The 72,089-nt window shown below is 40.8% G+C and overlaps 1 protein-coding gene across 4 annotated transcripts; it reads left to right on the top strand.

Moving 5' to 3' along the window:
• Window positions 1-40,486: 40,486 nt before the first annotated feature.
• On the top strand, window positions 40,487-71,739 carry ZNF346 (zinc finger protein 346). Of its 4 annotated transcripts, XR_006299380.1 has the most exons (8): window positions 40,493-40,713; window positions 53,966-54,069; window positions 54,647-54,739; window positions 56,495-56,639; window positions 60,465-60,698; window positions 66,648-66,738; window positions 67,744-67,837; window positions 70,305-70,380. XR_006299380.1 is itself a non-coding variant. In XM_043594136.1 (7 exons), exons 1-7 carry the CDS (start codon window positions 40,539-40,541, stop codon window positions 70,390-70,392), a joined length of 933 nt encoding a protein of 310 aa, XP_043450071.1. In that variant the 5' UTR covers window positions 40,487-40,538; the 3' UTR covers window positions 70,393-71,739. The 4 variants fall into 4 exon arrangements, 3 of the variants coding, with proteins under 3 accessions (XP_043450071.1, XP_043450242.1, XP_043450155.1); XM_043594136.1 differs by lacking the exon at window positions 66,648-66,738 and having other exon boundaries at window positions 40,487-40,713; window positions 70,305-71,739; XM_043594307.1 differs by lacking the exon at window positions 66,648-66,738 and having other exon boundaries at window positions 60,513-60,698; window positions 70,305-71,739.
• The last annotated feature ends 350 nt before the right edge of the window (window positions 71,740-72,089 follow it).

Below are 72,089 nucleotides of genomic sequence, written 5' to 3'. Positions count from 1 at the left end.
AGAGCTTACAATATATTATTAATTTAGGTCAAGTACATAAAACAATCACAGACTTTGCAAACAAAATACTGCCAGCCCCCACCAAGAATGAGGCAGAGAGGGCAACCCCTCTACAAGTTAACCCACGAGATCAGGTCCTTCTTAGAACTTGGAAAGGAAACTGCCCAGAGAACCAACTTTGCCTAAATGGAAGGGTCCCTACAGAGCAATCCTGGCCACTCTAACTGCAGTCAACTTACAAGAAGTCCCTAATTGGGTACATCTTTCCAGATTGAAATTCCTTTCTCCTGAATATCCACAGGCCTATCCAGAAGACCTAGAATCATGCTACTCCTTTGAGCCTTTAGAAGACTTTAAATATCTATTCAAGAAAATGAATTTATAGCATATAAATAATGTGGTGGCATGGATTCCTATTTACAATCTTTGTGGCCATAATTCTGCTTGCCCTCTATAGCTTTGCTCAACCCGACTCCCACCCCACCAGAGAAGCACCTTCTCTGTCCCTTTGAGTCTAAAAGGAGAGCCTCCATTACCAAAATGTTCCTCCTGAAAGAGAAGGAAAAACAAGATAAAAACAGAGAGGGAGGCAAACCATAAGAGACTCTTAAATACAGAGAACAAACTGAGGGTTGCTGAGGGGTGTTGGGTTGGGGGGATGGGCTAAATAGGTGATGGGCATTTTAAGAAAGCACTTGTTGGGATGACAACTGGGTGTTACGTATAATTGATGAATCACTAAATTCTACCCCTGAAATCATTATTACACTATATGTTAACTAACTTGGATTTCAATACAATTTCAATTTTTTTCAAAAATGTTCCTCCTGTTGACTCTAGTCATCTTCCCAGCTAATCTGATCAAGGGTCAACGGCAAGGAAATTCCCTTGTTAATACCTCTAGACTCATAGCTTCAGGAAATAATCTTTATAACTGCTTGATCCGGTATAGGCACCCACAGACCAGTCCACAGTTCACACTCATTTTTCCTGATGGGCAATCTTTCAACTTCTCCTTCTTCTTTCACCAGGGTAAGCTATTCAACCCTCAAAGTTTGCATAATAGAAAATGGAACTTACGCATGTATCTATATAACTCCTATGGTAAACTTAACTTGTCGAGTTCCAGTCCAGTCTACATCGTGCATGGCCCAGGGATGCCAAACTATCGTCTATAATGTCACTATACCAAACAACCAGTGATCTCTGACCTTTCAATAAAGTAAAATTAAAAGATAATACCCTTCCAAGAGGTAAACTCTTATCCCCCAACTGTAATAATTCAAATAAACTCCCCCAAAATTAACTCTAGAAGCAATTTAATTCAAGCATTCCCAACAAAGCATGTATACTACCAGGTTCCCATTTTTTTAAATGTGGAATTTAGCCACCCCCAACTTCAAAAACTCCCTCAGATGGTACATATAAGCTGCAACTGGTGGTAGCCTACCCATGTGTTTCTAACATATACCACCAGGGAGAATGTGCCATAGCATAACTCCAGGTGGAATAACTATATACCTGCTACAACATAAATGCCAAGGTATGCTATTGATCTAATCCTCGTGGGAACTGGAGCCAATATAGAGCTGGTATACCCTTGGGGAGGCTTCACTTACCATGAAGTGACTTGAAGAAATCTCACTTTGACCTTGGAAGGGTTGTCTACAAATAGAGGAGAAAAATCGTAGGACTTTCAAGAATCCTTGGTTTCTCTAGCAAATGCTTTTCTGAATAACAGTTTAGCCTTAGATCATCTCCTGGCCAAACAAGAAGGGGTCTGCCATTATTAACATAACCTATGTAAATAACTATGTGAATATTGAAGCAAATATAAGAAACATCTATAAGCAGGCATCCTGGCTACATCAGTACATCCAAGGGACAGACCCTAACTATACATGGTCAACAATCAAAATTGCCTTCTTCGGTCTCTCTTGGTTCTTACCTTTTCTAGGACCATTAATGGCCATCTTGCTGCTACTTATTTTTGGCACCTGTTTAACCTGTTAGTAAAGTTTGTATCTTCTAGACTCCAGCAGTTTCAGGTCAAGTTGATGGTGGCCCAGGGAATCCAGCCCATCCCAATGGTAGAAGACCATAGAAAACATGAGTCCCTATAAATAGTCAGAATAGGGAGAGGTTTTTTACACGTCCAGATTAAGGACAACAGCCCCCACTCGGCAGGAAGAAGTTTCAGAAGATGAGATCTTCAGCCCCTCCTCCTTAGGAATAAGGAGAGTAAAATCTCTGGAGAAATGAGACAGCAAGAACTAAACTCAGCTCCCTTCAATCCTAAATGCAAAATCCAGCATTCCTTAGCTGTCTACATAAAAAGAAAAGCTGAAACTCCATGTATCCTGAGTAGTATATCTTGCAGAAATGTGGAAACAAGATGGTTATGGAAAGGAAGAACTCAACTATGAACACTGGTGAAGACTGGATAAAACCAGTCTGTGCCAGGATGGCCACCAACACTGACCTTTCACCGACTTTTCCCCTCATTATAATACTAAAAATCCCACCCTAGGGTAGAGATTTTACATGCTAATTAGGCATGCAAGGCATGAAGAAGCATGACCTTTAAGTGCACAGGTATCAGAAATCCCCACCTCTACATACTTAAACATCACCCTTTTCCCAGCTAAGCCTCCTTAGAGGTTGGTATCATACTTTTTTGGCAACTCCACCAGGACCCCAGGAGGTCTTCTGTCCCCTGTAGGAGAGCGTCTGGGACCCACGGGGAGGGTGGCTGGAGGAAACCCCTTCATAGCTGACTAGAAGCTGCCTGAACCTTTGCTTCACTGTCACAGTGCTAGGTAAGTCAGCCTCCAGCATCCCAGGGTTCCCACTACTTCATTCAGGCAATGCTTTACCCTTTGCCCTTCCTTTCCAATTTCCTTCCCTCCTCCTTTAATCTCCCTCTCCTTTTCCACACTCTTCCCCTTCCTTATACTCAACTAATGGGCATGGCCACAAGACAGCTACAGCTTAACTTTTCTCAGCCTACAGGCTGAGAACATGCTCTGTTTGGTTGTTACCTAACCAGCAGAGGTGGGAGAGGCTCACTTTATACCAAGTAGACCTTGGTCAAACAGTCTGTCCCTGAGCAGGGACAAGTGAGAGTGGTGGAGGAATTAGCCTCACACCATATAATAGCTGGAAGTCTGATAGCCACAGGAAACTTTCTCTTTTTTTCTCTCTCCTTTCTCCTTTTATTCCCTGGTTCCAAGTTGTCTGAATAGACACCCATAAGGGATGCAGTGAAACAGCTGATTCCCCTGGTCTGATCACCCCAATGGGCAATGGACAGAGTGCCTCCCTCCACTGGCCCTTGCTTGGCTTCTTTCTTTTCTTCTTGCTTTCTCCTTTTGCTTCTTCCAGCTCCCTCTACTCTGCCCACTGCCCATTTTCAACCTGGAGACTCCTTGTTTTTTACCCTCTTTAAAATTTCTTGATAGTTCTCAGGTGTAGCCTGGTGGCTCAATTGGTTAAGCCCCTTAACCAAAAAAAAAAAAAAAAAAAGAGCAGTAGGAGAGGCAAAAATCCCATGTGCCCACCCTGGCAGGCAATAGGTATGCAGTAGAGGGGTTTCTTTCTTCTTTCTTCTGTCTGATATTAAATCCAGAGATTGCAAACTGGTAACCACACAGGCCTAATGTGGCCTACGTTTGTGTTTAAATCAAAGTGTTTTTTGGGGTGCTGCGTGGCTCAATCAGTTAAGCGTCTGACTTCAGCTCAGGTCATGATCTCGCAGTTCGTGGGTTCGAGCCCCACATCGGGCTCTGTGCTGACAGCTCGGAGCCTGGAGCCTGCTTCGGATTCTGTGTCTCCCTCTCTCTCTGACCCTCCCCTGCTCATGCTTTGTCTCTCTCTGTCTCAAAAATAAATAAAACATTAAATCAAATTGTTTTAAAAAAAATTTTTTTTAATTTTGTTTATTTTTGAGAGAGAGATAGAGAGAGAGCGAGTGAGCAAGCATGAGAGGCAGAGAGACAGAAAGAGGGAGACACAGAATCTGAAGCAGGCTCCAGGCTCTGAGCTGTCAGTGCAGAGCCCCACACAGGGCTCGAACTCACAAACTGTGAGATCATGACCTGAGCCAAAGTTGGACGCTTAACCGAATGAGCCACCCAGATGCCCCATAAATCAAATTGTGTTATGACTCTTGGTTTCTGCTCAGGTCATGATCTCACAGTTCATGGGTCAAGCCCTGCATCAGGCTCTGTGCTGATGATAAAGAGCCTGCTAGGAATTCTCTGTCTCCCTCTCTTTCTCTGCCCCACACTACCTCTCTCTCTCTCTACATGAATAAATAAACTTAAAAAAAGAAAAAAACACTTCTTGGTACTTCTACCCTCTCTGTCCTGTCTGTGGGGAGAAGAGGTGTATGGGCTTCTCTGTCACTGAGCCAGTCAAATTTGTCACCCAATTAGATCTCATTGTCTTCTGTGAAGACTGTACACTATACTAACACAGACCTGCAGAGGGAAGGGCATTGCTCTCCATGCATTTTATTACCCAATCTACTCTAGACATTAGGAGAAAAATTACAAAAGTAAGAGGCCATCCCTCAGACTCCACTGTCAACCTTGGTGGAAGAGGCCTTCAAGATCTATAATAACAGGGACAAGGCAGAAGGAGTTAATAGATATAGAAGATTGGCCAAAAAGACACAACTTTTGGCTGCCCTAATTCATCCACCACTTCCAGATGACCTTAGGAGACCCAGAAGACCAGACAACTGACAGGGAATTGCCAACCTGGGATGGAACCAAGGTAGTTACTGCCAGAAGCAGGGACACCCAAGGAAAAAGGAATGCCCTGAGCACCCTGCTATGGGATGCCCAAGGGCAGCCCTGGCCAATCCCTGCTTCTTGCTAATATCTTGAATGAGAGTGCACACACCAGTTAAGGAGACCTGAGACCAGTCCCAGTATAGTTCCCCTGCTTGCTTCCTCAGCTGCTGGGACATTTAATCACCCATGGTATGCTGGAGTTATCTGCTGAACGTATTTATCTCTTTTATGAGACTTGTGAGCTTTCTGAAGACATGATCTGTATAACCCCAGCAAGTAGCAAAGAGCCTGGCCAAAAGCAAACACTCAATACATGTTGATTGAATGGAACTGGGAAGGGGGAGATCAGAAAAGATTTCAGTGCAGGGCCAGAAAGTTCCGTTTGGAGCATCTTACTTCAGACCAGCCATTGATAGGCAGCCTCCAAAATGGCCCTCAATCATCCTGCTTTCTGGCATTCACTCTCTTAAGGGTGGGCTATACTTACTAACTCACTTTTAAAAAATATGTAATAAGGCAGAAGTAATGGGATGTCATTTCCAAGACTAGGTTATAAAAAGACTAGGTTTCCTTCCTGGGCATGCTCACCCTTTGCATTTGCTCACTTTGGGGGACTCCAAATGCCATGTCATGAGACAGTCATGTGGAGAGACCCATGTGTGGAAGAGAATTCCACTACTACCAATACCCCAGCCCCACAAGGTGACAGCTTAACTACAACCTCATAAGAGACCTTAAGTCAAAGGCACCACCTGGCTAAGCTATACTCAAATTCCTGACCCACAAAAATTATATTAATTATTTGAGCCACCAAGTTTTGGGGTAATTTGTTATATAACAACAGATAACTAATACACAGCTTAAAAGAGGAAAAATTAGAAAATAACAGGGTGAGAGCTCTGATCATATATACCTGGAAAGCATTCAACTTCTGGACTTTCTGTAATGTGAAATACTAAGCGTCCTTAATTTTATATCAGTATGTTTTGTTACTTGCAGTAAAAACATCCTAATTGATATAGTTCTGAATGTCCAGCAGTAAAGGAATGATATGTCACATAGTATAGTATATTCATATAATATAATAACATAAAACAATTAAAAGAAGTGAACCAAATCTGCATGTGTCATTATGGATACATCTCAAAACATGATATTAACTTTAAAGAGCAAATCGCAGGATGATGCAAGCTCTGGGAGAATAGGGACTTTATTCTGTGCATTGCTGCATCCCCAGGACTTAGAAGAATACCCAGTACCCAGCACAGATGGGAGGAGAATGAATGACATTCTCAGCATGATTCCACTTATGTGAATACAAACTCTTATACAAATATCACATTTTTTTTTTAAGTAACAGAACATGTAGAAGTATTTTCATAGGCCTGGGAGGATACTTGGATACATAATGAGCATAAAGTATAGGATACTTCTGAAAAGGGAGCTAAACATCTAAAATTGGGATCAAAGAGAATTTTACCATAGCCTTTATGTCCTGATTTTATTTTTATAACTATTGTGTGATTAAAAATGAATGAACTGTAGGGGTCCCTGGGTAGCTCAGTTGGTTGACTTCGGCTCAGGTCATGATCTCACAGTCCAAGAGGTTCAAGCCCAGTCTCAGGCTCTGTGCCTACGGCTCAGAGCCTGGAGCCTGCTTCGGATTCTGTGTCTCCCAGTCTCTCTGCCCCTCCCCTGCTCACACTCTGTCTCTCTCTCTCAAAAATAAAATAAAAACATTAAAAAAAAATTTTAATGAATAAACTGTATATTTTTTTAATTTTATTTTTTATTTTTTAAAATTTGCATCCAAATTAGTTAGCATATAGTGCAACAATGATTTCAGGAGTAGATTCCTTAGTGCCCCTTACCCATTTAGCCCATCCCCACCCCCACAACCCTTCCAGTAACCCTCAGTTTGTTCTCCATATTTATGAGTCTCTTCTGTTTGTCCCCCTCCCTGTTTTTATATTATTTTTGTTTCTCTTCCCTTATGTTCATCTGTTTTGTCTCTTAAAGTCCTCATATGAGTGAAGTCATATGATTTTTGTCTTTCTCTGACTAATTTCACTTAGCATAATACCCTCCAGTCCATCCACATTATTGCAAATTGGCAAGATTTCATTCTTTTGACTGTCGAGTAATACTCCATTGTATATATATATATATACCACATTTTCTTTATCCATTCATCCATCAAGAGACATTTGGGCTCTTTCCATACTTTGGCTATTGTTGATAGTGCTGCTATAAACATGGGGGTGCATGTGTCCCTTCAAAACAGCACACCTGTATCCCGTGGATAAATGCCTAGAAGTGCAATTGCTGGGTCATAAGGTAGTTCTATTTTTAGTTTTTTGAGGAACCTCCATACTGTTTTCCAGAGTGGTTGCACCAGCTTGCATTCCCACCAACAATGCAAAAGAGATCCTCTCTCTCCACATCCTTGCCAACATCTGTTGTTGCCTGAGTTGTTAATGTTAGGCATTCTGATAGGTGTGAGGTGGTATCTCATTGTGGTTTTGATTTGTATTTCCCTGATGATGAGTAATATTGAGCATCATTTCATGTGTTGGTTGGCCATCTGGATGTCTTCCTTGGAGAAGTATCTATTCATGTCTTTTGCCCATTTCTTCACTGGATTATTTGTTTTTTGAGTGTTGAGTTTGATAAGTTCTTAATAGGTTTTGGACACTAACCCTTTATCTGATATGTCACTTGCAAATGTCTTCTCCCATTCTGTCCGTTGCCTTTTAGTTTTGCTGATTGATTCCTTTGCCGTGAATAAACTGTATATTTTAAAACAAAGTAATCACCAGAGACCTTTTAGTGATTGCTGCATCCAAGTTACCTAACGTTTCTGTGCTAACCTCTCCTTCTAAAGCTTCTCTTGCCATTTCTGCGTAGAATTTCTTGTCAGGTGGCTCAGTCAGTTAAGTGTCCAACTTCAGCTCAGGTCATGATCTCACAGTTTGTGAGTTTGAGCCCCATGTCAGGCTCTGTGCTGATAGCTTAGAGCCAGGAGCCTGCTTTGGATTCTGTGTGTCCCTCTCTCTCTGTGCCCCTCCCATACTCATGCTCAGTCTCTCCCTCTCTCAAAAATAAATTTAAGGGGCGCCTGGGTGGCGCAGTTGGTTAAGCGTCCAACTTCAGCCAGGTCACGATCTCGCGGTCCGGGAGTTCGAGCCCCGCGTCGGGCTCTGGCCTGATGGCTCAGAGCCTGGAGCCTGTTTCCGATTCTGTGTCTCCCTCTCTCTCTGCCCCTCCCCTGTTCATGCTCTGTCTCTCTCTGTCCCAAAAATAAATAAACGTTGAGAAAAAAAAAATTTTTTTTTAAATAAATTTAAAAATTAAAAACAAAATAAAAAATAAATTTTTAAACCATTCTCTACTATACAGAACTAGGACTCAGAGAAGTGGCTGACTCCACGGAAAGTATAAGATGAGCCCAGATCATCCGTTTGTGCAAGAAAGTAAAGAAGTGCTTAAAGAAAGATGAGAACATGTCAAACATACAGGAGTCAACCTGAAGGGGTTCCTAGGGTCAAATACAGGACAATATAAAAATAAAAATAAATAATGATAGTCATAGACTGTAACTCATTGAATAAAATAATAATTTGAGTCTATACTGATATAAATACATAAATAAATAAGGGAGAAGGGACAGTTCTTCCATTAGGTAGAAGGTCAATTAATAAATGTAGAATGGGGCGCCTGGGTGGCTCAGTCGGTTAAGCGGCCGACTTCAGCTCAGGTCATGATCTCACGGTCCGTGAGTTCGAGCCCCGCGTCGGGCTCTGTGCTGACAGCTCAGAGCCTGGAGCCTGTTTCAGATTCTGTGTCTCCCTCTCTCTCTGCCCCTCCCCCGTTCATGCTCTGTCTCTCTCTGTCTCAAAAATAAATAAACGTTAAAAAAACAAAAATTAAAAATAAAAATAAAAAAAAATAAATGTAGAATGAATGATGAAATTATAAAACCACCATTTGGCAACCAACAGAGTAAAATTAAGGCAGTGTCATCAATGAATATTAAAACTAGTGGATGCAAGGTTGATAACTAACAAGATATTTATATAATCTTGAAAAATTTCTTCACAAAATAAGTATTAATTACAAAGGGGAAAACAGTAACTTTACAATAGAGAAAACTGGCGGGCACCACCTTAATCAAATGATCAGAGTTATCATCACTAGTGATGAGGCACATCAATGTCATGTACAAGCTGATATGATGCCTGTGGTATTGCTGCCAAAATGCATACACTTTAACCATAGAGAAACAGAAACAAACCCAAACTGAGGGACATTCTATAAAATACGTATTTTTCACTCTTTAAATATATCAGTGGCATGAAAGACAAAAAAGCCAGGAATTCATCTAGATTAAAGAAACTAGAGAGACATGACAACTGAATGGAATATATGATCTAGAATTCTCTTTGGCTTTTATAAAGGAAAGGATTGATTGGGACATTTGAATAAAGTCTATAGATTAAATAACACTATTGTGTCAATGTGATTTTTTTTACTTTGATAACTATACAGTGATTATATATGAAAAGGTCCTTGCTTTTGAGAAATTTACACTGAAGTATTTAGAGTTAAGTGGCAAAGTGGCATCATGTCTACAACTTGATCTCAAGTGGTTCAAAAACATCATCTATAAAGCAAAAGTAGAAACAATGATAGAACTAAAGTAGTAAATTTTAACATTTGGGAAATCCAGATGAAGGTTATATGGGAATTCTTTGTACTAGTCTGTCAACTTTTCTGTAAGTCTAAAATTATGCCAAAATAAAAAGTTTAAAAGAACACAGTAAGTTACACGATGACTCTGATACAAAGACTCCAATTGCCACCTATAATACCCAACTGCAAAATTTTGTCTTTACATAGACTGCCTCATTTTTCAAATTAATTGATTTTATAAATAACTTATAATCTTTAACTTTTAAAATAGCTGTATATCAATAAATTACCACTTGTAATCTCTCTCAAACATTAGGAACCTACATAGAATCATGTTTGGAAAAAAGAATTCTTCTATTAAGCAAAGTAAACACTGATTTAGCTCAATTTCCACTTCACAGTTTGAGAAATTGAATCACAGTGAGAAAAGGTGGCTACTGATTTGCCCTAAGTCCCATACAAAGTTGGGACTGTCAAACACATAGAGTTAACCCACAAGAAAATGTTAACAATAAATAAGCACTAAAACAAATGTAGAGCATCACTAACAATTAAATATAAAATAAAAGTCCCACAGCACATTTGTTAAATTAGCAAGAACAAATAAAACAGACAAAACTCAATGGTAACAGGACTGTGAGAAAATAAGTATATTTCTTCATTGTGAATGCGCTATAAACAATTGTAATCTTTCCAGAGAGAAATTTGGCAATAGCTGTCAAGAATCATAAAAATGATCATACTCTCAACCCAAGTAATACCACATTGGGGAATACATCTCAAGAAGATGATTCAAAAGAGAGAAGAACAGACTTGAACAAAGATGATTATAGCCAAATTGTATATTATATTTGCTAAAAACTAGAAACAATCCAAATGCTCACCCATGGGAGAGAGGCTAACTTAAAATAGGCCATGGTAGAGCAATACAATAACAGTTATTACATTACCACACAACAACAAGAGGACCTTGTAGGAAGTGTGGCAAAAACCCTATCAAGTAAGGATACGTTAAAGATGGTGGAATCCCAAGAGACCCATACACAGTGCTGACAGCTAACAGACAATGTGTACATAGGTATGAAAGAAACAAAGAATTTGTAATTAGTAGATAATCTAGAGTCAGAATCTTTTTAAAAAAATACATGATTTTTATTATTTAATGAAATCCGTGTACAGGAGAAATGGGAGGGGTGACCATGGCCAGAAGTCAGTGACTGCCCCTCAATCCTGACACACAATGTGACAGGTTCTCTCTCTTTTTTAAAAATAACTTCATTGAGGGGTTCCTGGGTGGCTCAGTCAGTAGAGCACTGGGCCTTCTCAAGGTGGTAAGTTTAATTAAGCCCCACATTGGGTGTGAAGCCTACTTAAGGGGTGCCTGGGTGGCTCAGTTGGTTAAGCCACCTACTCTTGATTTCAGCTCATGTCATGAGCTCATGGTTCATGAGTTTGAGCCCTGCATTGGGCTCTGAGCTGGCAGCATGGAGTCTGCTTGGGATTCTCTCTCTCCCTCTCTCTCTCTCTTCTCTCTCTCTCTCTCTCTCTCTCTCTGCTCCTCCCCTATTCATGTTCTCTCTCTCTCTCTCAAAATAAATAAACTATAAAAAAATGTTTTTCAAGCCTCTGACAATAGTCTTAAGGACAAAGAGTAAATGAAGAAATCAAACAATCTATTAAAAATTCAGTGAGAAAAGTGAGACTGCAATATCTGAACCAAGAATGCTCTGCTCCCTCCCCTCCACCTCCCAGCTCAGTAAGGTAGAGTTTGCTCTACAGACTGCTACAGCCAAGAACACAGGGCACCCTTCCCTCAGTTCATGGTCAAAGGCTTCCTTCCAAGGAGGAGCAGGACATCAGTTTCTCATTCTGTCTCCAGCAACCTGTTGCTGAGGCTAAGTCCCTGGAAAACACAGTTGGGAAGCTGAGAATCCCCTCACCTAGCCCCTGGTCATGCTGAGAATACTAGAGCCCTGATCACCTTGCCTGAGCTCATGAAACACAGTAGTTCTAAAGCCATGACCTCAGCCCCTCTGGCCAATTTAGTAGTCTTTAAAGTTTTAGCAACCACCTTTAGCCCATGTGATTAAGTAATTAACCTTTCTTTGTATATCTGTAGATCATGCATTGTTCCCAAGAAAGACTCTGAACCAAATCTGCTTGCACAACTTCTGAGCACCTTGATAATTTCTGTAGCTGGCACAATTGAGTCTGCATGCAATCAAGAAGTGTTACAGACCTGTGTGCTCCTCCCCTTTACTGATTAACTTCCCTAAAGTTCCTTTGAAAGTCTTTGGGCCAACCAGAAACCTTGGAGTTGCTTTTGGGACAAGACTCTGCCTTCTCCCAGGGGGCCAGCTACCTGAATAAAGCTCATATTCCTTTCAAGTCAAAAACTCATCTCTTGAATATTGGCTTTTTGAACTACAGGCAGCTGAACTTGGGTTTTTTGATAACAGTTCCACATCAGGATAGCAAGCCAAGAGGTCCTAGACCCTAGAGTAGGAGCATTACTCAGAGAGAAGCTTGTCATTGGTCCTATTTTCTACAGCTCCAGAGCCCCGGTTTAGAGATTTTGCTTCCAGGGAAAAGCAGGCAGGGTGGAGGGAGGGAGGAGAAAAGAACAGGTAGCTCCTAATCTCTTCCTAAAGTAAGCGACTTCATTTACAACAAAGTTTGGAGAAGTTCAAGGCTAAGGGTGCTCACAAGAAAAGCAGTGGTTGTGGTAAAAGTTAACTGGAAAGAAAACTGAGATGCAGGATAAATTACAGGCCAGTCAGTCTATAGGAAAAACCCAGGGAATAACACAGCTGGAAGGAGTCAAAATAGATATCAAACACTGACCTCAGGAACTATTATTTCAAAGGAGCCAGAATTTGATTGGATAAATCTACAGAGCAATTTATACCCCAGGGGATTGTTTAAAACAATACAGCAATCAGCTGGCAATTAGAACAATTCAACAACTGGGTAGGATCAGGAAAAGAGAGGAATAGAGTCCTATCAAAATCACTATCCTAGGGTTACTGTGGACATATCAAAAGCTATGTCTCCCTGAGGAACATCAGAGGCTTTACACTGATGTGGGGGCCTGGAAAGTAGACTTCATTAAAATAATCCAACCAATCACCAAAAAACAAGCAAATAACAGTAAATCCCGGAGGGTTGAAGGGACCAGTACTCAGAGTTGCTATATTAGTCAGGGTTCTCCAGAGAAATAAAACCAGTAAGAGATGAGAGAGAGAAAGATTTTAAGAAATTAATCCACAAAATTAAGAAAGACAAGTCCCAAGATCCTAAGGATAACTCAGCAAACTAGAGACCTAGGAAAGCTGATGGCTTTAGTTCCATTTAAAGCTCAAAGGCCTGAGAATCAGGAGAGCCAATGGTGTAGTTCTCATCCAAAGGACAGCAGAAATTCCTAGAGAGAAAGCAGGCAACAACCTCTTTGACCTCGGCTGCAGCAGCTTCTTACTCAACACGTCTCCAGAGACAAGGGAAACAAAAGCAAAAGTGAACTATTGGGACCTCATCAAAATAAAAAGCTTCTGCACAGTGAAGGAAACAATCAGCAAAACTAAAAGGCACTGACGTAATGGGAGAAGATATTTGCAAACGACATATCAAAAAAAGGTTTAGTATCCAAAATCTATAAAGAATTTATCAAACGCAACACCCAAAAAACAAATAATTCAGTGAAGAAATGGGCAAAAGACCTGAGTAGACACTTTTCCAAAGAAGACATCCAGATGGCCAACCAACACATGAAATGATGCTCAACATCACTCATCATCAGGGAAATACAAATCAAAACCACAATGAGATACCACCTCACACCTGTCAGAATGCCTAACATTAACAACTCAGGCAACAACAGATGTTGGCAAGGATGTGGAGAGAGAGGATCTCTCTGGCACTGCTGGTGGGAATGCAAACTGGTGCAGCCACTCTGGAAAACAGTATGGAGGTTCCTCAAAAAATTAAAAATAGAACTACCCTACGACCCAGCAATTGCACTTCTAGGCATTTATCCACGGGATACAGGTGTGCTGTTTTGAAGGGACACATGCACCCCCATGTTTATAGCAGCACTATCAACAATAGCCAAAGTATGGAAAGAGCCCAAATGTCCATTGGTGGATGAATGGATAAAGAAAATGTGGTGTATACACACACACACACACACACACACACACACACACACAAACACACACACACAGTGGAGTATTACTCGGCAATCAAAAAGAATGAAATCTTGCCATCTGGAGCTACATGGATGGAACTGGAGGGGATTACGCTAAGCAAAATTAGTCACAGAAAGGTAAATAACATATGACTTCACTTATATGTGGAATTTAAGATACAAAACAGATGAACATAAGGGAAGGGAAGCAAAAATAATATAAAAACAGGGAGGGGGACAAAACAAAATAGACTCTTCAATATAGAGAACAGAGGGTTGCTGGAGGGATTGTGGGAGGGGGTATGGGATAAATGGGTAAGGGGCATTAAAAAATCTACTCCTGAAATTGTTGCACTATATGCTAACTAACTTGGATGTAAATTAAAAAAAAAAAAAAATTAATGGAGCGCCTGGGTGGCTCAGTCGGTTGAGCATCCAACTTCAGCTCAGGTCATGATCATGGTTAGTGAGTTCCAGCCCCACATCAGGCTCTGTGCTGACAGCTTGGAGCCTGGAGCCTGCTTCAGATTCTGTGTCTCCCTCTCTTGCTGTCCCTCCCCTGCTCACATTCTGTCTGTCTCTGTCTCTGTCTCTGTCTCTCTCAAAAATAAATATTAATAAAATTATAGTAAATTAAAAAATTAATTATTAAAAAAAAAAAAGGACAGCAGAATTGAGATCCAGGAAAAGACAATGTTTTGGTTCAAGTCTGAAGGGAAGAAAAAAAGCTAATGTCCCAGTTTGAAGGCAGTTGAGTAGCAAGAATTCTCTCTTACACAAGGAGCGTCAGCCTTTTTGTTCTACTCAGAACTTCAACTGATAGGATGAAGTTAAACCACATTAGGGAGAGCAATCTGCTTTTTCAGTCTATTGCTATAAATGTTAATCTCAAATTAAAAATTTAAGGGGCGCCTGGGTGGCGCAGTCGGTTAAGCGTCCGACTTCAGCCAGGTCACGATCTCGCGCTCCGTGAAGCTCCGTGAGTTCGAGCCCCGCGTCAGGCTCTGGGCTGATGGCTCAGAGCCTGGAGCCTGTTTCCGATTCTGTGTCTCCCTCTCTCTCTGCCCCTCCCCCGTTCATGCTCTGTCTCTCTCTGTCCCAAAAATAAATAAACATTGAAAAAAAAAATTTTTTTTTAATTTAAAAACGTCCTCACAGAAACACCCAAAATAATGTTTCACCAACTTTCTGGATACCCTATGGCCCAGTCAAGTTGACATATAAAATTGACTATAACAGTTGCTATAATAAATTATTTAAAAAAAAAAAACAGTTTCCAACAAAAAATTTACAAGACATGCAAAGAAATAGGAAAGTATTACACTGGTAAAAGTGGACAACAGAAACTGAGAGCAACCAGAGTTCAGATACATCAAAAAAAAAAAAAAAACTTTAAAGTAGCCTTCCATCCGTATTCACAGAACCAAAGAAAATAATAAAGAATAAAGGAAACTATGATGACAGTGTCTTATCAAATGAAGAATATCCATAAAGAGATAGAAATCATTAAAAAAAAAAAAAAAAAGGAACCAACTGGGGGCGCCAGGGTGGCTCAGTTGTTTAAGTTTCCAACTTTGGCTCAGTTCATGATCTCATGGTTCCTGAGTTAGAGCCCTGCTTTGGGCTATGTGCTAACAGCTCAGAGCCTGGAGACTGCTTCAGATTCTGTGTCTCCCTCTCAGTCTGCCCCTCCCCCACTTGTGCTCTGTCCTGTCTCTGTCTCTCAAAAATAAATAAAAACATTAAAAACAAACCCCAGAAATTATGAAGTTGAAAAACAATAACTGAAATTTAAAAATCACTAAGGGGACATAACTGTGCAAAAAAAAAGAATAAGCACGGGTGGCTCAGTCAGTCAGTTAAGCTTCTGACTCTTGAATACGCCTCAGGTTATGATCTCACAGTTCATGAGATGAAGGGTATGATCTCACAGCTCATGAGCTAACACACGAAGCCTACTTGGGATTCCCTCTCTCTCCCTCTCTCTCTGCTCCTTCCCTCCTTTCACTCTGTCTCTCAAAATAAATAAATAAACTTAAAAAAAAAAAAAGAATAAGGGGTACTGGGTGGCTCAGATGGTTAAGCACCCAACTCTTGATTTTGACTCAGCTCATGATCTCATGGTTCGTGAGTTCCCCATGTTGGGCTCTGCACTGACAGTACAGAGCCTGCCTGGGATCCTCTCTCTCCCTCTCTCTCTGCCCCTCCCCCTGTTCTCTCTCTCTCTCTCAAAAATAAATAAATAAATAAATAAATAAATAAATAAATAAATAAATAAAATAGGATAAGCAAACTTGAAGATAGATTAATAAAAGTTATGCAAACTGAAAAACAGAGAAAAAGAATAAAGAAAAATAAACAAGAACCTCAGAGAAATGTAGGGCAACACAAAGCATACTGACAAACATTTGATTAAAGTAGCAGAAGGGGAAAAGAGAAAAGGGAGAGCAACAAGTATTTGAAGAAATTAATGGCTGAAAACTCACCAAATTTATAGAAAAATAATAACTTACATATCCAGGAAGCACAACAAATTTTAGGGAGGATAAATGTAAAGGGGTCCATGGATACTTCATAGTAAAAATGTAAAAAATCAAAACCAAGGAGAAAATTATAAAAGCACCAAGAGAAAAGACAGTTCACATACAAGGGAACCCTGATAACAGATGACCTCTCAGCAGAAACAATGGAGGCCAGAGGCACTGGCATAATATATTCAAACTGCACAAAAAAAAAAAACCTGTCAACCAAAGTCCTGTATGAAGCAAAGCTACCTTTCAAAAAAGAAGTGCAACTAAAAGTTTTCCCAGACAAAAAAAAAAAAAAAAAAAAAAAAATCTGACAGAACTGTTACTAGCAGACCCACCTCACAGGAAATATTAAAGAAAGTTGTTAAGGGTAAAAGCAAATAACTACAGATGATAACGTGAAACTACATGAAAAAAGAATTGGTAGGGGTGCCTCAGTGGCTCATTTGGTTAAGCGTCCAACTCTTTATATAAGCTCAAATCGTGATCTCGAGGTCATGAGATCAAGCCCCACGTCAATCTCAGCATAGAGCCTGCTTGGGATTCTCTCTCCCCTCTCTCTGCCCTGCCCCCCACTCAGATGCGTTCCCTCTCATTCTCTCTCTCTCTCTCAAAATAAATAAACTCCAAAAAAAAGGAAATGACAAGTGTAAATCTAGATGCATCAATAATATTATATGAGAATGGGCTAAATACTCTAATCAAAAGTCAGAGATTGTCAGACTGGATAAAAAACATCCAATGATATGCTGACTCTACACACTATTTCAAATATAAAATTAAACTGAAACTAAAGGATGTAAAACGATATCATGCAGCATAAGAAAACTGAAAAGATATCATGAAGCATAAGAAAACTGTAAAAAGATATCAGCAGCCATAAGAAAACTGAAATGGCTCGAATGATATCATACAAAATAGACTAAAACAAAAAGGCTACTAGAGACAAAGAAGGATATTTTATAATGGTAAAAAAAGATCAATACATCAGAAGATATAACAGTTACAAACATCATGCATCTAAATAACAGACATAAAATATATGTGGCAAAAGCTGACAGAAATGAAAGGAAAAATAGACATCTCAACAATAAAATTTGGAGAATCTAATACCCTTCTTTCAATAATGGATAAAACAACTAAACAGATGATCAGTGAGGAAAAGAAAACTTGAAAAACACTATAAGGCAACTAGGTCTAACAGACGACTATAAAACACTCCACCCAACAACAGAATATACATTCTTCTCAAGACAACATGGGACATTCTCTAGGAGAAATCTTATGATAGACCATAAAACAAATCTCAAAAAATTTAAAAAGATAAAAATAATTCAAGGTATATTTTCTACCATAATGGAAAAAATTAGAAATCAACAGCAGAAAAATATTGGGGAGACATACAAATACATAGAATTTAAACAATGTATTTCCAAACAATCAAAAAGTCAAAGAAGAAATTAAAAGGGAAATCAAAAAAGGGCCCTAGTTGGGATGAGCACTGGGTGTTGTAAGCCAATTTGACAATAAATTATATTCATTTAAAAAAAGGGGGGGGGGGCTTTGGGTAGCTCAGTTGGTTAAACATCTGACTCTTGCTTTCAGCTCGGGTCACGGTCTTGAGGCTTGTGGGATCAGGCCCCAGATCAGGCTCAATGCTGCCAGCACAGATTCTCTCTCTCCCTCTCTCTTTGCCCCTCCCCTGCTCACACTCTCTTTCTCCCTCAAAATAAATAAATAAACTTAAAAATAAAGGGAAATCATAAAATACTTTGAGATGACTCAAAATCAAGGCACAACGTATCCAAATTTATAAAATACAGCTAACACAGTAGTTAGAAAGGTATTTATAGCTATAATGCTATTACTAAGAAAGGAAAGAGGGCACATGGCTGGCTCAGTTGGAAGGGAATGCAACCCTTGATCTCGGGGTTGTGAGTTCAAGCCCTAGGTTAGGTGTAGAGATTACATACATACCTATATGCATACATACATACATGCACACATATATACATAAAGGAGAGAGATCACAAACCAATAACCTAACGTTCCACCTTAACACACTGGCAAGGGAAGAGCACACTAAACAACCTAATGCAAGCAGAAGGAAGGAATAATAATGAATAAAGCAGAAAATAATAAATAGAGAATATAAAAACAGCAGAGAAAATCAATGATATTAACTGCTGGTTCTTTGAAAAGATCTACACAATTGACAAATATTTAATAAGACTGATCAAGATAAAAACAGAGGTAAATTACTAGAATCAGAAATGAAAGATGGAACAATACTATTGACCTTGCAGAAATGAAAAGGATTACAAAAGAAAACTATGAACAATTGTAGGCCAAAATTTTGATAAATTATTTGGCATGGACAAATTCCTAGAGAGACACAAACTACCAAAACTGGCTCAGAAAGAAATAAGACAATTTGAGTAAGACAACCCAAAGAACGGGAGAAAATTCTTGCAAACCATATATCTAATAACAGATTAAGGTCCAGAAAATATATTTTTAAAAACTTTATATCTCGGGGCGCCTGGGTGGCACAGTCGGTTAAGCATCCGACTTCAGCCAGGTCACGATCTCGCGGTCCGTGAGTGCGAGCCCCGTGTCGGGCTCTGGGCTGATGGCTCAGAGCCTGGAGCCTGTTTCCGATTCTGTGTCTCCCTCTCTCTCTGCCCCTCCCCCGTTCATGCTCTGTCTCTCTCTGTCCCAAAAATAAATAAACGTTGAAAAAAAATAAATAAATAAATAAATAAATAAATAAATAAATAAATAAATAAAAAACTTTATATCTCAACAACAAAAAAACACAAACAACCCAATTCAAACAAAAGGTCTTAAATAGGCATTTCTCCAAAGATGATATGCAAATGTCTAATATGCATATAAGGGGTGCCCTGAGTGTCTCAATTGAACATCTGACTCTTGATTTTGGCTCAGGTCATGACCTCATGGTTCATGGGATCAAGCCATGTGCTAGGCCCTGTGCTGGCAGCACGGAGCCTGGTTGGGATTCTCTCTCTCCCAATCTCTCTGCTCCTCCCCCACACTTTCTCCCTCCCAAAATAAACATTTAATATGTGCATAAAAAGATGCTCAACAATATTAGTCAAACCAAAACCACAATGAAATACCACTTCACATACATTAGGATGATTGTTATTAAAAAAGTGGAGGGGCACCTGGGTGGCTTAGTCAGTTAAACATCTGACTCCTGATTTCACTCCTCATGATCTCACAATTCATGAGTTCAAGCCCCCCATTGGACTTTACACTGACAGTGCAGAGCGTGCTTGGGGTTCTCTCTCTCTCCCTCTCTCTCTGCCCTTCCCTGCTCACGCTCTCTCTCAATAAATAAATAAATAAATAAATAAATAAATAAATAAATAAATAACTTTTTAAAAAATGGAAAATAAAAAGTGTTCAGGATGTAGAGAAATCAGAACTGTATTACATTGCTAGTGGGAATGTAAAATGGTGTAGCCACTGTGGAAAACAGCTTGGTAGTCCCTCAGAGAGAAACACAAAATTACCAGATAATCCAGCAGTTCTGCTCCTTGGTATACACCCAAAAGAATTAAAAGCAGGGACTCATTGGGGTGCCTGGGTGGCTCAGTCAGTTAAGTGTCTGACTTTGGTTCAGATCATGATCTCACAGTTTGTGAGTTTGAGCCCTGGGTTGGGCTCTGTGCTGACAGCTCAGAGCCTGGAGCCTGCTTTGAATTTTGTGTCTCCCTCTCTCTCTGCCCCTCCCCTGCTTGTGCTCTCTCTTTCTCTCTCTCTCTCTGTCTCAAAAATAAAATAAAAACATTTTTAAAAAAATTTTTAAAAAGCAGGGACTCATAATATCCAACATATATAAAGAACTCATATAATTCAGTAGAAAAGAAGCAAATAATCTTATTTTAAAATGAGCGGAATATCTGAATAGACATTTTTCCAAAAAAGACATACAAATAGTTGACACACTCATGAAGAGGTGCTCAATATCACTAATCATCAGGGAAATACAAATCAAAACCACACTGAGAAATCACCTCATATCTGTTAGAATGGCTATTATCAAAAAGACAAGAAATAACAAGTGTTGTCAAGGATGTGGAGAAAATGGAACACTTGTGCATTGTTGGTAGGAATGTAAAATGGTGTAGCCACTGTGGAAAACATTTTGGAGGTTCCTCAAAGAGTTAAAAATAGAATTACCACATGATCCAGTAATTCCACCTCTGGTTATATACTCATAAGCAATGAAAGCAGAAACTCAAAAAATATTTGTAAATCCATGTTCATAGCAGCATTATTCACAACAGCTAAAACAAGGAAGCAACCCATGTGTCCACTGATAGATGAATAGATAAGCATAATGTGGTATAAACATACAATGAAATATCACTCAGCCTTGAAAAAGAAGGAAATTCTCCAATATGCTACAAGATGGATGATCCTTGAGGACATTATGCTAAATGGAATAAGCCAGTCACAAAAATACAATCACTATATGATTCCTTTTATAAAAGGTACTCCAAGTTATCAAAATCATACAGACAGAAAGTATAATGGTGGTTGCCAGGGGCTGGAAGAAGGGAGGAATGGGGAGTTATTGTTTAATGGGTAGAGGGTTTCAATTTGACAAGACGAAGAAAGCTCTGGAGATGATGATTGCACAGCAATATGAATGTATTTAATACCACTGGACACTTAAAATGGTTAAGATATGGGGTACCTGGGTGGCTCAGTTGGTTAAGCATCTGACTTCAGCTCAGGTAATGATCTCCCAGTTTGTGCCCTGCATTGGGCTCTGTGCTGACAGCTCAGAGCCTGGAGTCTGATTCAGATTCTGTGTCTGCATCTCTCTCTCTGCCCCTCCCCACTCATGCTCTGTCTTTCTTTGTCTCTCAAAAATAAATAAACATTAAAAATATTTATTGTGTTTTAATAGTCAAGATAATGGGGTACCTGGGTGGCTCAGTCTGTTGAGCATCCAACTCTTGGTCTCAGCTCAGGTCATAATCTTGAGGATCATGAGATCAAGCCCCACATTGTTATCAGTGCAGAGCCTGCTTGGGATTCTCTCTCTCCCTCTCTCTCTGTCCCTCCACCACTCACACACACTCTCTCCTTCTCTCAAAATAAATAAACTTATAAAAAGTGGTTAAGATAGTAAATTTTATGTTATGTGTATTTCACCACAATTAAAAAATGGAAAAACTCCCACAAATTCATCATCTTCTCCTCAAAACCTATATACCTGATATATTTCTTAACTCTGTTTTTGGTTTTTTAATTGTCAATTTAGCTAATATACAGTGTAGTCTTAGCTTCAGGACATTCCTGTGATTCACCACTTACATACAAAACCCAGTGCTCATTCCAATAAGTGCCCTCCTCAAAGCCCATCACCCATTTTCCCTACCCCCCCCCCCAAGCTCCCCACCCACATCAACCCTCAGTTTGGTCTCTGTATTCAAGAGTCTCTTCTCCTTTGTCTTCTGTTAATGCTATTAATACCCAACCATTAAGAGTCAAAATTCCCTTACCTTCCTAGTGCTTATATTTCAATGATTACATTCTAGTTCCTTCATTTACTCAACAAATATTTACTGAGGTTACTCTGCCACTGTGCCAAATGGTAAATATATATATATTATATATATATATATATGCATATATACACACATATATATACACATATATATACATGTTTATGTGTATATATATATACATCTATGTATATGTGTGTATATATATATATATATATGTCTATATATAATAACAAGTCCTTGCCTAAGGTTATTGTCAAGCTGATTCCAAATTTATATGGTATATTATTGCCAAGGCAATCTTGAATAACAAGAAAAATAAAGTTTTAGGAAATATGCTACCAGACCTCAAGATGTATTATAAAGCTATAGTATAGCTTTATATGGGCAAATAAACCCATGGAAGACAGCATGGTTCTGGTACAAATGTAGGCAAGCAGAATATTTTTTTTAATGTTTATTTATTATTTTGAGAGAGAGAGCATGAGTGGGAGAGGGGCAAAGAGAGAGGGAGACACAGAATCCAAAGCAAGCTCCAGGCTCAGAGCTGTCAGCACAGAGCCTGATGTGGGGCTTGAACTCACAAACCATGAGACCAAGACCTGAGCCAAAGTCAGCCACTTAACCAACTCAGCCACCCAGGTGCCCCGGCAAGCAGAATATTGATACAGAATAGAGAATCCAGAAACAAACCCACACATACACGGACACCTGATATGTGACAAAGTTGGTACCTTAGTGCAGTGGGGAAAGGCTGATCTTTTTTCAATAAATGATGCAGGATCAAATTAATGTCCACATGGGGAAAAAAGTGGATCTTCATCCGTACCTGACACCATACCCAAAAATCATTTCTAAGTTGTTACTAATCTGTGAAAGTTTGTTAAACAGGAAGTTTTAGAAAATAACATAAGAGAATCTCTCCAAAACATTAGAGTATGCAAATATTCCTTAAACAGGACCCAAAGCACTAGTCATTAAAAAAAAAAAAGAAAAATGGACTATGTTAAAATTAAGAATTTCTGTTCATCGAAATATATGATAGAAGAGTGAAAAGTCAAGCAGAGACTGGGAAAGGATATTTTAGTGTATTCATATGAATACATATATCAACAAAGGATTTGTATCCAGTGTCCTTTTCTTGGGAGGAATAAGGAGGCAGATAATCCAATAGACAAATGGACAAAAGGGGGAGCCTGGGTGGCTCAGTCTGTTGGTCATCCAACTTCGGCTTAGGTCGTGATCTCACAGTTGGTGGTTCAAGCCCCACATTGGGCTCTGTGCTGGCAGCTCAGAGCCTGGAACCTGCTTTGGATTCTGTGTCTTCTCTCTCTCTCTGCCCCTCATGTTCTGTTTCTCTGTCTCTCGATCTCTCAAGAATGAATAAACATTAAAATAAATAAACATTAAAAAAAATTTTAATGAAAAATGGACAAAAGAATTAAACACGCACTGCACAAAACAGGAAACCAAATGGCAAACCCATGAAAGGGTAGCCAGCTGCATTAGTTATTATGTATGTAATACACAACCACAGATAATTTTATTACATACCCACCATCAACGCTAAAATGAAAAACACAGACAACATCAACTGTTGGTTAGGATACAGAACAACTGCTGATAAAAGTATAAGTTGGTAGAACTACTTTGGGAAATTGTTAGTTTCTACTGAAGCTGAACATATGCTTGCCATACAAACCAGTGATTCCACTCCTAGGTGAATATACATCTGAAATGAGTACAAAAGTACATCAAAAGACACATACAACAATATTGATAGCAGCAGTTTACATAATAGCCAAAAGCTAGAAATAAATCAAATACCCATCTGTGGTACAATGGGTAAATTATTTGTGGAATATTTACTATAGAATACTATGTAGTAATAAGAATGGACAAACTACAACTACATGCAATACTATTGATTAGTCTCACAACTATTAGGAAAGAAAAAGCAGACACACACCCACACATAAACACATACAAATATACTGTATGGTTCCATTTACATAAAGTTCAAAAACAGGTAAAATTAATCTATGATGTTAGAAATCAGGAGAGTCACTATCCTAGGGTAGGTGGTGGTGGTAGTCACAGAAGGGTGGCACAAGAAGGACTATTTTGCTGCTGGTAACAAACATTACATTTTTTTTTCTTTTTGATATATTTTTTTTACTTTTTATTTTTTATTTTTTTTAATTTACATCCAAATTAGTTAGCATATAGTGCAACAATGATTTCAGGAGTAGATTCCTTAGTGCCCCTTACCCATTTAGCCCGTCACTCCCCCCACAACCCCTCCAGCAACCCTCAGTTTGTTCTCCATATTTATGAGCCTCTTCTGTTTTGTCCCCCTCCCTGTTTTTATATTATTTTTGTTTCCCTTCCCTTATGTGCATCTGTTTTATCTCTTAAAGTCCTCATATGAATGAAGTCATGTGATTTTTGTCTTTCTCTGACTAATTTCACTTAGCATAATACCCTCCAGTTCCATCCACATTGTAGCAAATGGCAAGATTTCATTCTTTTTGATTGCTGAGTAATACTCCATTGTATATACATATACCACATCTTCTTTATCCATTCATCCATCAAGGGACATTTGGGCTCTTTCCATACGTTGGTTATTGTTGATAGTGCTGCTATAAACATGGGGGTGCATGTGTCCCTTCAAAACAGCACACCTGTATTCCGTAGATAAATGCCTAGTAGTGCAACGGCTGGGTCGTAGGGTAGTTCTATTTTTAATTTTTTGAGGAACCTCCATACTGTTTTCCAGAGTGGCTGCACCAGCTTGCATTCCCAGAATGTTACATTTCTTGGTCTTGGTTCTGAATGCTCCCCCAGAGCATTCTCTCTATGAAAATTAACCAAATTATCATTTGTGTACTTTTCTATATGTATATCATACTTCAATAAAAATGAACTTTAAAAAGGGGCACCTGGGTGGTTCAGTGTGTTGAGCATTTGACTCTTGACTTTGGCTCAGGTCATGATCTCATGGATCAGGCTACCTGCAGCTATAGACCCCTTCCTCTGCTGCCTTATTGCCAAGTTACATTAAATACAGTATATGACAAGAGTTTATTAATACCATAGTCAACACCCATGTGAGCATATACAATGGCTCCATGCAGAAAAGGATTCCATTGAGCCAACAGATAGCAGTGATTCCATTAGTGACAGTGGAAGTTGTCCTACACAATAACCCCTCTCTCTTGTCTCCGTCATATCAGCCACGAAGGTTTTCAAAGGTCAGTGTAGGCTAATTTATTTTCCTTTACATTTTGTATTTTCTTCATTATTTTGTATTACATTGCAGTATTGTAATCATTTTTATGTGAATATTTTTTGGTTGTGGAATGAATCATCTGAGTTTGCATTATTTCTTATGGGAAAATTTGCTTTGATATACAAGTGCTTTGGATTATAAGCATGTTTCTGAAATGGATTATGCTCACAAAGCAAGGTTTTACTGTAAATAAAAAAAATTTTTTTTTAATGTACTTAAATGAGTAAAACAAGTTTACATTGTTTTTAAAACTGAGGAAGATCTCTATAGATATGCATAGGGGTCTCCCAGTATATACTTAAATATATAAGAAAAAAAGACCAAATACAAATCAAAAGAGACACAAAACACATTAATGGTTACCTAGAGATAGGAATGGGAATGATGCAAAAGTGCATAAAGTTTCTTTCTGGTGTGATGGCAATGTTCTAAAATTACATTGTGGGTAGGGTCACACAACCCTATAAATAGACTAACAATCACTGAAGCATACCCTTTAAATACAAAAATTTTATGGTATGTAAATTATGCCTTAATAAAGTTTTTTTAAAAGATCAAATGTATATATTATATACATAAGAGAATGTAGGAGGGAGTTAGAATATGTATTTGCTTGGATTTGCAAAAGGAAATGATAAAAGGATAAATGAATAAAAATGATTACTTTTACAGAATAAAGGAAAAAGAGGTAGCAAGGAGGCAGGAATGGGCAAAAGGCAGTTTTGAACTTTGGTTTATGTTTATGCTTCTCCTAGCCAAAAAGAAAAACAAAAAAACAAAAAACAAAAACTAATTTTTAAAAATTCCTTAAATTGAGGGTGCTTGGGTGGCTCAGTCAGTTGAGCATCCAACTTTGGCTTGGGTCATGATCTCACAGTTCACTCTAGATCCTCTGTCTCTTTCTCTGCCCCTGCCCCACTTGCTCTTTTTCTCTCAAAACTAAACATTTTTTTTAAATTCCTTAAATTGAGGGGCACCTCGGTGGCTCAGTCAGTTAGGCATCCGACTTCACAGAGCCTCGCATCTGGCTCTGTGTTGATAGCTGAGTGGGGAGCCTGCTTTGGATTCTGTCTCCCTCTCTCTCTGCCCCTCTCATGCTTGTGCTCTGTCTCTCTCTCTCTCAAAAATAAACATTAAAAAAAATTTTTTTAATTTAAAAATTCCTTAAATTGAAAATAAAATAGGAATAAGTTAACCAGGGGGTGGCTGACTGGCTCAGTCAGTTAAGTGTCTGACTCTTGATTATGGCTCACGTCATGATCTCACAGTTCATGGGTTCAAGCCCCGCATCAGGCTCTGCACTGACAGTGAGAAGCCTGCTTGGGATTCTCTGTCTCCCTCTCTCTGTGCCCTTCTCTCTCTCAAAAATAAATGCATAAACATTTTTTTAAAAATAGAAATAAGTTAATCAAACTGAGTATCAAATTGGTAACCACCTAAAGAAAAGGACTTTAGAAAAAGTCCTTTTGACTACAGTATTTGACTACACATCCTAAGTGGGACACAATCCAAGAACAAAAAGATCTCTAAAGAAATTTCAAACTTTTATCAGCACTTTTATTATCTGTAGTAATTTCAGATTTAATATTTTAGACTTTGTTTTATAGTATACATTAAAGCAAAGAAATAATTATGTTAATGATATCAGGAATCAAGATTTTCAATAAAAGACACTTATATATATAATTTGAAACTAAGGGAATGAGGGGCACCTGGGTGGCTCAGTTGGTTAAGCATGTGTCTCTGTCTCTCAAAAATACATAAATATTAAAAAAAAATTTTTTGAAAACACCCTGATGTTAAACTTGAATGGAAAACACCAATATGAACTAATTATTTTAATGTGTTTTTTTGTTTGTTTATTTGTTTTTGAGACAGAGAGAGACAAAGCATGAATGGGGGAGGGTCAGAGAGAGGGAGACACAGAATCTGAAACAGGCTCCAGGCTCTGAGCTGTCAGCACAGAGCCCGATGCGGGGCTCGAACTCATGGACTGCGAGATCATGACCTGGGCCAAAGTCAGCTGCTTAACCGACTGAGCCACCCAGGCGCCCCTAATGTTTGTTTTTAAATTCCATCCACCAAAATGGACTAGCAGCAATGTCTCCCCATTAACAAAGAGTTTTCTATTATCCAGATTGTAATGTCTAACATCATTCCCCACTAAAAATGAACAAACAAAGAACACAGGGCTTCTTAGAGGAATGGCTGAATCAAGTTCTGGTATGTAAAAAGTATAAGATGAGCCTAGACTATCTTATTTGTGCCAGAAAACAAATAAGCTTCCAAAGATTTGTAGGGTGATATCAAAAGGATCAAAATTAAAAATATATATATTGGAATGAAAGATCAATTAATGGGCAGAGTAATAAAAATCTGAGGTTCAGGGGCACATGGGTGGCTCAGTTGGTTAAACATTTGACTTTTGCTTTCCGCTCAGGTCAAGATCTCATGGTTTGTGGGACTGAGCTCTGCATTAGGCTCTGTGATGACCGTGCAGAGCCTGCTTGCGATTCTCTTCCTTCACTCCTCCCCCACTTGCGCTCTCTCTCTCTCTCTCTCTCTCTCTCTCTCAATATAAATAAATATTAAAAAAAAAAAATAATGGAGTCCAAATGGGTAAGGAGAACATCCATGTAGGAGAGTTGCCAAGAGTGGAGAGTAGTATACATGTAGGATAAAAAGAACATCCTGCAGACCAGCAGCCTGGCACAGAATATCAAAGCCTGTGCATGAAAAGGAGGTTATCTGCATAGGAAGCCAGCCCAGTTTGAGAAGTCAGAGCCTGAATGGAGTAAGAAAGATTTCTCCATGGAGGGGTAGCCTATCTGGGGATGTCAGGGTCTGAATAGGGCAAGAAAAGTCGATCCAGAATGGGTGCCGTAGCTGTGTCTACTGAGAGGTCCCGAGAGCAGCAACTCCCCAATGGCAATGAGCATACCTAGTGCCTAGCCTATGGTTTCTAAGTATCATTCTCCACTAAAATGATCCAGGATTCTTTGGAGAAACGACTGATTCCATTTCATTACATGGATGGGGCAGATTAAGTATGAGATGAGCCTGAAGCATCTTGTTATGCCAGAAAGCAAAGAAGTATGTAAATAAAGGTAATGAACCTATCAAAAGGAATTGGAGGGGCACCTAGGTGGCTCAGTTGGTTAAGTCTCTGACTTTGGCTCAGGTCATGATCTCACGGTTTGTGGGTTTGAGCCCTGCATTGGGCTCTGTGCTGATAGCTCAGAGCCTGCAGCCTGCTTTGGATTCTGTGTCTCCCTCTCTCTCTGCTCCTCCCCCATTCATGCTCTGTCTCTCTCTGTCTCAAAAATAAATAAACATTTTTAAAAACAGGAAATGGAAAATAACAAGTTTGGCAATGATATAGAAAAACTGGAACCCTCATGTGTTGCTGGTAGGAATGTAAATTGGTATAGCTGCTGTAAAACATTAAAAAGTATGACATTTCCTCAAAAAGTTAAACATAGAATATACATATGATTCAGCAATTCCATTTCTAGGTATATAACCAAAGGAGTGAAAGCAGGGATTCGAACAGATATTTGAACACCAATGTTCATAGCAGCATTATTCACAATAGCCAAAAGGTGGAAGCAATCCAGTATCCATTGAGTGATGAATGAATGGGTAAACAAAATGTGGTATGTATACATATACGTTTGTATGCATATATATACACACAATGGAATTTCATTCAGCATTATGAAAGAAGTAAATTCTGATACATAATACACTTTGGATGAATGTTAAAAACATTATGCTAAGTGCAATAAGCCTAACACAGAAGGACAAATATTCTGATTCCACTTAATAAGAAGTACCTAGAATAATTAAATTCATAAAGACAGAAAGTAGAATAGTAGTTATCAAGGGCTAAGGGGAGTGGAGAATGGAGAGTTACCATTAAATGGGTACAGAATTTCAGTTCAGGAAGATGAAAACTTTCTGGAGACAGACCCTGGTGATGGTTGCACAATAATGCAAATTACCGAATGCCACTGAACCATACGCTTAAAAATGGTTACGTTGTTAAATTTTATTATTTATATTTCACCAGCATTTTATTTTTTTAATTATTTTTAATTATTTTTTATTTTGGAGAGAGAGAAAAAGAAAGAGAAGTGGGGAGAGGGGCAGAGGGAGAGGAGACAATCCTAAGCATGCTCTATGTTCAGCTGGGAGCCCGATGTGGGGCTTGATCCCTTGGTCCTGAGATCATGACCTGAGCAGAAATCAAGAATCAGATGATCAACCAACTGAATCACACAGGCACTTCTATTTTACCAGAATTAAAAAAAAAAAAATCCATGAAGGCAAAACAGGACATTTTCTGACAATCAATAACTGAGAGGGTGCCTGGGTGGCTCAGTTAAGCATTTGACTTTATGTCAGGTCATGATCTCAAGGCTGAGCCCCGCATATGGCTATGTGCTAACAGCTCAGAGCCTGGAGCCTGCTTCAGATTCTGTATCTCCCTCTTTCTCTGTCCCTCTTCTGCTCATGCTCTGTCTCTCAAAAACAAATAAACATTAAAATAAAATTAAAAAAAAAAAAGCTGAGAGAATTCATCATGAGCAGACCAGCACTATAAGAAATACTAAATGGATATTTTTAGTCTGAAGGTAAAATGAGCCAGATGGAAACATGAAACTGCAAAACAGAATGAAGGACACCTCAAAGGGTGGCTAAGTTGGTAAATATAAATAAAAACTGACAATTTAAAACAACAACAAAAATAACATCTTGTGGGTTTAAAACAATGCAATGAAATAAATTGACAACAATAACAAGAAAGCAGTAAGTGTTAAATGACTTTTTTTTTTAATGTTTATTTTTGAGACAGAGAGACACAGCATGAGCAGGGGAGGGGCAGAGAGAGAAAAAGAGACATAGAATCCGAAGCAGGCTCCAGGCTCTGAGCTGTCAGGATAGAGTCCAACACGGGGCTTGAGCTCAGGAACCATGAGATCACAACCTGAGCCGAAGTCGGATGCTTAACTGAATGAGCGACCCAGGTGCGCCTAGAGTGACACAATTTTAAAGTTCTAGCATTTTCAGGAAGTGTGGAAAATGCTAATTTAGTATTGTAACTGCGAGGAGTTAAGGATGCATATTATAATCTCTAGAGCAACTACTAAAAGAATAGTCATATCATGATCAAATATCTAAATAGTTAAATAACAATAAAAAACAAAGGATAAAAATGATAGTAAATATTGTTGAATAGGGCACCTGGGTGTTTCAGTCAGTTAAGCGGCCAACTCTTGATTTCAGCTCAGATCATGATTCCATGGTTTGTGGGATTGAGCCCCGAGTGGGCCTCTGTGCTGACAGCACAGAGCCTGGTTGGGATTTTCTCTCTCTCCCTCTTTCTCTGTCCCTCCCCAGCTTGTGCTCTCTCTCTCTCTCTCAAAATAAACAATTAAACTTGAAAAAAAATTTAAATATATATTGTTCAATCCAACAAAAGGCAAAACAAAAAAAACAACAAAAAAAAAAAAAACCGAGAGAATAAAGGAACCAAGAACAGATGGAGTGAATAGAAAACAAATAGTAAAATGGTAAAAATAACCTCACTATATCAGTAACTAAATTAAATGAAAATGGACTAAACACTCTAAAAGAAAAAGATAGACTAGATTTAAAAAATTTTTTTTAACTTTTATTTATTTTGGGGGGGGGGGCACGTGGGGAAGGGGCAGAAAGAGATGGAGAAAGAGAACTCCAATCAGGCTCTGCACAATCAGCACAGAACCCGATGACCATCTCCAACCCACGAACTGCGAGATCACAACCTGAGCCACAGTCAGACACTTAACTAACTGAGCCACTCGGGCACCCCTAGATTTTTTTTTAATGCTTATTTTATTTTTGAGAGAAAGAGTGCAAGCAGGGGAAGGTCAGAGACAGAGGGAGACACAGGATCCGAAGCGGGCTCTGCACTGACAGCAGAGAGTCCAATGCAGGGTTCAGATTCATGAACCATGAAATCATGACCTGAGTTGATGTTGAATGCCTAACGGACTAAGCCACCCGGGGGACCCCAACAGACTGGATTTTTAAAATTCAACTATATGCTATACAGAGATACACTTTAAATATAACATCATCAAGTTCAAAAGAACATAAAACAACAGGATGGAAAAATAAATATTTTTCCACAGAAAAGATGTGGCTCAGCTAAATGAATATCAGATAAAGTAGACTTTCAATAATAACTATTACTAGAGATAAGGATAAGACACTGATAAAAGTGTCTAACTGAAAATAAGGTTTTCCTATTATATATTCAGAAATCAAACACGTGAAGCAAAAAATAACAGAACCAAAAAGAGAAGTAGACAAATCCACAGTCACAGCTAAAGATTTGAACACACACACACACACACACACACACACACACACACACCTCAGTAATCGATAGAACTAAATAAAAATCAGTAAGGATACAGAAGATCTGATCACATTATCAACCACATTGACACAATTAAATATTTATATGACAGTATGCCCAACAACTGCAAAACATGCATTCTTTTCAAATACAAATGTAATGTTCACCACATAGACCATATGCTGGACATAAAGCAAATCCCAAGAGATTTCAAAAGACTGAAGTCTTACAGAGTATGTGCTCTGATCACAATGGATTGAATTAGAAATTAATAACAATGAGAAATCTAGAAATGCCCCAAATATTTGGAAATTAGCAACTCATTTATACAAATTTCAAGAGTGGGCAAAACTAATCTGTAACGACAGTATTCAGGATAATGATTTCTTTTTTTTTTTTTTTTTAATTTTTTTTTTCAACGTTTATTTATTCTTGAGACAGAGAGAGACAGAGCATGAACAGGGGAGGGGCAGAGAGAGAGGGAGACACAGAATCGGAAACAGGCTCCAGGCTCTGAGCCATCAGCCCAGAGCCTGACGCGGGGCTCAAACTCACAGACCGCGAGATCGTGACCTGGCTGAAGTCGGACGCTTAACCGACTGCACCACCCAGGCGCCCCTGGGATAATGATTTCTTTTGGCTGAGAAGAACAGTCAGCATTCAAGGACTTGAAATGTCCTATATTTTAATATAGGTAGTGATTATACAGCTCTATTTATATATAAAAATTTATTCAAGATTTGTACTTATATACATTATTCCATATAAGCTATACCTCAATAAAAAAGTAATCAGAAAAATTGAGAGACATTAAATTCCCTAGGACCTAACAAAATATCTAGTTCATGCAGGATGCTTAATAAATGTTTGATGAATTAAAAAAGGAAAGAGAGATAAATAGAATGAAAAGACCTACCATACATTTAATACCATTTATACCCACTAGATTGGCAAAAGATAAAGAAGTGTGACAGTACCAAATGCTGGAGAGAATGAAAATCAGTAGGAACTCTTATCCTTTGCTGATGAGAATATAAATTGATACAATCACTTTAGAAAACAATCTGGCAATAGCTCATAAAGTATAGCATTCACATACCCTACCAACTGGCAATTCAATTCCTAGGTGTATACCCTGAGAAACTCCTGTCCAAGTGTACCAGGAGTTAAGCATAAGAGTGTTGGGGGTGGGGGTGGGGGTGGGGGCACCTGGGTGGTTCAATCAGTTGAGCATCCAACTTGTCTCAGGTCATGATCTCACAGTTCATGGATTTGAGCCCTGCACCAGAATCTGTGCTGTCAGCACAGAGCTCACTTTGATCCTCTGTCTTCCTCTCTCTCTCTCTCTCTCTCTCTACCCCTCCTCCACCTTCTCTCTCTCTCTCTCAAAAATAAATTAACATTAAAACAAATTTTTTACTTAAGGGCATCTGGGTGGCTCAATTGGTTGGGTGTCCTACTTTAGCTCAGGTCATGATCTCACCGTTACGGAGTTAAGCCCCCACGTCAGGCTCTGTGAGGACAGCTCAGAGCCTGGAGTCTGCTTAAGATTCTGTATCTCCTGGGGTGCCTGGGTGGCACAGTTGGATAAGTGGCTGACTTCAGCTCAGGTTGGGCTCTGTGCTGACAGCTCAGAGCCTAGAGCCTGCTTTGGATTCTGTGTGTGTGTGTGTGTCTCTCTGTTCCTCCCCTGCTTGTGCTCTCTCTGTTTCTCAAAAATAAATAAATGTTAAAAATTTTTGTTAAAGTATAAGAGACTCTTAAAAACTGAGAACAAACTGAGGGCTGATGGGGGGTGGGAGGGAGGGGAGGGTGAGTGATGGGTATTGAGGAGGGCACCTGTTGGGATGAGCACTGGGTGTTGTATGGAAACCAATTTGACAATAAATTTCATACATTTAAAAAAATTTTTCTTTTGTTAATAAAAAATAGGTGGGTTGATAATTTCTAGCTCAGATTAGATGATGAATTCATGGGTGTTCGTTATATTATTACTCTTTATAAGTTACATATAATATTTTTATATGTATTAAATAATGATAATTTAAAAATTTTTAATAAGGAAAAGACAGTAGAAAGTGTTATAGAAGTATGGAGAAATGAGTTATTTACTTCTTCCTAGAGGAAGAGAAGAAGTCAAGGAGAATTTCATTTAGCAGGTGTGTTAGGGATCCACATGATCACCCAGGTTTGATGATCGACTCAAGGACTCATAGAATTCAGTATACAGTTGCACTCACAGCTATGATGTATTATAGTCAAAGAATACAAAGCAACATCAACAAAGTATGTCAAATGGACATGACAATATGGTGGAAGGGCATTAAAGGCAGTGGGAACAGTACACACAAAGGAAAAGAGCTGTAAAAGGATGCCCCAGCCAGAGAACAAACCACAAGGCTGAAAAGTCCTTTCAGTGTGGCTGGAGCACAGGTGCTTTGGAGAGTATTAGAAAAAGAGAGTGGAGAGGGAAGGAGTTAGACTATAGAGTCAGACTCTTATACCAGGTAGGACATTTTAACCTTGTCCTATAAGCAACAGGAAGCCATTAAGTATTGTCTGTAGGGGAGTATAGTACAGTGCCTGTCTGTAGTAAACTGCTTAAGTCCTCCGAAAATTAAAATGCTGAACTCCTAACCCTCAATGTGATGCTATTAAGAATTGGGGCCTTTAGGAACTAATTAGGTGATGAGTGTGGAGCCCTCATGAATGAGATGAGTGACCTCATGAAAGAGACCATAGAGAGCTCTCTCACCCCTTCATCCATGTGAGGACAGAGGGACAAGATGGCAGTCCATAAACTAGGAAGACAGTTCCCACCACACACCAGATCTACTGGTACTTTGATCTTGGACCTTTCAGCCTTCAGAACTATGAGAAATAAATTGTTCTTTAAGCCCTACTATCTACTTTATGGGAGCCCGTATGGACAAACATACTGACATATAATAGAGTAGGCCCAAAATAAAGCCTGTTGATGTGATGTGACTCAAATTACTATGACAGTTCAAGATCTTTACTGATTTCTTGACAGTTCTTCAGCAGAGATGACAGAGCTTCACTGGATCATTTTAAACCATTCTAGGGGCACCCAGGTGGTTCAGTCAGTTAAGTATCTGACTCTTGATTTCAGCTCAGGTCATTAACTCACAGTTCTTGAGTTCAAGCCCCAAGTCAGGCAGTGCGCTGCTGGCACCTGTTTGGGTTTTCTCTCTTTTTCTCTGCCCCTCCACCAACATGCACACTCTCTCTCAAAATAAATACATACACATTTTTTAAACAAATAAATAAACCACTCTAGATTTCCTTGGATACACTAAACTAAACTAGATCCATAATCAAATGCACAATTAATTGAAACTGGTTCTAGAAACTGGGGGATCTAAAACTCATTCTAGAAAACCGGGGTTTAGCTTTACCAAAATGGAGCCTAATATCAGTTTGTGAAATTATCAGAAAAATACAGCATTCAGAATAAACCAGTAACAGCTACTATTTACTTTGGGCCAGGCAATGTGCTAAGTAGTTTATGGAGATTATTTTGGTTAATCTTCACAATCACCATTTAAAATAGGTATCATTTCCAAATTTTATAGTTAAAGAAGCAGACTTACAAATGTTAAATAATTTACCTAAGGTCACATAGGTCATGACTGCAGAGTGGAGCAGTTGATGTCAGGCTGAGTACTTCATGGCTTTAATTGATGTCCTGTTTATTTCTCAGAGATTATAGGGGCTAATCCCAATACTGCTTACCTCAGACACTGTCAGGGTGTAAAACATCATGGCCATCCATTGCACCTCACATGGCTCTGAACATCCATCCCTCCTGCCCCAAGGGTGGCTCAGCAGGGTTGGAATGGTTGGAGTTGCTGGACCACCACTGGGGTGAGAAGAAGCTGCCATATCTGTTTACTTTAACTTGACATATACATATGCTCATTTTCTAAATGGGCTGTGACAAGAAAAAGTTGGAAAGCTCTACTTGAATCTAATCCTCCACCTTCCCCTTTCTCAAAACCCTCTGGAAATCCTAATCCATGATCAGCAAACTCCCCTATATGTAGGCCACTTTCAGGCAAACAGGCTTGAGCAATGGAACGTGGAAAGGGCCCACAACTGCCACCTGACTGAGTACAGACAGGAGGAGACTCACCTCAAAATATCCAGAGGTCCTGGGGCGCCTGGGTGGCTCAGTCAGTTAAGCAGCCGACTTCGGCTCAGGTCATGATCTCGCGGTCCGTGAGTTCGAGCCCCGCGTCGGGCTCTGTGCTGACAGCTCAGAGCCTGGAGCCTGTTTCAGATTCTGTGTCTCCCTCTCTCTGCCCCTCCCCTGTTCATGCTCTGTCTCTCTCTGTCTCAAAAATAAATAAAATGTTAAAAAAAAATTAAAAAAAAATATATCCAGAGGTCCTAACTAACCAATGGGCTACTTACAACTAGGCACAGTTACCAAAAAACGTAAAATTCCGTAAATTGCCATACTTCCTCACCTTCCCTCCTTAAAAGCAGCCCCCTCCCACTGCCTTGTTGCAGACAGCCTCTCTGCTGTCGTGCTCACCCACTACCTTGCTACCTTGTGGTGTATTCAATAAACTTCTATCTCCTTTGTTCTGCCTCAGTGAATTCTTTCACCTCCTATGCAACCTGCTTGCTTCCACCCAATCATTGCCCCACATTTGGAGACCCTCATCTAATTGAGAGACACACCATTTAGACACCACATCCTAGACCTTCAATCTGTCTTTGGAAAGTCACAGATGTAAAACCTGACATCTCCTAAAGACAAGGCTTCTCTGTAACCTTGAAGTCACTATAAAACGACCCACCCTGGGGTGCCTGGGTGGCTCAGTCAATTAGGCATCCGACTTCAGTTCAGATCATGAGCTCACAGTTTGTGAATTCAAGCCCCGTGTTGGGCTCTGCGCTTACAGCTCAAAGCATAGAGCCTGCTTCAGGTTCTGTGTGTCCCTCTCTCTCTGCCCCACCTCTGCTTCTGCTCTTCTCTCAAAAATGAATAAACATTAAAAAAAATTTTTAATATAATAAAAAATAAAATAAATAAAAATAAATAAAATAAAATAACCCATCCTGAGAAGTAGACTAGGATTGCAGCAAAGATGTGCCCTCCTTCTCTCCCCTGCCCCCAGCATAGCTTTTCCAGTTTTCCTCAAGAGCAAACCCTGCTGTTTTGGACCAATCTCAGATTCTGACTCAAACCATGCTTGTTAACATCCTGTTAGTAAAACCTAAATTATGGTCACTTCTAACAACTAGAAATGTGTTCACAGAGCTGAGAAGTTGAAAGCCTCATATGAGGTAAGTCAGAAACCATCAAGACAGGGGCGCCTGGGTGGCTCAGTCGGTTAAGTGTCCGACTTCAGCTCAGGTCATGATCTCGCACTCCGTGAGTTCAAGCCCTGCATCGGGCTCTGTGCTGACAGCTCAGAGCCTGGAGCCTGTTTCAGATTCTTTGTCTCCCTCTCTCTCTGACCCTCCCCTGTTCATGCTCTGACTCTCTCTGTCTCAAAAATAAATAAATGTTAAAAAAAATTAAAAAAAAAAAAAAAAAAAGAAACCATCAAGACCCCCACAGCTGTGGCTTCATCATCCCACTCCATTCACACTGGCCTTGGTTGTTTTACTAATGTTGTTGTTGTTGTTGTTGTTTTCTGTATTTTATTAAGCTTTGACATCTTTGAAGACTAGGGTGGAATGGCCCCTCTCAGGATTAGGCAAATGACTAAACACACATTTCATATGCAAATCAGCCAATCCAAAGTCAGCATCTCCAGCCATCTCTTTAACTCACACACCAAGCCAATATTCCCCCTTTCCTAAATCAGCCCAAAGCTAGGTACCAGACTACTAGGGTCCACTCCCATAGCCTGGAGCCCTGCTATAATTATTCAAACTAGTCAATCCTCAACTTCTTACCTAGCCCCACCCATTCCTTCCAGTGTTGACTACAATAAAGGCTCTGGGCCATGCTCTTGGCTGTTCTTTCTGCCTCCTGACCAACCCTGGTACTTTCCCTGTGTACTGTGGTTCTGCATGGCATGGCATAACCCTTCCTCTTGGGAAGTGTGCATAATAAAACTATCAATGGCTCTGAACTCTTATCAGCATTCAGTCACCTCTATAAATCCCAGGTACAATCAAAACAGTTGTCACTTCTTACTATAGCAGTTAACACATACTGTATGATATTATGCATATGATAGATAATTTCACCTTTAGAGTTTAATCTCCCTGAGAACAAGAGCCATAGTTTACTAAGCTCTGTACTATGGGTTTGCATGCCTGAGAACATACACAATCAGTGTTTACTCAAATGAAGAATCTGCCGAACAGTGGCCAATTTGTCCCTTGGCAAAGCCATTTCCCTGGGATTGTTCTTCTCTCATAGCAACAATACACAGAACATGTTGGGAAGTGGGTCTCATTTTCCACAGGGAAGAAATAAACGCCAGCCCAAAATACAAGGCATCACATGCACTGTCAAGTTCCAACAAGGAGTCCAGGCCTGGGCCATTACTGAAAGCACTTACACAAGGACAAAGCAGAAAAAGGGCTATTCAGACACTCAGCGCCATAGCTCAGGACTCTGCCTCAGTGGCACAGAAAACAAATCATGGTAGCATTCACTGGAGAATAAATCTAAATTGTTTTCAGGGGCGCCTGGGTGACTCAGTCAGTTAAGCATCCAACTCCTGGCTTCAGCTCAGGTCATGATCTCACAGTTTCATGAGTTCAAGCCCCGTGCAGAGCCTGGTTGGGACTCTCTCTCCCCCTCTCTCTGCCCCTCCCCCACTCATTCTGTCTCTGTCTGTCTCAAAATAAATAAATAAATATAAATAAATAAATAGTTTTGAGCATCTAATTAGATGGGAGCAAGGGGAGGGGGACTGTATTTTGTTAATTATGTTGTGTTAAATATATATGCTCCATTGTGTTAAATATATATGCTTGAATTCTGGGATTTTGACTAAACTGTCCTCTATACCTTGGGATTTCTAGTGAATAACTCGGGCTATGGAAATTTGGATAAGTAGAAACTTTCTTTAAGATTAATAAGTAATGTACAGTCATTGGTTTTTAGGCTGGTCATCTGGTACTGACAAAAGGACATGGATGTGCAGTCTGAGGACTGGTGTTCAAGTATGGACTTTGTCATTAACTAGCTGTGTGACCCTGATAAAACTTTCACTTCTCCCAGTCTGTTTCTTTACTGTCCAATAAGAAAGAATCCTTCATAGGAAAACCACTCTGAGGATTTAATGTTATAATGTATGTTAAAGGTGCTTCATAAACTATAAAACACTGCATAAACATCAATCATCTATTACACTATAGAGGAGTCAGGCATGAAGGCTGCAACTAGCTAATGCTCAATATTTACAGTATAAATAAGTATCTCTTGCTGGTCAGCTGTGTGATCTCAGGCAAGAAACCTGTCTCTTTTTTTTTTTTCTTTTTGCCTCCTCTGATATTACTTCTCCCTTGTTCACTGGGCTCCAGCCACAGTGTCCTTGTTCCTATTCCTCCCAACAGAGCAAGTTCACTCCTGCCATAGGGGCTTTGTACCTCCTGTTCCCTCTCCCTGGAACATTCTTCACCAGTTCTTTACATGGCCTCCCACTTCTCATCAATCAGGCTTAGGTAAAATGTCATTTCTTTAGAGGCTTTCTCTGACCACCCTGACTAATGTTCCTTGCACATCATTCACCCAATATATATTCGTTTTATGTTCTTAGTACTTATTACAATCTGTTGACTTACTACACTCTCCTCCAGTAGAATAAAAAACACAGTACCAGAGATTCCCTTTCTGTCTTGTTCACCACTGTATTCCAATGCCTAAAACAACATCTAACTCATAATTAAACTCTCAATAAGCATTTGAATAAATGAAGTTGAAATAAGGTAATTATATCAAAAATTTCATTGACAGATATTTTATATGTACCTATGAGAACCCAGGCTCTATTTCAAGGTGCTGGAGTTCCATCTGAGAACAAAATAGACAAAAATCTCTACTTTCTAGGGGTGTGCCTACTAGTGTGGAAACAAACAAAAAAGATAAAAAGTAAAATCATACTATGTCTGATAATGTTAAGTGTTAAGAAGGAAAAAATAATAAAGCAAGAAAGAAGAACATGACATGTGTGTTTTAGATAGGGTAGCCAGAGAAAGAAATGAAAGACTGAGCCGTGAGAATATATGGGGAAAATGCAATCCAGGTGGTCAGGGTAACTGGGACAGTAATGAAGGTGTTGGAGGCTAACACAGTAGGAGATAAAATCAGGGAGGTTAAAGGAAGTCAGACTGTATAGGGTCTTTTGGCTAAACTAAGGACTTTCTTTGGCTTTTATCAAGAGTAGGATAGGAAAGTGTTGGAAAATATGAGCATCAGGGTATCATGACATGGTTTGCTATGAGGACTGCTAGGGCTGTTGTGCTGAGAATATCTGAAGGGCAAGGGAAAGGACTAGTGAAGATGCCACAATAACCTTGACAAGAGATGGTGGCTCCTGAAAGACTAGGGGAGGATCTGTGGGGATGGAAGATAAAATTTCGGGTTTGACAGTTGCATTGAGAGTTTAAGGGGTGGGGGGGTGGGGTCTGGGCTAGGAGTTAGAAGTTGAAACTCAACTGGTATTTATTACGGAGATGGAGTCCTAGCTCTACTACATTCTGGTGGCAAACTTGAGTAAACTTTTTTAGGTTCTAGGCCTCAGTTTCCCTAACAGTAAAACGGAGAAAATATTCCCACGTAACAGGGCCTTCAAGAGAACTATTTCGAAGTGTCAAAGGTTGATGGTGAGCAAGGTGAGAACCTGCACGAACCTGTATCAGAGTAAGGGGGCTACTGTGAAACCAGCGACTAACTTTCAGTTCCACGGAACACGCTCCAAGGCTCACCAGCGATCAAAGGGAAGCACGAAGGCCCGCATTGCAACGCGGGCTGCAGCTCCCAAACCTCGCGAGACTTGTTGGCCCGGCAAAGTCACCCTCCTACCCACATCTCGCGAGACCAAGGTTTATGAGCGGCTATCTGCCGGTTACGGCTTGCAGGAAAGATGGAGTATACTGCGTTGGGCACCGTGGAGGCCGCGGACAGCGGAGGGGCCCTGCCATACAACAGCTCGGAGGAGCGAGAAGGCCGGGAACCGGACGGACTGCGCTTCGACCGCGAGAGGGCGCGCCGCCTGTGGGAAGCAGTGTCCGGGGCCCAACCAGTGGGGAGGGAGGAAGGTGAGTCCGAGGACCTCAGAGGCAGTAAGTCCTTCGCCCACCCGCTCGTTTCGCTGGGAGCGGAGGAAGCGCGGGTTGGGAACGCGGACCAGCCCTCGGGTCTCCGGTCACACCCCCTGGCGCCCGGCCCGCCCCCTTGCGTGACGCGCCCGGGACTCCTTGACTCGTGCAGCCCAGCAGGGCCTGGGTACCGTGGGCCAGCTCCACGGAAAATTGAGGCCGCCGCACCCAGCGAATCAGGTCTCCGCTCTCCAGTAGTCAAGGGCCTTCTCATGCTCACACCGTTGGGGGTGGGGGTTCCCCCGCCTTTCTCATCCACCAGAGCGCAGCTCTTCCCTAAACTCGAGGACTGTAATTCCTATCCGTGCCTTCCCGGAGACCCACAGAACCTTCTCCGCCAGACTGCTATCCCCCCACCATTTTCCCCTGACTCTCCATTGTCCCAGTCTCCAAGTTCCCCCACCCCTAGTGTATCTTGCCTCCCTTCTCTCATGCCCCACACTTGCAAGAACTCCAGAAGGCCTTCTTACCCCATGTTCTTCCTGGCCTTGGTGACTGAACCTGGTTTACCCCTGTTTCTATTTGTGGAGTCTCTACTACCTGGGTCCTTTTTATGCGATGGGGGCCAGGAGCCTGAAAAACTGGCCAGGGTATACTTTGGGTCCAACTTCTTTGTATCCTAGGCTTGTCCCGAAGTTGTGAAGAACAGGGTACACTGGGGGGCACTTCTGGGCTGAAGCTTCCTAGCTTGCTCTACATTTGACCTGGCACTGGGTAAGATGGAGATAGAGGAGGATGGAAAGGGCTGGCCTGACCTGGTTGCGTGACTCCCTTCATGGTCCTTACCACTAGCTGCTTAACTCCAGTCCAGAAGTACAAGAACCGTCTGGCCTTCTGTGCTAATCCTGTCAAGTAATCTGCTCGGAAATCAGAAGGTTTGTTTGTTTGCTGAGCAGACTAATCATGGAAAGTTTAATATGTTGCTTGTGAACTGATTGTCCTGGGATAAAATGGACTTTTTGACCACATCCAAAGAAGATATGTTTAAATTTGGGGTCTGTGGTACATAGACCTATACCCTTGTATGTACTTCTCCAGTTTGAAAACTAGTCTAGTCTGACTCCTACTAAATTAATATGGGCCTTCTGTCTCCCTCATAATTTCAAACTTGTTTGGTACAAATCCCCCCAAACGCACCCCAATTTTCCTTTCACTAATTTGACAATCATTGATGTATGCTCAGTTCCTAGGACTGGCTGGGCATCAGAGCTACAGAGATGAGGAAGATACTGTCCTTCCCCCTGGGAGGGGTTTATAGTCTAGTCCAGGAAGCAGACACCAAAACAGTTTCAGTATAATGTAATGGGTGCAGTAAAGAGGAATGTGTAAGAATTGGTCGTGCACAAAGAGGAAGTGACCTTTGTCCTTGAGGGACAGGGAAGGCATCTGCTGGACCTTGAAGCAGAGAACACAGCAGCTGTGCTCTAAAAAGTGAATTGGTTATGTGTGTATGAATGTACAATGTCACTTAGGACCCAGTTCATTTCCCTACTGTCCTCGCTTTCCAGTATTTATATGAGGTCTAGATAGATACCTGTAACACCAGGTTCTACTCATCTTGGTTTTTGTTTTGTTTTTCTCTTAGCACTTTTATTGAGTTATAATTTATATACCATAAAATTCACCCATTCTAACTGTACAATGCAATGATTTTTTGCTAAAAGTATAGAGTTGTGTAGCCACAATTCTGTTTTAGAATATTTCCGTCACTCCAGTTAGTTCCTTTCTGCTTCTTTACATTAAATCTCCACTCTTACCTCCTGCCCTGGGCTACCACTGTCTCTAAAATTTGCCTTTTCTGAACATTTCATATAAATAAAATCATGCAATATGAATGCATTTGGCTTCTCTCAGCATGTTTTTGAGGTTCAGCCACGTTGTACCGTGCATTCATTATGTGCTTCATTATGTTTTGTTGCTAATAGAATCCCATTGTATAGATCTTGCTTTTTATCCTTTGACAGTCTCTGGCTTTTGAGTGGGCTGTTTAGACTGTTTGCATTTAATTTAATTATTGATAATGGCTAGATTTACATTTTCTATTTTGCTATTTATCTCCTTTTCATTTTGTTCTTCCTTTTCTCCTTTACTGACTTCCTTTGTGGTTAGTATTTTTTAGTGGACCATTTTACTTCCTCTGTCAATTTTTTATACTTTTTTTTTTAATGTATTTATTTTTGAGAAAGAGAGCACAAGCAGAGAAGGGGCAGAGTGAGAAGGAGACAGGATCTGAAGCAGGCTTTGTGCTGATAGCAGAGCCCAATGTGGGGCTCAAATCCATGAACCGTGAGATTGTGACCTAAGCTGAAGTCAGACTCTCAACCAAGACACCCAGGTGCCCTTTTTTTTTTGTTTAATTTTTATTTTTTAATTGTATTTTCTTAGTGCTCGAGGGACTATATGATGCATCTTAACTCATCACAGTCTACTTCAAATTAATACTAACTTAAATCTGATAAAATATATAAAAACATTCCTCTAATAGTGCTCCATCCCTCACCCTCCTTTGTACTATTATTGTCATATTTGTTACATTGATATATGTTATAAACCTAATTATTCAGTGGGGCGCCTGGCTGGCGCAGTCCGTTAAGCGTCCGACTTCAGCCAGGTCACGATCTCGAGGTCCATGAGTTCGAGCCCCGCGTCAGACTCTGGGCTGATGGTTCAGAGCCTGGAGCCTGTTTCCGATTCTGTGTCTCCCTCTCTCTCTGCTCCTCCCCCGTTCATGCTCTGTCTCTCTCTGTCCCAAAAATAAATAAACGTTGAAAAAAAAAAAAAACAACCTAATTATTCAGTGTCATAATTATTGATTTATACAACATCTGTTCTAAAGAAGTGAAGTTATTAAAAAAAGTATATTTGTGGGGCACCTGGGTGGCTCAGTCAGTTAACCCTCCGACTTCAGCTCAGGTCATGATCTCACAGTTTGTGGATTTGAGTGCCTCATCTGGCTCTGTGCTGACAGCTCAGAGCCTGAAGCCTGCTTTAGATTCTGTGTCTCCCTCTTTATCTGCCCCTCCCCTACTCACACTCTGTCTCTCTCTCTCTTTCAAAAAAACATTAAAAAATTTTTTGGGGTGGGCGCCTGGATGGCTCAGTCAGTTAAGCATCCAACTTCAGCTCAGGTCATGAACTCGCGTTTCGTGAGTTCAAGCGCCGTGTTGGACTCTGTGCTGACAGCCAGAGCCTGGAGCCTGGTTCAGATTCTGTGTCTCCCTCTGTCTCTGCCTCTACCCTTCCCCTATACTCTGTCTCTCTCTTTCTTAAAAGTAAATAAAGATTAAAAAAAATTTTTTATTGATTTTATTTATTGATTTTATTTAAAGATTTTAAAAATATTAAAAAAATATTTATAATGTCTTTTATATTAGCATACATATTTACCATTTCTGGTGTTCTTTTTTCTTCCTCTGGATTCATTACCACTTAGTACCACTTCCTTTCAGCTAACAGGGCTTTCTTTAGTATTTCTTGCAAGGCAAACCTGCTAACAATGAATTCTCTCAGTCTTTATCTGGGAATGTCTTTATTGTGTTTTCAGTCTTAAAGTACATATATATTTTTTTTTTTATTAAAAAAATTTTTTTTAATGTTTATTTATTTTTGAGAGAGGGGGGGAGACAGAGTGTGAGCAGGGGAGGGGCAGAGAGATAGGGAGACACAGAATCTGAAGCAGGCTCCGGGCTCTGAGCTGTCAGCACAGACCCCGACGCCAGACTCAAACTCACAAACCGCGAGATCATGACCTGAGCCAAAGTCAGACGCTCAGCCAACTGAGCCACCCAGGCGCCCCAAAGTATATATTTTTTAAAATAACATCTTTATTGATACATAATTCATACACCATAAAATGCACCTTTGTAAAATATATAATTTAGTGGTTTTTAGTATATTCACAGAATTGTACAACCATCACCACTATCTAATTTTAGAACATTTTCATCACCCCGGAAAGAAACCCTACACCCATTAGCAGTCACCTCTGACAATTGTTTATCTCCTTTCTGTTTCTATAGATTTGCTTATTCTGGATGTTTCATGTAAATTGAATTGTATAATATGTGGCCTTTTGTGACTGGCTTCTGTCACTTAGCATACTGTTTGAAGGATAGTTTTACTGGACATGGAATTATTAGTTGACAGTGTTGATCTTTCTCACTACTTTGAATATGTTATTCCACTGCTCTCTGGCTTTCATTGTTACAGATAAGAAGTAAGTCATTAATCAAATTATTCCACTGTACAGGATGAGTCATCTTTCTCTTGCTGCTTTAAAGAGTTTCTATCTTCCAGTAGCTTGACTATGATGTATCTAGGTGTAGATCTCTTGGTATTTATCATATTTTGAGTATCTTGAGGCTTTTAGCTGTATGGATTAATGTTTTTCTTTGATCAAATATGGGAAGTTTTCAGACATTGTTTCTTCAAACATGTGGGGTTTTTTCCTATTCCTTTCTCTTCTTCTGAGACTCCCCATATATATGTTTGGTATGTATTTGTTTGGTATACTTGATGTATCCCACATGTATCTGTGGCTCTGTTCATTATCAATTTTCTTTTTCTCTTTTCTTCAGTTTGAGTATTTCTGTTGCTCTATCTGCAAGTTCACTGATTCTTCTGCTACTTAGAAACTGATACTGATTTTTTCTAGTGTTTTTTTCATTTCATTTATTGTGCTTTCAGCTCAACTCTGTGTTATACATATTTTAAGTAGAAAACTTTTTAACACCACATCATCAATGCCATTACATTTGTTTTCTTCATGCCTTTTTTGATAATAAAATTTGAGTTTTTACACACCATCAACAGTATGGATTCACAAAATAGATAGAAGTGCTGAAGCTAAATAACTTTAACGGGGCTAATGTCCAATTCATTCTTGTAGACCACCCTGCCTGTTAGACTACACTGCCTAAACAGTCTGACCCACTGGTAGATTATGTCCACCTTGCTTTTACTAGGATCTTTTGTTGTTTACTGCTTTCTAACTATAGCTGTACCTAGAAATCCACTACCTCCTAATAAGCAATAAGAAGCAGGGTTCTAAATAGGTTATATCTATCCCTGAGAACCAACTTCAGACAACTGATGAATTTCTGTGGAGCTGAGTTGAGATTCTAAGGCCCAAGGAATAGCAAGTCATGGGGCGCCTGGGTGGCTCATTTGGTTAAGTGTCCGACTCTGTGTTTCAACTCAGGTCACGATCTCACGGTTTGTGGGTTTGAGCCCCACATTGAGCTCCTTGCTAGAAGTGTGGAACCTGCTTGGGATTCTCTCTCTCTCTCTCTCTCTCTCCCTCCCTCCCTCCCTCCCTCCCTCCCCCTCCCTCCCTCCCTCCCTCTTTCTACCCCTCTCTAGCTTGCTCTCTGTCAAAGTACATAAATAAACTTAAAAAAAAAAAAAAAAGGAATAGTAAGTCATTATAGATTAGCGGTGTTCACCATTAATTGGAATATTGGAGATGGTTTAGTCACGCCAGCTATTCTGGCCCTAGTATCCTAAGGCAACTTAAGGCACATTAAGTCACCCAAAGACAATTGTAACTTGAATTGAGGTGTCACGATCATTTTCTCCCCCAAATACTACTTTCCCTAAATTCCTTAAATTTATGAATTATCTTGCTTCTCTACACCAGCTGTCTCTGTCCATACTTCATTGACCCTGTAAAAATCAGCCCTATGCCAGATCTCTTAGTCTCTTCCCCATACATCTAGATAGTTGGCTACAATATGGATACAAATTAAATCCTGCCAATCGTGTCTTATCATAATATAGGGAAGACACAAATGCAGTGAAGACCATATTCGTATGGCTGTTGGCTATTGTTATGGTCAATAAAGGTCATGGAGGGGTGCCTGGGTGACTCAGTCGGTTGGGCAGCTGACCCTTTGGCTCAGGTCGTGATCCCAGCATCATGGGATCAAGCCCCATGTCAGGCTTTGTGCTGAGTATGGAGTCTGTTAAGATATTCTCTCTCTCTCTCCCTCCCTCCCTCCCTCCCTCCCTCCCTCCCTCCCTTTGATCCTCTCCCCCACTCATGCTCTCTCTCCTTCTCTCTAAAATAGGGGGGGAAAAAGAAAGAAAGAAAGAAAGAAAGAAAGAAAGAAAGAAAGAAAGAAAGAAAGAAAGAAAGAAAGAGAAAGAAAGAAAGGTCATTGCATTATGAGATCGTCCTACATCAGCATCCTTTATCCAGCTTTATGAGCTGAGATGTAGGGTCATTGACAATGGAAGCTTCTTCCAGCAAGGATGTGATGGAAGCCTCAGACACTATAGATCTTCTGTTGAAACAGTCATATATTGTTCCTAGAGACATTTGTGGAGGCCCAACCTAGTACCTTCAGCCTGTCCAATGTTGTTGTTGTTGTTGTTTTTTAATTTTTTTTTCAACATTTTATTTATTTATTTTTTGGGGGACAGAGAGAGACAGAGCATGAACGGGGGAGGGGCAGAGAGAGAGGGAGACACAGAATCGGAAACAGGCTCCAGGCTCCGAGCCATCAGCCCAGAGCCTGACGCGGGGCTCGAACTCACGGACCGCGAGATCGTGACCTGGCTGAAGTCGGACGCTTAACTGACTGCGCCACCCAGGCGCCCCTGTTGTTGTTTTTTTTAAGTTCACTTATTTTGAGAGAGAGAGAGAGAGAGAGAGAAATCATGAGTGGGGGAGGGACAGAGAAAGAGGAGGAGAGAGAGAATCCCAAGTAGACTCCATGCTGTCAGCATAGAGCCCAATGCAAAGCTTGAACTACCAACTGTGAGATCATGACCTGAAGTTGGACACTTAACCAACTGAGCTACCCAGGCACCCCTCCAATGATTTTTCTAAGCATCAGATTTCTTATATCAAATCTGACCAATTTTGGAGAGGTAGTAGTGTTATGTATGGATATCAGGGCAACCGAGATGCACATTCAGGCCACCTTCTCAGAATTCTGATAATTTATGAAGTTCTTTTTCCCAACATGGACCTTAGCTTCCTCCAACCTTGTGAACCTCTCATGGTTTTTATGGGTCAGGAATTTAGGAAAGGCTTAGCTGGACAGTTCTCTCTCAGGGTTTGAAGGGCTCTAAGACTCTATCCCAGGGCCTCCTTCCTTTTCCATCTACACTAGGCATTCTTTTCTAGCCCATAGCCTTATTTATGATTGATATATTGATGATTCTCAACTTATATCTCCAGTTCTGACCTCTCCCTTGAGCTCCAGACTTGAATCTTCAACTGACTACTTGATATCTCTACACATATATCTGATAGACCACTCATGTTTAACATAGCCAAAGAAAAGTCTTAAATTCTCCTCCAAGGCTGTCTTCCTCCAGTTTTCATCTCATCTTAGTTTAGTTGCTCAAGTTCAAAACCTAAGAGTTACCCTTGACTCCTTCCTTCATTCTCTCACATCAAATCAAAGAAATTGTGTATCAGATCTACTTCTAGAACGTAATTCGAAATCCATGCACTTTTCTCTGTCTCCATTGCCAACCTCCATTCCCATCTCCATACAGTCTACTGACACAATGATCAGAGTATTCTTTCCAAAACATAAGCCAGATCTTATTGCCTCTTCTTGCACTAAAAACAAAATCCATAGTTCAAATCATGGCTTCTGAGGCCTTGTATTCATCCAAAATGATCTTGTAGGCCTCACACTGCCTCTCCAGCTTTATTTCCTACCACTTTTGTCTCATTCACCATACTCATGCCACATTGACCTCCTTTCCCTTCTTTGAATATGCCAAACTCATCCCTGCCTCAGAGATTTGGCACTGTCTCAGGCTGCAACACTATTTCCCCCAGACCTCCTTGTGGCTGATGTCTCCTAAGATGGTCTTCATTGACTGTGTTGCCCCCATCATTCTCTAGCACTGATTTTGTTTTCATAGCATTTCTCCCTCTCTGTCACTATTTTGCTTTTTATTTACTTTGTACTGTGTTTTGTTGATATGGCCCCAGTGCTGGCACATAGGATGTATTCTGAATATATATTTGTGGACTGTGTGGATATACTCTGAGGCCAGAGAGGTGCCTCTTTATTCATTTAGTAGTTATTTACCAAGCTCCTGCTATGGGTCAGGTATCATACTAGATACTGGGGATACAAAGTCATAAACAACATGGTCTCTGCCCTGTTTAGTCTTTGGAAGTCAGATTCTGAATATCTTTGAAAAAGAATTTCATTGGGGCACCTGGGTGGCTCAGTCAGTTAAGCGTCAGATCAGGTCATGATCTCGCGGTTTGTAGGTTCGAGCCCCGCATCGGGCTGTCTTCTGTCGGTGCGAAGCCTGCTTCAGATCCTCTGTCCCCTCTCTCTCTGCCGCTCCCTCTCTCTTTCTCCCTCGAAAATAAATAAACATTAACAAATTATTTTAAAAAAAGAAATAAAGAAACTTAAAACAGTAAAAGAATTTCATCTCCTTTAATTAAAAAAAAAAAAAAAAGAGAGAGAAAGAAATCCAGCATCTCCAGGTCTGGAGAGGATGGCTGGACTCTTACTCCTGGGTACCATCTCCCCCTTGTGGGCTTTGCAATCCTTTTTTTTTTTTTTTAATTTTTTTTTTTTTAACGTTTATTTATTTTTTGAGACAGAGAGAGACAGAGCATGAACGGGGGAGGGTCAGAGAGAGGGAGACACAGAATCCGAAACAGGCTCCAGGCTCTGAGCTGTCAGCACAGAGCCCGACGCGGGGCTCGAAATCACTGACCGCGAGATCATGACCTGAGCCGAAGTCGGCCGCTTAACCGACTGAGCCACCCAGGCACCCCCTTTTTTTTTTTTTTTTAAGTTTATTTATTTTGAGAGAGAGAGAGAGAGAGAGAGAGAGAGAGAGAGAGAGAGAATCCCAAGCAGACTCTGTGCTGTCAGCACAGAGCCCAACATAGGGCTCAATCTCAGGAACTGTGATATCATGACTTGAGCCAAAATCAAGAGTTGGACACTAAACCAATTGAGCCACCCAGGTGCCCTGAGCTTTGCATTCTGAGTAGCCTCTCATTCTCCCTTTAAAATAAAAGTTCTGGGACAGAACATCCGAGTCTTGATACCAGCTTAGGTCTTGATCTCAGGGTTGTTAGTTCAAGCCTCAAATTTGGCTCCACACCCAGTGTGGGGCCTACTTAAAAATTAATTAATTAATTAACTCTGGCCCAGATATGTAGACAGATCCACTTTCCTTGGTTTCTCTGAACCCAGATGAGCCTGGCAAGGTCTTTCACAAAAATTTACCAATCACCATAGGAGAAAAATGTGGAAATAAACAGATTCTAAGGGGCAGAAATACAGCCAGACAATAGCCTTTCTGCCCAAAAGGGCTGGCATAGATAAACTTTAGATCTTGTAGAGTAGGGAAAGTCACCTTAAAAGTTTCCTACCAAGAATCTCCCTCCAAGGCATTTTGGCCATGTTTTGCTCCAGAGTGAAAAATATAAAACATGGGCTTGCTGTCCCCTCATGGTTTTCTGAACTCTGCCCTGCCTCAGATTATTGGTGTCATTATAGAACTCATGCCTTGGGTGAAATTTTACTTCTCCCCAAAGGTAAGGCTTAGTTCTCTGGGCCCAGTGATTAAAAACAAGCTAATATGGGGGCGCCTGGGTGGTTCAGTCAGTTGAGCATCCGACTGTTGGTTTTGGCTAGGGTCATGATCTCGTGGTTTCTTTCTCTCTCTCTCTCCCCCTTCCCCCCCTCCACTCACGTTCTCTCCCTCTCCCTCCCTCCCTCTCCCTCCCACCCTTTCCTTTCCCTCTCTCCCTCTTCTCTCTCTCTCTAACTCTCTCTCAAAATAAACTTAAAAAAAAAGAACAGGTTAATATCATAAGTACCTACAGTGTAGAACTTGTGTAATATGTTAGCTGATTTTAGGTGTTTCAAAGTCAGATCAAGAACAGTGAGAAAAAATTTAACACATATCAAGTTATAGAATAAGAAATACCCTGGAGGGGCTCCTGGCTGGCTCATTCGGTTAAGTGTCCAACTTCAGCTCAGGTCATGATCTCACAGCTTGTGAGTTCGAGCCATGCATCAGGCTCTGTGCTGACAGTTCAGAGCCTGGAGCCTGCTTCGGATTCTGTCTCTTCCTCTCTCTCTCTCTCTCAAAAATAAATAAACATTAAAAAATTTAAAAAAAAGAAATATCCTGGAGCATCTAGCTGACTTAGTTGGTGGAGCATGCAACTCTTGATCTTGGGCTTCAAGTCCCATGTTGGGCATAAAGATTACTTAAAATAAAATCTTTAAAAAAAAAAAACCTTCACAGGTACAACATAGAAAATAATTAATTTGCTTAGAACCACAGGACTCGAAAAAGAATTTGACATGTAACACTGACAGTGAGCATGCACTAAGCCAGACATTGCACTGCTTTGTATGGAAAAACCACAAGGAGAATACATTCAATGAGATACAAGTTACTAGTACAGTAGTCTCCTTTATTCATGGGGGATATATTCCAAGACCCCTACTGAATTCCTAAAACCACAGATTGTACCAAACCCTATACACACTGTGTTTTTTCCTATATACATACATACCTATGATAAAGTTTAATTTAGAAATTAGGCACAGTAATAAGAGATTGACAACAATAACTTAGTAAAATAAAACAATTATAACGATATACTGTGGGGCGCCTGGGTGGCTCAGTTGGTTGAGCGACTGACTTCGGCTCAGGTCATGATCTCACAGTTTGTGAGTTCGAGCCCCGTGTCGGGCTCTGTGCTTACCGCTCGGAGCTTGGAGCCTGCTTCGGATTCTGTGTCTCCCCCTCTCTCTGCCCTTCCCCTGCTCATGCTCTGTGTGTGTCTCTCTCTCAATAATAAATAAACGTTAAAAAAAATTAAAAATAAAAATATATATACTGTAATAAAATTCATGTGAATGTGGTATCTCTGTTTCTCTCTCAAAATATCTTACTGTGCTGTACTTACCCTGTGGTAATGTGAAATGATAAAATAGCTATATGGTGAGATAAAGTGAGGTGAATGACGTAGGCATTGTGACACAGCGTTAGCCTACTATATTGATGTGTAAGAAAGAAGATCATCTGCTTCCAGACTGCAGTTAACTGTGGGTAACTGAAATCACAGGAAGTGAAACTGCAGATGAGGTAGGACTTCTGTATCCCCATTTTAAACAAAGGAAAACCACAGGAGGAGATTAAGCAATTTCTATAAAATCACGCAGTAACAGTAAGTAACAGCTGCAGGATTTGAACCCAAGTCAACATGCCTGGGGAACCCAAGATCCTAACCGTGGTTTGTACCATACACATTTAACTGGTATTAGATTATAGTTTATGTTTACTATATAATAACAGGATTAATTTACCTTTTTTCCTGAAGGTAAAAGATTATCCAGCAGCATCTTCTAATTGATACTTATCCTCCAAAACTTCTTTTCAAATCTTCTGATTTATTCAAAAGAAACCAATTTTTAATGTTTCCCTAATGAACAAACACATTATTTCCATACAAAAAGAATGTTCTAGTCTTTTCGGTGAGTTGTTTTTATTTTATTTTATTTTTTTAACGTTTTTATTTATTTTTGAGACAGAGAGAGATAGAGCATGAACGGGGGAGGGGCAGAGAGAGAGGGAGACACAGAATCGGAAGCAGGCTCCAGGCTCTGAGCCATCAGCCCAGAGCCCGACGCGGGGCTCGAACTCACGGACCGCTAGATCGTGACCTGAGCTGAAGTCAGACGCTTAACCGACTGAGCCACCCAGGCGCCCCCTGTTCTAGTCTTTTAATAACTAAACCCCAATGCAATTTTCTAACCAATTCTGTATGTACAGTTATACCAATGTAAATTCTTAAAATCAGAAAAAGTGGGGCACCTAGCTGGCTCAGTAGGCATCAAGTATGTAACACTTGATGTTGGGGTTGTGAGTTTGAGCCCCACATGGGGTGTAGAGATTACATAAAATATTTTAAAAATAAAATACAATAAAATAGTAAAATCAGGGGCGCCTGGGTGGCGCAGTCGGTTAAGCGTCCGACTTCAGCCAGGTCACGATCTCGCGGTCCGTGAGTTCGAGCCCCGCGTCAGGCTCTGGGCTGATGGCTCAGAGCCTGGAGCCTGTTTCCGATTCTGTGTCTCCCTCTCTTTCTGCCCCTCCCCCGTTCATGCTCTGTCTCTCTCTGTCCCAAAAATAAATAAACGTTGAAAAAAAAAAAATTTTAAAAAAAAATAGTAAAATCAGCAAATGCTGTTGATCTTCTAGTGGAATAAATTTGGGGGTGGCTTCATTTTTAATTCCACAGAAAATGTTCACATATAATAAAAAGATAAAGAATTTATCATTACAATTTTTTTACGAAGAATGAAAAAATGATTCCCTTTTCAAGTCTTTCAATCTTTCTGATTCTATCTGGGAAGAAGTCTCAGGTGCTGCCATGTCTCAACACCTCTCTTCGTAGTTGCTGCTCTCTTATTCTTCTAAGGGAGAGCTCCAAGCCTGTCACCAGTGTCTGGCTAGAATTATTTCATTTTTATTGGTATCTAGTTTAAGTTTATGCTCTAAAGATTCATTTTTTTTAAAAAGAAAGAAAAAAAAAAACAGGAGGGGAGAGGCACAGAGAGAAGGAGAAAGAGAATTCCAAGCAGGCTCCACACTGAGCCCTAACACAGGGCTTAATCCCACAACCCTGGGATCATGACCCGAACCATAATCAAGAGTCATACGCTTAACCAACTGAGCCACCCAGGCGCCCTTAAAGATTCCTTTTTAAAAGAATTTATAGCATGGTGATTATAGTTAATGCTGTATTGTATATTTGAAAGTTGCTAAGAGAGTAAATCTGAAAATTTCTCATCATGAGAAAAAGATTTATAACTATGTATGGTGACAGATGTTAACTAGATCTATCATGGTGACCATTTTGTAATATATACAAATATCAAATCATTATATTGTATACCTGAAACTAATACAATGTTATATGTCAATTATATTTCAAAAAAAATTACTTAGTAAAGAAAATTGCCTTACACGAGTTGTAAAGTAAGTAATTAGGTAAGTGATGTGAGAACATAGCATGCGTCATGAAAACATAGGTGAGGAGTGACAAAGCTTTGCCGAGATATGATGGTATGGCATTCCGTTACTCAGTGCCTGTGTTTGAGAGGGTTCAAAGATGGCACTGTTGAAGCAGATTTTTAACTCAAAGATTTTTTTATTTTCCTCTCTGTAGTGGAGCACATGATCCAGAAGAACCAGTGTCTCTTTACCAATACTCAGTGTAAGGTTTGCTGCGCCTTGCTAATTTCTGAGTCCCAGAAGCTGGCACACTACCAGGTATGCCACTGTACCTTTAAATACTTTACTCCCCCCGCCACACACACACACACACACCAAAAAAAAAGAAAAACTTTACTTTCCACACTCCGTGCCAAGCCCTCACTTCCTTCTTAGCCACCCAGACATCACCTCCATGCATGTTGACTGTGACTTGAAGATTGACTTAATTTTTTGCATCTCATTTCTCCCGTCCAAATCAAGATCATTATACTTACGTCTTCCTTCTCAGCTTAATGTAGTAGAAAGTATGCACTTCGGCTTTAAATAGACTGAGTTAGAATCACAGCTCTGCTGCTCATCTTGGGCAAGAAACCTCACCATCTTCAGCCTTAGTTTCCTTATCAGTACGACAGAGATGATGATAATTTTCTCATAGATTGCTGTGCAGATTAGATTTGATAGCATTTAAAGTGCTTTAAACAGAGTAGGAACTCAATAAACTAGGTTTCTTCTCCCACCCTCTCCTCAAAATTTTTGTGAGGATGAATCAAATGAAAATCTAGTGTTTTTGAGTGCCTTGTTAGATATGAAATGGCATTTGGCTATCTTTGATCTTTTTCCTGGGTTCTTGCAGAGCAAAAAACATGCCAACAAAGTGAAGAGATACCTAGCAATCCATGGAATGGAGACATTAAAGGGGGAAACGAAGAAGCTAGACTCAGATCAGGTAATCCAGCTGCCATGTTGAGACCACTCGCTTCCTGATGAAGCCAGCAGGCAGGTTGGTGTGGTGGAAAGAATGTGGGCTTTGAGTCAGACTGAATCGGCTTCAAATCCTAGCCATGTTGTGTGACTTGGACAAGTGTTGTTACTTCTCTGAGCCTTGATTTCTTCCTCCATAAAAATGAGGATGTTAATATCAACATTTTAGGATTTTTCCAACCTAAAATGAGGGAAAATTTATCAAAAGCACCAAACACACAGCGGCTCAGTATATAGAGCCATTGTTATGCATTACCACCCAGTGGTTTATTGGAGCAGGACCAAAAGCTTCTCATTTACTACTCAAGGAGAAAAAGTGGAAGGAAGCCAGGCTGCTTGCTTTCTTGAAATGGGAGGGAAAGAGCTGAGTTCAGCACTTGAATGTTTTGAATAAACAGGTGGAAGAAACAACTTTCCAAATGCCTGTTCTGATTGAGGTGTAATTGCATTGCTTTTTGGCTTAGAAATACTGTGAGAATTATGCTGAAACAATCCTAATCCCTCAAGGGTACCATTAATTTTGTTTTATGGGAGGTTGTTCAAATGTCATGGGATGAGAAGTAGCAGACTAAGGCCCTATACTAGCTCTGCAACATATTGGTTTGATGACTTTGGGCAAATCACTTAATCTCTCTGTACTTTATTCATAAAATGGAGATAATAATTCCTACCTTTTAAGGGTATTGTAAGGTAAAATTACAATTCTTGATGGATGCTCAATGAATGAAAATTTACAGATAGCCTCCTATTACAGTGTTCACAGGCGTGGAAGGGCCTTGCTCATCCCTTCTCCAAATTCACTGGACCCATCCCCTTGTTGCCCTTCTGCTTATGATTTAGAATTCAGAGAGACAAGATCAACTATGGGACCCTAGACAAGTCACTTCACCTCTTTGTATCTTGATTACTTCAACTCTCAGGGTGGCCCAGTAGTTCAAATGAAGTGACTGACTTTCTTCTTCCTCTGCAACAAAGAATTATTTACTCCAAAATGTCAATAGTGCCAGGATTAAAAAATCCTCTTAGAATGAATACTTTATTCAGAGATCAGACCTCAGAGAGAGGCTGGGAGCTCTTAACATAGGCTTGAAATACGTTGTTTTCTGGTGTAATCACAATCAACAAATAATATCTGCTTGTTCAACAAATCCTGAGTATCTACTATTTGTCAGACTCCAGCAGGGTGCTAAGGATAGGAAATAAAGATGAGTCCAATGGTCCATACCCAAACACTGCACTTTGGTTCACAGAAAAGTCTCCTAAGCTATGACACTGTCAGTTTGGGTGACAAGTGCTATGATAGAGATCTGTTTAATGTACTCTAGGCATGCAGAGGAGGAACAAGATTAATTATTTTCTGAATACTCACACAAAGCAGCTCAATAATTGTGTACTGAGTTGAGTAAAAGTCTCCCAGAAGAAGTGACATATATGTATGAGTCTTGAAGGCTAAGCAGATATATGCCAGGCAGGAAAAAAGGAAGATCATTCTAGGGAGCAAGAATGACCTAAACAAAGCAAGGAAGTAACAGGGAATAAAGTGGGGAATGGTGAGTAGAGCCTAAAATGAAGTAGCTGGAGAAGGATCCAGAAAGGTAGGTTGGGGTTAGTGTGTGAAGGGGGCCTTGAATGCCCATTCTTCTGTGGGCAGTGGGGAACCATGGAAGATTTTCTGGCTGGGCAGTGGCGTGATCAGACCTGTGTTCTTTCTCCCAACCAGAAGAACAGCAGAAGCAAAGACAAGAACCAGTGCTGCCCCATCTGTAACATGACCTTTTCCTCCCCTGTCGTGGCCCAGTCGCACTACCTGGGGAAGACCCACGCAAAGAACTTAAAGCTGAAGCAGCAATCCACTAAGGTGGAAGGTACTGGTTTTCCTGAGTAGTGCTGTATCGGTACCCCTCCCATCCTCAGGGCACCAATGCCAATGTCCAGAATGCAATGCCTAGGGCCACAGACTTGGAGAGGTCAAACTTTTGAGAGTCCTTAAAAATACCAAAGTAGGCCCAGCTAGATTGAAATGCAGTCTCAGAGTTGTGCTCACCTAACTTCCCTTTCTTTGGTTACATCAGTTTTTCTTTGTAGAAGTGTCTTAGCCCTGAGCTTTTGTCCTGATGAATAATTATAATCGAGAGTGTCAAAGTCCTCCAGGCCATGCATACCATGAGAGCATTCTATCTCTTACCTCTCCCACTTAGATTTTTCCCTCCCAGCATCCACCTGCCATTATTACCATGTGTTCCAAGTTGAAAGCTAAATCCTTGTCTTTTTCGTGTGCTCAGGTTATGCCCTGTTCTCTTTAATCCTCAAAGCTGCCTGTTCTCCTCAAGACAGGGACTTGCTTTTCAAAGCTGAATACTTGAGTGCTGCCACTACTGCCCAGCAAGCCATGTTTGCAACTGCCATGAATTCATTCCAGTGCATTGACTTCTAAAATAGTCCCCTTTATCTTGTCACCACTGTTGCTCAACCCTCACTTTCATCTCATTAACTCCTGACTTTCTGGGATTTTTAACCTCCACTAACTGCAGTTAGTCAAGAGTGAAAGTTCTTTGATTTTTATGTCTTTTTTTTTTTTTTTTTTTGTAATTTTTGCTTCTTTATCTTGGACCAGGAAGTAGACTGACTATACTATTTATAATACTTATTCTTTTTTATAATACTGTATCATGAAAACAAGACAATAATGTTTTAGAAGACTTTGAAGATAAGGTGAAAAATTACTCATAATTATACCCTCTTAACACACCCAAATCTGGTTATTCATGCTATGAAACAACAGAATATGGACTTTGAAGCCACAGACATGCAGGTTTAAATCCTGATGCTGCTATTTACTATCTATATGACTTAACTTCTTTGTGCCTAAGTTTCCTCACCTGTAAGATGTTAATAATACTATCTATAGGTTGTGAGGATGAAATGTATTTAAGGAATCTAGGACATAATAGATGCTTAGTAAATGACAGCTGCTATCATTAGTATTATCACTGTCATTAAGATAGCCCACAAGTGGAATCCCCTTATAAAATGAAGTCTTTGGTGAGGCATCTACCACCTGGAGCATGTCATTGGCCTTGCTTATGGTTTGTTCATCATTAAGTTATACTAGTACTAATTGCTTTTGTTTGAAGTTGGTGTTGGGGGGTGCCTGTCTGGCTCAGTCAGTGGAACATACAACTCTTGATCTTGTGGTCATGAGTTCAAGCCCCATGCTGTGTGTAGAGATTACTTCAAAAAAATAATAAAGTCAGTGTTGGTACCATTCATGGTACCAAAAAGATTAAAACATTAGGCCAAGAGAAAATAGCTTAAGAACAAAAACTTTATAAGGTTATTTGTCTTTATATGGATTGATCTTTTCTATAAATGGGAAAATTCCCTGATATATGCCAGGTCCCAAAGATTCCATACTTAAGAGGTTATTTTCCGTATTCATTTTCAGCCTTTGCCACGTACAGATATGCTTTTATATGGTTGTAATCATAGTGCATGTACTGTTTGTATCCTGCTTTTACTTTTCATTGAATTTTGTAGTTTAAGCACATTTCTATGTTTTTACATGACTTTATAACTATATTTATGAAGTTAAACATGTTTCTAATGTGAAAGTAATAGAAGCATGTTGTAGAAAATATGGAAAATACAGATATATGAAAAGAGAAAGTACGCATAATTTTGCCATTCAGAGGTAACCACTGTTAATATTTTGGAGTATTGTTTTTCCTATAATCTTTTGTTATGTGTATGTGTGTATATCTGTGTGTATAGTTTTATGTATGTACAGATTAAATCCATATATACGTGCATATAAACATAGAATACTTTAAATAACCTTATATTTATAAGAATGATGCATACTCATTATGAATAATTCTAGCTGAAATGATGCAAAAAAGTACAAAGAAGAAAGTAAAATATCCCCCAAATCCTACCACAGAAAAACACTGTTAATATATTAGTGAGATTTCAAAATGCTACTACCCACATATGATTGTGCATATATCTTTTAACAATGATAAGATCATATTGTGTGTAATTTTCTTTTATACTCTGTTTAATATAACATTTGTATTTCCCCATGTTATTAAAAACTTTTTCATAAACATTTTAATGACTTTATAATATCCTATCATAACACCATTCCTCTAATGCTGAACATTTTCCCTCTCCCCTTTTTTGATATTTATAAATAACAGTATAGCAAACATCCCTGTAGAAAACTCTTTCCATATTTCAAGCTATTTCCTGAGAGAAGACTCCCATAGTTATTTTTTGGATGTCCGTGAAGCGGTTCCTCCAACTTAACCGTTCACCTCTGATGCTTCAGTATCTTTTAAAGAATGGCCTTTTATGTCTTTTTTTTTTTTTTTTTTTGCCTTTTATGTTTTAACGACCATTATTATCTCTTTTCTGATGTCAGAAGTCTATATTCATTATAGAAAAGTTGGATATTACTGAAAAGCACCCTTTTAGTCTATGCTTTTGGCCTTTTTTCCATGCATCACCAGTATGTTTTTTCGTTTGTTTTACAAAATTGAGGACATAAGAAACAGATTTCTGTATAACCTGCTTTCTTTTTAATGTAACACCACATATTGAATGTTTTCTCATATTATCAAATATTCTACAACATGTGCATTACTTTTCAAGCAACTTGCTGTGCAAGCATCTGAGCCATCTGTCTGAGTGCTGCTGAGCCCCACTCCTCTTCCACCATTGGTGGGGGGTCTAGGCCACATTTTTAAAACAGTGGTTACTGGGTTGACACCATTCTAGCCACATGGACTCATTCGTGAGTCTTGGCATCCACTTTATAAAGCAGCTGTGTGGCCTGCCAGGAGTATCAGGACATTTGTTGACCCACAGGGGACTCATAACACACTCTGATTACCTGAATTCATTGACCAGAACCAAGGATGTTTTCTGAAGGTAAAACCACGGACTATAGCCCTCCCTCAGGTTTCCCTATCACACTCTGGCAGCCTGGCATAGCGAAGAGGGCATAGTCTTTAGGGTCACGCAGATGGATTCACTCACTACCAGGGTAATCTTGGGCAAGTCACTTTACTCATCTGAGCCTTGATTTTTCTCTATAATGTGGTAAGATGATATTTATCTCATGGGGTAGTTCTGAGGACCAAAGGAGGAAATATATGTACAAAGCATGTAACTTAACGTCAGTATCATCCTCTCTTTCTCCTACTCAGCCTAGAAGACAGTGTAACCCAAAAGGCCTCCTAGTACGGTTACCTTTTCTAAATGACCCTCCCAATCCTCAGGCTCTCAATTACTACATCTGTGCATTGGCTCCCAGTTTTTTGTCCCACTTGCTATGAAGCTCTGGGGAATTCTGAGGGATAAAAGAACTAGAAACATGTACATTTCTAGACTGTTATAATTTGACAACTGGATAGCAGAAGTGCAGAACCTCCTCAGAATATGAGGAAATCAGGATTCATATGCCCAAAGTAGTGAAGACTGCTGACCAAAGTAGCTGGTCTTTGAGCTCTCCCAAATCTTGCCAGTTTTCCCAATTAGATAAGACTTTCACTGTGTGATTCACACAGGCAGTGCTACATCTGCAAGTGTGACTAGTGACCCAGCCTTTCTTTCCATTCAGCATACTCAAAAGCTTGGCACCTTCTGGGTCTTTTTTCATTGTTTCTGTTTGAACTCTCTCACCGCAGCTCTGTCGAAACGCCTTACAAACCCTTTCCTTGTGGCCTCCACCTTAGCCTTGCACCAGAATAGAGAAATGATAGACCCAGACAAGTTCTGCAGCCTCTGCCATGCGACTTTCAACGACCCTGTCATGGCTCAACAACATTATGTGGGCAAGAAACACAGGAAACAGGAAACCAAGCTCAAACTCATGGCACACTATGGGCGGCTGGCCGACCCTGCTGTCACTGACTCATCAGGTAAGGGGGCCCAGCTCACACCGAGAGCTGGATCAGGGCTTGAGGACTCGAGTTCTCCAGACTACCAATGCTGTCTTTTCCTCCTTACATCTCCCCTCGCAGGCATTGCACCCTCAAATGCCTGCAGAAACCAGATAGGAAATAAAAATAAGTAAATGAGCATGACCAGCTGAAGAGGGCATGCCTCTCCTAGACAGCTCCAGTTAGTTATTACCATATCTTTCAGTTTTTCAAGGAATCTAGAAAATCAGATTTGTTTAAGAATTCCCCTCATTTTTGAGGCACCTGAATGGCTCAGTCAGTTAAGTGTCTGACTTTGGCTCAGGCTATGATCTCATAGTTCGTGAGTTCAAGCCCCACGTTGGGCTCTGTGCTAACAGAGCCTAGAGCCTGCTTCGGAATCTGTGTCTCTCTGTCTCTCTCTTTGCCCCTCCTCTACTTACATTCTGTCTGTCTGTCTCTCTCTCAAAAATAAATAAACATTTAAAAAAATTTTTTGAAAAAAAAGAATTTCCCTAATTTTTAGGGGGCCTGGCTGGCTCAGTCGGTAGAGTATGCAACTCTTGGTCTCAGGGCTTTGAGTTGAAATCCCATGTCGGATGTAGAGATTACTTAAAAATAATCTTAAAAAAAAAAAAAATAGAATTCCTCTCCATTTTAAATGTGCTACTAAATTTAAAAAATGTTAAACCGTGTATGAGCCAAATCTGTCTGCAAGCCAGATTTGGGCCAAGGGCCACCAGTTTGCAACCTCTGATTTAAGCTCCCTGTCATCCACATTCCTTGTGTGAAGGCCCTCAGCAGCCTCTGCCAGATATTAGAGTGTCCTCAGGGCCCCTCACTTCTCAGCAGTTGAGGCCTGCCCATACCCCACTCTGACTCAGAGAATATTAGCTTTTACCCTGACTTCTAGATGCCAGTCAACATCACAGGATTAAGTATTCATGAAGAGTTAAGAGCCCTTCCCATCACATTAACTTCTCAGGGCTTATAATAAGAGTGGAGGAGGGGAGATTATTATTTTCTCTTTCATTCAGTCAGTAAATATTTATTGAGTACCTACTGTGTACCCTCTTTGGGGTACAGTGGTGACCAAGACTGACACAGTGCCTGTCTCATGGAGCCTACATTCGTATGAGTCCTCAGGGTTTCCACTCAGGCCATGGAGATGCAGCACCAGTCAACACTTGAGGTCCCCATGGCATCCAAGTACAAACAACTTGGCCTCAGGGAACCTGCTACTTGGAGTCATCTGTGCTCTTGCCACAGTCTTAGAAAGGTGAACACCCAGATACTGTAGATGTTCCAGACCACATATGGGCAAGGGAGATCATGCCTCTCTATCAATCCCCAAACCCAAAGCAGCCTTACAACACAGGTTGTCCTTGAGCAATACTGACACAGATGAGATGGGTGCAAAATAGTGGCTATGAAATAAGGGAAGGTCCCTTTAGCAGGGTGCCAAGGAGTGCTCTTCCAATGCCACTGAAGGACCCTGCTTTATAAACCTCTTCAAAATTAAGTGCTTGGTGTTCCCATATGCAGGCAGTGCCTTCCTCTTTAATAGGATCAGCCCCATATGCTGAGAAATACGGAAACTTCAGAACCAAGCTCCTCAACACCCTCTGTGACACCCTCCTATTTTGGCCTGAGACTGATAGGGACAACACAGTACCCAGCTGGCATGACCCAGGGTTCTCTTGCAGCTGACTCTTCTTTGCTCCAGCTCTTGGCCATCTTTATTTGGCCCTGCTCTGGTCATATACTCATTCTGTCTTGTCCACTAGCAGGACTCAGGCACTGCCATGTTTAATTTTTTTTTTTTAATGTTTATTTATTTTTGAGAGAGAGAGAGCATGAGTGCGTGAGGGGCAGAGAGAGAGGAGGACAAAGAATCTGAAGCAGGCTCCAGGCTCCATGCTGTCAGCACAGAGTCCAATGAGGGGCTCAAACCCACCAACCGCGAGATCATGACCTGAGCTGAAGTCCAAAGCTTAACCGACTGAGCCACCCAGGCCCCTCCCCTTTTTTTTAATGTTTGGCACTGCCATATTTTAGGCTGCTTGTCTTAACTTGTACCCGTTCTATTCTTTTTATTTTTTAAGTTTATTTATTTTGAGAGAAAGAAAGTATGAGTGGGAAAGGGGCAGAGAGAAAGGGAGAGAGACAATCCCAAGCAGGCCCTGCACTGTCAGCATGGAGCCCAATGCGAGGCTTGAACCCATGAACCGGATCATGACCTGAGCAGAAGTCTGATGCAAGTCAGATGCTTAACCGACCGAGCCACCCAGGCACTCCCCCATTCTATACTTTTATCTCAAGCCAAAGTCTCCTTCCTATATCTACTCCTCCCTTTGCCTAAGGCTGATTACCAAACTTAATCCTAGAGCTGTATGCTGGATGCTTTTTTCTTGCTTAAGGCATCTGACTGCTTTACAGATCAGCCACAATTTTTCATGAAAACCTAGGCAGGGGGCAGGGGCATCACACGCCTTTTGATATTAATATATACATTATAATTTAATTCCCACAGCATTCCTAAAAATAGGTATGATTTTCGCATTTTACAGATAAAGAAGTTGAGACTCAGAGTGACTTGCTCAAGGTCATAGAGCTGATAGGACCTGATGTTGATAAGTGAGAACATCAATATGTGTCTCTAGCTCTGTCTGGTTCCAAAACTTACACTCCTTCCTCCTGCCTCCAGCTCTGAGTGTACTTGGCAGGAGGCTTTCCAACTGTAGGACATCAGAGGCATTGAACTCATTTTGACCCCCTTCTTACCCACAGAGGTGGAATGTTGACCTAGGATATGCAGGCAGTGACTTCAGCTAACAGGGATTCCACCTTAGCAAAGGTTTTAGGTTTGTTAGCAGCTTGACTTTTCCCTGCTGGCCTCTGTTGAAGCTTGTTCATTCATTCAGTCAGTCAGTCATCCTTTACTTACCTGTGGCTGTTACAGTCCAGACCTTAGGCTAGGTACTCTCACATGTAATTGCCGGATTTAATCCTCACAGCAGCTCTGCTGTGCAAGTTTGATTGTCCCCATTTTACAAATGAGGTCATTAGGATCAGAAAGATGAGGTGATTTTTCCTGGGTCCCACACTAGGCAGCACCTGAGCCACATTGAAATTTGGGTTAAATTCTATAGTGGGTCCAGAGAATAGTTTCCATGGGGCTCCTGTCAGAGTGTCTCATGACAAGTATGGGTCAAATGTGAGATGATCCAGAGTGTCCAGATCTCTTCCCCAAGGGGAAGATGCAGCGTCTACCAAGCAGATCAAAGACTTGAAATTTGCTTTATATTCCTGGCTCACATTTCTCTCATTTATCCAAGAATGCTAAAACTAAAGCCTGCATATCATTCAGGCAGCCAAATCCTTCCAACTGTCAGAGCATTCAACACTCACCCCAGGTTACTGGAATCCTCCTCTGCTTTACCCCATCACTTTCTTTCCCTGCTTAGGGCCTTGCCTCCTACATAGAACAGGGCTGCTTTCTCTGCCCCATGCTGATCCCCCGAGTCTCTTCAACTATGCTTAGGACAGGTTTTCAGGTCTTGTTAAATTCATATATAGTCAAAGAGTGCCCGAGTGGCTCAGTCAGTATCCAACTCTTGATTTCAGTTCAGGTCATGATCCCAGGGTCATGGGATCAAGCCCTGTGTTGGAGCATGGAACCTGCTTAAGATTCTCTCTCTCTCTCTCTCTCTCTCTCTCTCTCTCTCTCTCTCTCTCTTTCTTTCTCTCTTTCTCTCTCTCTCCCTTTCTGTCTCTCTCTCCCTCTCCCTTTCTCCCTTTCTCCCTTTCTCCCTCTCTCCCTCTCTCCCTCTCTCCCTCTCTCCCTCTCTCCCTCTCTCCCTCTTCACCTCTTCACCTCTCCCTCTGCCCCCCTCCCCCGCCTAGGCACGCACTCACTCGCGCGCACTCTCTCTCTCAAAACAAAAAATCATATATAGTCAAGAAATATTTGCTAAGTGCTTTCCTAATATTTGTCAGGCATTGTATATATGATAGTAAACAAGACAGGTGTTGTCCATGTTCTCATGAAGCTTAGAGTTTAGTAGAAAAGACAGGCATTGAGCAAATAACTGCAAGTGTGACAAGGTTTAGAAAAGGAAACAAATGGGGCACATGGCTGACTCAGTTGGCAGAGCACACAGTTCTTGATCTCAGGGTTGTAAGTTCAAGCCCCATGTTAGGTGTAGAAATTACTTAAAAATAAAATCTTTAGGGGCGCCTGGGTGGCGCAGTCGATTAAGCGTCCAACTTCAGCCAGGTCACGATCTCGCGGTCCGTGAGTTCGAGCCCCGCGTCGGGCTCTGGGCTGATGGCTCAGAGCCTGGAGCCTGTTTCCGATTCTGTGTCTCCCTCTCTCTCTGCCCCTCCCCCGTTCATGCTCTGTCTCTCTCTGTCCCAAAAATAAATAAACGTTGAAAAAAAAAAAATTAAAAAAAAAAAATAATAAAATAAAATCTTTAAAAAAAAAAAAAAAGGAAAGGAAACAAATGGGACAACTTAAATTGGAACAGGGATCAGTGAAGGTTTCCCAGAGTGAAAGGAGGATAATGTGGGGCAAAACGATCCTGGGGAGATGACGGAGCATCCAGTCCTGGTACTGTTGGTCATGTTAGGGATTTGGGCCTTTAACCTAAAAGCATTGGGAAGCCAATGACAATTTAAGCATTATTAGATCATTCTGCTTACAAAGTGGAGAATGGTTTGGAAAAGGGAGGAAGAGGAGTAGGGAGACCCCAGCAATGATGGTATTGTAGTAATTCATACTAGAGAGGATTGGAGCTTGGACTAAGTAAGGTAGCAGTGGAGGAGATAGACAGAAGTAGATGGATTCAAGAGCTATGTAGGAAGTGGAATTGTCAGGATTTAGGGGCGTCTGGGTGGCTCAGTTAAACATCCAACTCTTGATTTCAGCTCGGATCATGATGTCACAGTTTGTAAGATTGAGCTCTACATCCAGCTCCGTGCTGTCAGTGTGGAGCCTGCTGGGGATTCTCTCTCCCCCCCTCTCTCTCTGCACCCTTGCTCACACTCTCCCTCTCTCACTCAAAATAAATCAATGAACTTAAAAAAGAAAAAAGAATTATCTGGATTTGGCCATCAAATGTGGGAGGTGAGGGGGGCCTGGCTGGGTCAGCCTTCAGAGCGTGCAATTCTTGATCTCGGGATTGTGAGTTCAAGCCCTACATTGGGTGTAGAGATGACATAAAAATAAGATCTTTACCAAAAAAAAAAAACAAACAAACAAAACAAAAAAAAAAAAAATGTGGGAGGTGAAGGAGAGGGAATAGTCAAAGATGATAACCAGATTTAGTCTTAAGCAGTTAGGTGGATAGCCAGGTTTTGTCAGCTTGGAGTTAAGATGCCCATGAGATATCCAAGTAGGCAGTTGGATATATAGGTCTAGAACTCAAACGAGAGGTCTGGGTTAGAGATATTGCCATTTTGGTAGGTCAGTAATTGTTAAATATTAGTGGTTTCATATATTTTAGGTGGTAATGAAAGTCAGCAGAATGAATGAAACCCCTAGAGAGTTTAGAAAGAGAAGAGCTGAGGGTCTAAGATTAAGCCTTCTGCAAATGCTGGCCATAAATGTCTAAAATGGACCTGAATTCTGATTGCAGTAATATTCCCCTTAAATGCTCTAAAGGGGTGTGTCTTCCAGGAAATACCTGAAGATACAAAGGAACATCGGCTAGCTAATTGGAGTAGAGGAGATCATTGGTGTTCTCAGCTACAGCTGCCATAGAAGGCTGGTTAAAAGATACTCTCCACCTCTTTGCCAGGCTGATGCATGGAGCCCATAAGAGTGAAAAAATACTAGTAATAAGAGCTCACATTTGTTGAGCACTTACTATGTGTCAAATGCTTTTATTTAAATCATTACAGTAACTTTATGAGGTTGATACTAATATTAACCTCATTTTATAGGTAAGGAACCTGAGTCTCAGAGAAGCCCCACTTTTACAAATGAGGAAACCAAATCTCAGAGAGGTTAAGTAACTGGCCTGTGGTCCTACAGGTAAGAAATGATAGAGCTGGGATTTGAGCCTAGGTGATCTCACTCCAGAGCTGTGAAACTTTAGGGTGGCAGATGGTTAGAAGAGTGTCAGAACCAGAGGGCTCTTGAAGTCATGTGTACAGCTGCCTTTCTTGTACAGCTAACATCTGTCACGCTAGAATAAGTACAGCCTTTGTGGTCAGCCAAGCCTGAGTTTGCCACTTACTAACACTGTGTTCTTAGACATGTGACTTTGCCTTATTTTCCTTTATAAAATACTGATAATGATTTTCCCAGGAAAATCATTATGAGGGCCAAGCAAAATTATATAGCGTGCATGGCCTATATCAGGTACTTGGTTAATGATACTGGCTTTTATTATAAGTATTATGGTTATAAGTTATGGTATAATTGACTTACAGTTGAGAAAAGCTGAGGATCAGAAAGGGGAAGGGGTTTAGTCAAGATCACATGAAGGCAGAGCCAGGAGTCCAGCTCCATATCTTGGCCATGTGGACAAAGGCCACTTTGTCATTGGATCAGCCCTGGTAGTAAGAGTGTCTGTGAGCCCCAAGATAGAAAGACTAGATTAATTTTCATAGCAGGCATTCTCATTAATTACTGTTATTGCAAGCCTAGGGAGAGTGGCAGTTTCCCAGAGATCTCTCAGTGAAGGGCATCCTTAATGAGGCCACTTAGCACACAGTCCAGGTAAAAAGATACACCAAATGTCACCTCTTTGTTCTGTCAATCTTTTATTTACTCAACAGACAGCTACTGTAGACCAGGTTCGATTCTGGGACTTGGGGGTACAGAGGGGAGTGAGGAGGTTCCCAACCCCAGAAAGCACATAGGCACACAGCCAGTGTCCCCTGAGCATTGAGGCCTCTGGGATTCTCATCAGGGCCAACCACCTAATCTCACTCCACCATCCATCCTCAGAAGGGCATTTACTGTCAAAAGCAGCAGTCCCCAGGTCCCTTGTTCCTGGATAACTAAGTATCTTGACTTTTATGTGTGTTTCAGCTGGGAAGGGTTACCCCTGCAAGACGTGTAAGATAGTGCTGAACTCCATAGAACAGTATCAAGCTCATGTCAGCGGCTTCAAACACAAGAACCAGTGAGTAATCTTCCTTTGAAATTCAAGGGTCTGCTACAAGAACTCAAGGCTTCTAAATCAAAACAAAGCCAGGTACTACTTTGCTAAAATGGAATCCTGGCAGCCTTTTCTCAGTCAACAGAAAATCAGTCAGTTAACAAAAGTGTCTCCTCTGTAAGTTTTTCCTCCCATCAGCTTCTCCGCAGCCTTTGGACCTGCCACTGAAGGTTTGAGTAGAGAAACTTAAGACACTTTCCTTGGCGGTCTCCTAAAAGTACTTAGATTTCCTGCCCTATAGCAGTCTGACTAGGGAAGTTTCCCTTCCCTCAAGCCTGTCACTGGCCTAAGAACCTAGTCTCTACTGCCATCAGTTCTATGGCAAAAGCTCCCTCTCCAGGTTATTACCAAATATGACCAGATTTGTTCATTCATTGATCAAGTATTTATTGAACACCCTCTGGGTGGTGGCCAAAACAGATCCAGTCCATGCTCTTGTGACCTTACGTTCTGATGGGAGGAGACAAACAATAAACGAGTAAACAACCAATAATTACAAATTCTGATAAGTGCTTTGAAGGGAAGAGGTAAACACAGTCATCTGTTCATGATAACCTTGAAAATGACTAACACTCTTTGAACCCCTGTTCTGTTGCAGGGCATATGCCAAGCAAATCCTCTCAGGTAATCCACACAACAACCCTAGGAAGAAGGTATTATTATTATAGACAGAGGCAACCACCATTCAAGTGATACTATGAGACAGAGCCTATAATTCAAACTGAGTCTTGTCTGGCTCACAGCATGCTTTTCTAGGGCATCATGCTAACAAGGAGGTTATGGCACCGTGTGATATGAGGAGGCTAGGGCCTGGTAAGGGGAGGGCTTATGCAGTTCTGTCTCTTCCTCTCAGAAGGGAACTGGGTAGTGTGGACAGTGTGCTACAACATAACTTTCTGAGATGAGAATATACTCATTTTATAGATAAGGAAATTGAGTTTCAGGCAACCAAGTCTAATAAACTGATTTCTTTGACTTAAATGGTAGGTTCTGCATTGTTCACAGAGCTGAATTAACTAAAGGTGGTGAAAACACAAAACATTAGTCAAAATGTCCTTGGTCCTCTCCACTCTGACTGAAGTTTCCCCTCCCACATTGCAGCAGATCTGAGGACTTTTGAGGCTTCTTTTAGATATGGACTTGAGACAAGCCTGCACAGTCCAGCCTGGGGCTCACTCCCATTTCAGCACATCTCCCTTGCAGCTTGACTGGTGGCAGTTTCAGCATACAACCTGGAGACAACCAGAGCCCTACCCTGGGGGTGCCCAGTCTTGAAAATGCTAGTATTTACTCTTTTCTTTCTATATTTTCAGCTATGTGACTTTGGGTGAGTCAGTAAACTTCTCTGAGGCTCCACTTCCTCTTCTGTAAGATTATAGCTACTATTTGTTGAACACCTAAGTTAATTTCATTTAATTCACAGTAGCAGCTCTGAATTAAGACACACACACACACACACACCCCTTTACGACCTGAGGAAACCTAATGTCAGGTAGGTTAAGTGACTTGCCCAAGCCACTTAGTTACTTGGAGTTAGACCCAGAATTCAAACCTTTTGATTCCAAAGTACATTTATTTTGCTCTGCCATTGCATATGGGGCTCATTATCCTCACCTTATGGGATGACCTGAGAGTTAGAGATAAAGTATGTGAAATGCTGGTACCAGAAAAGGGAACTATTAGAGGTAAGCTTTCATTCATTCAACAAATATTTATTGAGTACCTACTATGTGCCAGGTCCTATATGGAGCACTAGGGCTACAGTAGGAACCAGGATCAATGCTGTTCCCTGATTTTTTTGGATCCCCATCTAGTGGTAGAAGCAGATCCTAAACAAATCCATAAACAAATAAGACAATATCAGTTATTGCTAGGTATGCAGAAAGTGGGATAGAGTGACTGGAGAGCCACTTTTGACTCAGTGTGAGGGAAAGAATGATCAGTCTGTACTATCCAGGTCATATAGGGCCCTATAGGCAGAATAAATGGTTTGGTAGTGGAGAGATGTGGGCTGCTGTCCTGAACCTGCCACACTTTTAAAAAGCTTAAGGGTGGAGGGATGGTCAACAACAACAACAACAACAACAACATAATTATTTAATTTTAAAAATTAAAAAAAAAACAAAACAGAAAACAACAATAAAAAGCCTACTGGGGTCAGGTGACTTAGACTTTCTGAACTTTAGTTTCCTTATATACAAAACAGGGGTACTATCCCCGCCTTGTAGAATTGCCATGAAGATTAAATAGGATGCTAGAAGCAAAGCACCCAGCATTGTGCCTAGCATGCAGTGACCCTCAGTAAAGGAGACCTGGTCGCCTTATTACTCCAAGGCCCTGGAAGAGCTGTACTATCTTTAGAAAATTACCTGGAGCACCATCATAACCACCACAAACTGACCCTGTGTGTTTATTCCTTCTCAAACTACAGGTCACCAAAAACAATGGCATCACCCCTGGGCCAGATTCCAATGCAAAGGCAGCCCATTCAGAAAGACTCAGCCACCTTGGAAGACTAGAGGTGTTTCTGTCCAGCACCCCAGGTTGAACCAGCCGTGAGCCAGCTTCCCGTGACCATGGTCAGCCCTTGGCTCCCTCTTCCTCCTTTCTTATACCTGGAGAACACATAGGCCTTAGGCAGGAGTGGGCCACAGATAGCCTCTGATTGGTCCAGGCTAATCCACCCCTGCTCTTCCCCTTTGGAATGGGCCCTCTAGGTCAGGACAAGGGAAGGGGGTGGATCTTGAAAGGACTTGGAGCCTCACAGAATAGTAGTTTGGAGGATGGCCTTTCCCCTTCCCCAGCCTCTTTGGGCCATATGTCATGAGCCCCAGGCCTGTCTTTCCTTTGCAGGTCATTTTTGAACCAGTCTCTGCCGCTAAAGAACTGAGCTGTCCCTGGGCTCCAGGCAGCTCCAGTGAAACCTGGAGCTTTCACACCAGAGTTCTGCCTAGGTAGGAAAGGGCAGATGGAAGTGGCTGCCCTATGGGAGCTTGGAGCTAACATGACACACTCCCTTTCCCCAAAAAGTGCAGGCTTTCCTGAGCCTGAGACCAGATGCTGGCCAGTTACACAGTTTTCTGCCCACTGTGAAGTCTCCTCCTGGAGCAATGACACAGTCCTGGCAGAGCAGTGCTGTCCTTCTGCCTCTTCTCCACAGTTCCTGAATGGTGCTAAGGATATGCATCAGCTGGGGAAAAGCTAGAGCTGGAGGAGGCCTCGGTATCCAGTGGGATTATGAAAGCTCTAAGAGGGGGGCCTTTTCCCCTCCCCCATCAGAGAGGTGCTCTGACCCAGGGTCATGTGGGAAAGCCCCCACATGCAAGTTTTCTTGATGATTCTGTGCCCTTAAAAGGTGAACTATCTCATGCCAGCCAGCTCAAAGGTCCATTGCTGCTCCTTGGCTCTACTAGCCCTCTCCTCCTCATGTAGGAGACCACCTGTCCAGGTTGCTGTGGTGCTAGCCCTCTTCCATTATCCACCAGGAGATTCCTGGGTACCAGGGAAAGAAAGGAGAGCCAGTGCAGGTTTCTGCAGTGAGGAAACAGGTGTTCCCCAGGCCCCAAACCTAGATATCTCCAACTCTGCTGTCTTTTACGGCCTGGGATTTCACTGGGAGTGGATATTTCCTTGTAGCTTTTAAGCGGGAATTCCAAGGAGTGTCACCATCATAGGCCCCCTTTCATTGAGTCAAAGAAGCCCCTAGCTGCTCTCGTGGCCTCTCCCCCCCACCCCCCACCCCGCCCCATTGCCTATCCCTTTGCCTGTGAAATGCCTTTATGTATTGTGTATGGGTGTGTGTGTGCGCGTGCTTATGCTCTGTCTCTTGGTCACTGAAGCATCTAAATAAAGAATTTCTCCCATGAGCCAGACTGCAACTTAACAAACCTGGGATTTGGGGCCATATTACCGTTGGATCTAGTATGTGTGTCTTGACCCCTCACCCTCAACCCTCTCATACTCCCAGGGCTCTAAATACTGATCTAAGAAGGTGGGACAAAGATAAACTTTTAATTATTTGGCAACCTGTGGGAGACTTCCCAGGTGCCCTAAACTTAATACAACGTCATCCACTTATCCATCTCCCCCTGTCACAGAGGGTCTCATGGAGGTTGTTAGAAGGTTTAAGATGAAAATCTACTTTGTTTGAGAGGATCATTTGGCTGTTAGGTGGAGAAGGAATGCAGGGGAGCAGGATAAGAGATAGATAAGGAAG

This window comes from Prionailurus bengalensis, chromosome A1, assembly GCF_016509475.1.
Source record: "Prionailurus bengalensis isolate Pbe53 chromosome A1, Fcat_Pben_1.1_paternal_pri, whole genome shotgun sequence".
Classification (NCBI taxonomy): domain Eukaryota; kingdom Metazoa; phylum Chordata; class Mammalia; order Carnivora; family Felidae; genus Prionailurus; species Prionailurus bengalensis.
The sequence above is the reverse complement of the archived record's forward strand: the minus strand, read 5'-3'. Positions and strand labels throughout refer to the sequence as shown.

What these genes read in the sequence shown, in the direction of transcription:
- ZNF346 (XM_043594136.1), top strand. Translation starts at nt 40,539, where the DNA reads ATGGAGTATACTGCGTTGGGCACCGTGGAGGCCGCGGACAGCGGAGGG. An exon ending in GCAATCCACTAAGGTGGAAG is followed by an intron (nt 56,640 to 60,464) that starts GTACTGGTTTTC and finishes CTCTCACCGCAG; the next exon opens with CTCTGTCGAAACGCCTTACA. An exon ending in GGCTTCAAACACAAGAACCA is followed by an intron (nt 67,838 to 70,304) that starts GTGAGTAATCTT and finishes CTCAAACTACAG; the next exon opens with GTCACCAAAAACAATGGCAT.